A 59,622-nucleotide genomic window follows, 5' to 3' on the forward strand; every position below is an offset into this window, starting at 1 on the left:
TCGTATTTTTAGTAGAGATGGGGTTTTCATGTGTTGGCCAGGATGGTCTTGAACTCCTGACCTCAAGTGATCTGCCCACCTTGCCCTCCCAAATTGCTGGGATTACAGGTGTGAGTCATCGTGCCCGGCCCTAAATTTTTTTTGTAAATCACGTAACACTCTCAACAATCCTCTGTGTTGAGTATTGCCATTATCCCCATTTTAAAGAAGGGGAAACTGAGGCACAAGGAAGTTAAGTACTTTGCCTAAGATGACAGTGCTAGGAAACAGCAGAGCCAGGATGCACACCTGGGCAGGTTGGCCGAGCCCACTCACTCCCCCACTGCACAGCAGCGGCTCAGCTGTGAGGTCATGGGCCTGGGTCCCAGCGCCACAACTCCAGGACAGCTTGTTAATCACTCTGGGTCTCAGTTTACTCATCTATAAACAGGGAGCATTAGTGGCACTTTCCTTTAGGAATGTCCCAAGGATGACGTGCAACGGTGGGGACAGAGCGCTTGGCAGAGACAGCCTTATGTGTGGGAGTCCCTCAGTGCCCATTCCTCGTTCTTGTCCATGTTCTCCCTGTTTGGGGGGACGTTATCAGAATTTCGCCTGGAAATGTGTTTAGGGTTCACCCTTGCAGAACCAGACCCATGGAAATTCTCAGTCTATGAGAGACCCCAACAGCCATTCTGGAGAGTCAGATAAACTCAGGTTGGACAAAAATCCCACGCCAGCTGTAGACCAGCTTTTAGACAGCTCACTTTCCCTGGTGTTTCCTCATCCCTGAGCTGGAGTTAGTTAGATTTGCCATGCAGGGGCTCTGTGAAGGTTACATGGCTGAAACTCAGCCTGTGATTCTCAAACGAAGGTTTCTGGAGTGGCTGATACCTGAGATGAGTGTTGGGGGCTGGGCAGCACCGGCCTTTGTGGCCAGCAACTCTACCTGGGGTGGGTAATTTACAAACACTGTGTCTGGGAATTGCCCTCATTCTCAGAACCCTCCCTGCCCATCTCCAAGGCTCCCCTTTCTTCCACCTTCCCAGCAGGTTTGACTCATGGGAGGCATAACTGGAAACAGGGGGATAGCAGCAGGCAGAAGCGGGGGCACATCTATCCACCTCTGTCTACTTTTTGTTAGGTCTACAAGGCTGCATCTCCTTAGTGGCTGCAGCTCCCAGCAGACAGCCTTGCCGGGTCCCCATCCTCTGCCTGCTGGTGCCAGCTCTGGGCTCTGCCCTCCCTCTGCCCCTCCGCCCGGAGGGCTGGTGTTGAGTTTCTCCTCTTGCATCACACGGTCCTCTACTTGGCTTCTCAGGTGGGTAACTAAGTCTTCTCATTAAATTCCTTTTATTTTATTATGTTGAGTGAAAGATGTCATTCATTATAGAGTACCTACTCTATGGTTGTATTAATGCAAAGTTCAGGAACAGGAAAGCTCATCTATGGTGATAGAGATCAGAACAGTTGTTGCCTTGGGGAGCAGAGAGGTAACTGGGAAGGAGCCAGAGGGAACTCCCTGAGATGATGCAAATGTTTTATACCTTGATTGAGGAGTTGGTTACATGAGCGTGTATGATTATGAAGACTCGTTAAACCATATGCTTAAAACTGTGCATATTTAACTGTGCGTAAATTATACCTTAATAAAATTAGTTCAATAAGAAGAAATCCCTGTTTAAATACCAAGAGTGCTTTCTAATTTCCTGCTTGGATCCTAATGAAAATACAGTTTTACTTTTTAAACAAACACAGGTAGACCATGGAGGAAGATGTAAAATTTATGTATTTGGTGTTGAGTGTTTTTGGGTTTTTTTTGTTGTTGTTTGTTTGTAAACAGTAAAACATGAGACTTCAAATAATTTCACCCTTGGGTTAGTTGATTTCAGGCTATGCTCCCCAGTCCCTGGGAGGCAGCCTTCATTCTCCCTGCTCTTCTCTGGTCGAAAACACTGGGAAGCACTGGTCTGTATAAAGTGCTAGTGCCTAGCACATAGTAGGTGCTCAAGAAATGTTAATTATTGGCTGGGCGCAGTAGCTCACGCCTGTAATTCCAGCACTTTGGGAGGCCAAGGCGGGCGGATCACTTGAGGTCAGGAGTTCGAGACCAGCCTGACCAACATGGCAAAACCCCCTCTCTACTAAAAATACAAAAAAAAGAGGCCGAGCATGGTGGCACGTGCCTGTAATCCCAGCTACTCAGGAGTCTTGAGGCAGGAGAATCGCTTGAACCCGGGAGGCTGCAGTGAGTCAAGATCGTGCTATTGTACTCCAGCTCCAGTCTGGGCAACAAGAGCAAAACTCCGTCTCAAAAAAAAAAAAAGTTAATTATTATTAATACGAATTGGGTTTCATGGATCACTTGAAGGCCTGTCTTCTGGCTTTCTTTAAGACCGTGTGATTTCACCTTGTGAGGTTCACAGAGAACTCCACCCCTGAATTCTGCCCCAGATAATGGGAGGGCTTTCTGAGAAAACACAGGCCTGACACACAAGATCACGCATAGGCTTGTATTCAGGAACGAGTTTACAAAACTCCAGAAAAGGCAGCAGGAGATCCAGAATCTCTGTGTGCCTTCCTTCATCCTACCCCCAGAAAAATGGCCAGTCCAGCCCAGCACCTGCTGAAGCCTCAATATTAAGGGAACGCTTGTCCCATCTCTTGCCCAGGGGAAGTTGGAGAGAAAGCTCGCCTGTGTGCATGTTTGATATAAGCGGTGTGTGTAGGCAGGGAATGGGCTAGAGGACCCTGGACACCTTGGCCAGCCTCCTAGGCAGTGAGTTAGAGGAAAGGGGACTAGGTCTTACACCTCCACTGTACCTCGGGGTCCAGGCAGACCGGGCAGGGTGTTAATATTCATGTCCTGCGTGGTGGACCCAAGCTAAAGTGTTGCCTGCAGCCAAAGGCCTGGGCAGGGGCCATCTTCCATCAGCCCAGGGCCCAGGCACAGGGCCACTTGCTGGGAATGGTGGACACCACGTCCCCATTCCCAGCCCTGCTCTAGAAGGCACTATTCCGTGGACTGCGACCCCTGGAGGGCGGGCAGGGCCTGGACAGGCACAGGCGGCGCTGGGTCTCCAGTCGGCAGAAGCGGTTCTGGTTGGTCACCCGGGTGGCCATACCCAGCCCACAGGTGGTCGAGCAGGGTCCCCAGGCCGTGCTCCATTCTGGGCAGGGGACACCAGGGGGCAGGGAAGAGACAAGGCCAGAAAACTGGGGTCCTAGGGGAGAAAAAACAAGAGTTAGCACTGAGCAGCCAGGGCTCAGCAGCTCAGTCAACCCACCCACCAGCGGCCACAGCAATCTTGGTCAAATGGCTCAGCCTTTCTGCATCTCAGTTTCTTCTTATGTAAATTTCCTAACAGTGGATGGCATCAAATAAAATAATGGCCATGAAGTGCCTAGCACAGCGCCTGGTACTTGTAAGATTTCCATAAATATTAGTTATTTGGCAACCAGAGTTTGCTGGTCACGATGGCCCCTCAGTCAACTACAGCTTTCTCATCTCTTTGGATAAACAGCATTTTACAGGCAGAGGGTGCCCAGCCTGTGTGGAGTAGTGCTTTGACCCGGTGGCAAGGATGCTAAAGATTCCAGGATTCTTGTGCCAGGAACCAGATGGCGGGTTTACCACGGTCTAGCTTTTTCTCTGCTCCAAGTCTCCCTCTGTGAATATTTTGGTGTCCTTCTTTCTAGTCTTACACCAGTAGTCCCCAACTAGGGTAATTTTGCCTCCCAGGAAAGGTTCAGCAATATCTGGAGACAGTTTTGGTCATCACATTTGGGGGGATGCTACTGGTGTCTGGTGAGTAGAAGCCAGGGATGCTGCTAAGCACCCCGCAGTGCACGGGAAAGCCCCCCCAACAAATAATTACTTGCCCTGATTGTCGTTAGTGGTGAGGTTAAGAAACCCTGACTTCTGCCCATATGTGTGGGCTGTGTATGCATGTGTACGTGTAGATATACCTGTATACATGCATAGGGACACACTTAGTTGAGATTAAGTTGGAAATACACCTTCTTATCCTGCTTTTATTCGTAAGGCAAACTCACTCGCATTTTCCTATGTATTTAAATGGATATATCATATTCCATCACAGGGATAATAACGGCTACCTCTGATACAGTACCATGTGCCAGGCACTGCTACAGCTGCTTGACTTGAACAAACTCAAGTAGTTCTCACAACGCTATGAAGTGGATGCTCTTATTGTCCCCATTGGACAGCTGGAGAAACTGAGACACAGAGAAGTTAAGCAACTTTCTCAGAGTCACACAGCAAAAAGGGGGTGGCGGGGCTGGTGCAGACACCGTGTACCTGACCCAAAACACTCGACTACCTCTTATGGGTGGCAGCAGCATTTATGAAACCAATCCTCCTCTTTTCAGTTGCCTTTTTTAAAAAGTCACATTCATGTGATAATAATTTTCAAAAAGCAACACAGCAACAGCAAAAATCTCTAAAATTGAAGATGTATAGTGGGATGGTGGGAGGTAACTGTCTATTCTCCATCTCTAGCCTACCCTCGGCCCACATTCCAGAGCAGCCACCTTGCCTGGTTCAGTTTTGAGTTCCTTTTTTAATAAGCCCAAATAATAATAAATTAGTAATATTTTATTAATATGTATCAATATATTATAAATACAGTAACATTATATATTCTAAGAGCTTAGCTCTATTATATCTCTGAAATGTGAGAATTTGGTTCATGTACCCTAATTATCTTTCCTCTCTCCACTCTGTCACTCAGTGTTTATTTTTAATTGTTTATGGTTTTAAATTACACATCTCAAAGGCGGTGGCTTTTTGTTTATCGGTTTTAAAGTGGGAGGCCTGGTGACCCTCCACTCCTCTTTCTTTTCTTCTTCTTTTTGAGACGGAGTTTCATGCTTGTGGGCCAGGCTGGAGTGCAGTGCCCTGATCTGGGCTCACTGCAACCTCTGCCTCCTGGGTTCAAGCGATTCTCCTGCCTCAGCCTCCCAAGTAGCTGGGATTACAGATACCGGCCACCATGCTCGGCTAATTTTTGAATTTTTAGTAGAGACGGGTTTTCCCCATGTTAGCCAGGCTGGTTTCGAACTCCCTACCTCACGTGATCCTCCCACCTCGGCCTCCCAAGGTGCTGGGATTACAGAGGCGAAACACCGCGCCCGGCCCTCCGCTCCTCTTTCTTATCTCCCTCCTCAGCCTCTGCCCCTCCCAGCTTCTGATGTGTCTCTGGGTCCTGGTACCCAGGAAGCCCCGCCCCACCTCACCCCCCAGGTGGCCCTTGGCGCCCCCAGGCAGTCCTGCCCTTGACCTGGACCAGCGCTGCGCTCACCTTGAGCTGGAAGGGGCTGGGCCCCCAGTCCCCCTCCTTGGCCGCACACCCACTCTGGGCAGCACTTGCCAAGGACCTCGACCCTTCTGGGGTAGGGGCAGTCCCAGCTGGGCAGCCGCACGTCCTCGCTGCACAGCGGCACGCAGGTGAAGCCGCCGTCCTCGCAGCGGCAGCGGATGCTGCAGTGGGGCTGGAAGGTCTCCCCCTCCTGATACAGGCGACCGTTCACCTCACAGCTGCCATCGTCCTCTGCCACTGCGGAGGAGAAACCGCACCCCCATCGGTGACCCGCAAAGCGGCACAGCCCTCTCTGCAGAGCTGCCCAGATCCTGCTGCAGGAGGCAGCAGTCTCACAGTAGCTGAGCCCTGCCCAGGGCTCCAGCCCAGGATATGCACCTCTCCCCAGCCCTCCACCAGCCTGCTGGGGCACCCTGCATCCTGGCACAGGGATTGCAAGAAGACAGGACTGGACTGACCCCCCAGCTCTGCCCTTTCTTAGCTGTGGACCTGGGCCAAGTGATTTCACTTCTTCTTGCCTCAGTGTCCTCATTTGCAAGGTGGGATATAATGGTACTTATTTTCCAGGGTGGTAGAGACTACTCGGAATGACAGGTGTAATGATCGCAACATAAAGGAGATCTTCCATATGTCCTTGCTTATTATCGTCAGTATAGTTACTATATATTAATAACGTTTAAGTATTCTATGCACACTGAGATTTCATGCAACAAAGTCATTGTCCACTTGTGTTGTAGTCATCACTGTCATGTCAGGGCTTAACTTGCCGGCTGTGTGTCTTTGAGTAAGTTACTTAACTTCTCTGAGTGGCCTGAACAACAGCAATGATGAGCTCGGTAACTGTACCTCCAGGTTCCATGGGATGACATGTCCATACCCTCTAGCACACAGTGCTAGGCATGGCCTAAGTGCTCAGGGAACACTCTTTCAATGAAGCCCTCAAGATATGGGCGTTATTGCCGCTTCCTCCACTGGACATGAACTCCTTGAGGGCTGGGGCTGCCAGTGTGCATCTCTGCACCCCTCTGATGGGCTCAGAGCCTAGGTGTAACACACAGCACTGCAGGAAATGCCCCTTGAATGAATAGCTGGCATAAGGCTTGGCACATGAGAGACACTGATAAAATAGCCCTACTCCTTATCATTCCAGAGGTATTTACTGTTTCCCTCCTGTGTGCCAACCACTGTGCTCCTAGACAGAAAGAGGACAGTTCCTGCCTCGAGGGACTTACGAGCTTGGGGAGGGGGGACAGCTGTGAGGGCATCATCTCCAAGACAGAATGAAGTAAGAGCGCGGGAGAGGCATGTGAGCCGCTCAGGAAGTGCAGATGGGGAACAGCGTGTGTGTGAGACCTGGGTGACCACTGAGCTATGTCTGGGGAAAGGACTCATTAGCAAACAGGTTCTCCCAGATCTTCCGAGAAAACCTTCCAGTAGGTCTATACACACACAGGGGTTTCAGAACCACACATGCTCAGGTTCCAACTCTGGCTCCCACTTGTGGGGCCTGGGGCAAGTTATTTTCCCTCTCTCAGCCTTGGTACCCGGCTCACAGGGCTACTGGGGGATTAGATGAGCTAGGGGACTTACAGCATTTTGCCCCAAGCCTGGCACATAGCAGATGCTCAATAAATGGGAGTGGGTTATGCTTCCACATAGCATCTGTTATGTGCCAGGCTTGGGGCAAAATGCTGTAAGTCCCCTGGCTCATCTAATCCTCCAGCAGGAAATACCTCACTGAGAAATAATGCTGGTAGAGGGAACAGCCAGTGCAAAGGCCCTGAGGCAGGAGTGTGCCTGGGGTATTTAAGGAACAGCAAGGGGCCAATGTGACTGCAGCAGACAGCAGGAGGAGTTGAGGTCAGAGAGGAAGCAGGAGCAAGATCCTGTGGGGCCTTGTAGGCCACTGTGGGGACTTTGGCTTTTCCTCTGAGATGGGAAGCCACTAGAAGGCTTGGGGCAGAGGAGGGAGGTGATCTGGCTTATGACTTCCCAGGAGCTCTCTGCTGTGTTGTGAATAGACCAGGGGCAAGGAGAGAAGGAGGGAGATGATTATGGGGCTACTGCAAAATCCAGGCCAATGATGACGGGGCTCAGACAAGGGTGGTAGCCACAGAAGGGACGGGAGTGTCGGATGCTGGAAATACCATGATGAATTTGCTGGTGGATGGTATGTGGGAGGTGAGAAAAGAGAGACGTCTAGGCCGGCTGTGGTGGTTCACGCCTGTAATCCCAGCACTTAGGGAGGTTGAGGCGGGTGAATCACTTGAGGTGGGGAGTTCCAGACCAGCCTGGCCAACATGGCAAAAACCCATCTCTACTAAAAATACAAAAATCAGCTGGGCATGGTGGCAGGAGTCTGTAATCTCAGCTACTTGGGAGGCTGAGGCATGAGAATCGCTTGAACGCAAGAGGTGGGGGTTACAGTGAGCCAAGATCATGCCACTGCACACTGGGTGAAACAGTGAGACTCCATCTCAAAAAGAGAGAGAGAGACATCTAGAATGACTCCAAGGTCTTGAGCCTGAGCCATGAGAAGCATGGAGATGCTTTCAACAGACGGGGGAGACCGATCTGGGGGGCAGGAGATGAGGATCCCGGCATTGGATGTGCTGTTACACGATGGTGAATCTGTAGCGCATCTCGCAGCTCAGAGTTGGCCCTTACAGAAGGGCGTTCAATGAGTGATAGGAGAGGTTTTTGGCAGCGTGTTCCCTGCAAAGCCCCAGACTGAGCCTTTGTGATGTGTTAGCTGGACTCTTTGGGGTTCACCAGTTCCCGGTGAACTTTAAATCAGTTTAAATCATTAAGCACTCATGAGCACCCACCATGCTGACAGACTAAGGTGGGGAGTTGCAGGAAGGACCAGGGACCCAAGTACGCTTTGGCCTGCGGTGTTTGAAGTCTGAATTAAGATGGAATACGAAAAATCCCTTAATACACTTATCGACAATCACAGCCTATGTACTATTCAACAGCTGCGTGTCAGGCAGTTGAGCAATGGAGTTTGTGGAGTCAGCTCCCTGAGTTCAAATCTCAGCTCTGCCAGTTATGAGCTTTGTGACCTTGGGCAAGTTGCCTAGCTTCTCTATACCTCTTTTTTCCATTTATAACAGAAGGGTGGGCCAGGCGCAGTGGCTCACACCTATAATCCCAGCACTTTGGGAGGTCGAGGCGGGCAGATTACCTGAGGTTAGGAGTTTGAAACCAGCCTGACCAACATGGAGAAACCCTGTCTCTACTAAAAATACAAAATTAGCCGGGCTTGGTGGCACATGCCTGTAATCCCAGCTACTAGGGAGGCTGAGGCAGGAGAATCGCTTGAACCTGGGAGGCGGAGGTTGCGGTGAGCGGAGATCTTGCCACAGCACTCCAGCCTGGGCAACAAGAGAGAAACCCCGTCTCAGGAAAAAAAAAAAAGAGAGAGAGAGAGAAGGGTGACATTAGTACCTACCTCGTGTGGTTGTGAGATTAAATGAGTTTATATTTGCGAAACCCTCAGTGTCTTACACATGGTAAGGGCTTGTGCAAGTGTAAAATAAACTCTGTGGGTGCTGTTTACACGTGTCACGGCAAATGTAAATAACAGCTTTGTAAGCAAAGTGGTATTTATCTCAATTGTTCTTCAGATACATTTTCAAAAGCAATCATCCCTCAGTCTGTGTAACAAATCACCCTCCTTATCCTTACAATATTTGTAAATAAAGCATTTCACATGGAGTTATTACTTTTTTTTTTTTTTTTTGAGATAGGGTTTGGTCTGTCGCCCAGGCTCAAGCGAGCCTCTCGCCTCAGCCTCTCAAGTAGCTACAGGCACGTGCCACCACACCTGGCTAATTTTTTTTTTTTTTTTGCAGAGATAGGATCTCAGTATGTTGCCAAGGCTGGCCTAGAACTCCTGGGCTCAAGTGGTCCTCCCACCTCAGTCTCCCAAAGTGATAGGATTATAGGCATGAGCCACTGTGCCTGGCCTGTTGTTTTTTGACAATGCTTTTCCTATAAATAGATTAATTGTCAATAATTCATGAGCTTCTCTCTCTCTCTCTCTCGTTCTTATTTTTATAAAAGTGTGACATGCACATGAATGAAAGAGGTAAATTGTTCCACAAGGCTTATTATTAAAAAAGAGAGAAGAAGAACAATCTCTTGCCTCTTTGCATTTCTCTAAAGTGATGGTTCCCGACTGGAGATTTTGCCCCCTGGGGAAATTTGGCACTGTCTGAAGACAGACTGTCATGACGTGGGGGACGGGGAGTGCTCCTGGTATACAGTGGGTGGAGTTCAGGGATGCTGCTAGAAGTCTTACCATGCACAGGACAGCCCTCCCAAGACAACGAATTCTCTGGCACCAAGTCACTAGAGTCAGCTTGCAAAGCCTGCCCCAAAGCATCAGAGAACACCAAGGCCTAGAAGAGTGGTGAGGAAAGTCACCTGCTCGGGTGACTGGTGAGTACATAGCAAACCCAGGATGCCAGCAGTGCTCCGAGGGCCCCCACTCTGACAGAAGATAGAATGAAATGTTCCTTAGAGCCTGTTGGATCCGGTCCCATGCCGTGTGACATGAAGTATGTCCCTTAATGCTGGTGAACCTCAGTTTCCTCATTCATAAAATGGGTCTGAAAGTACTTCCCATCGTAGGGTTATTGTGAGGATGATGTGACGTGTGTAGTAAGTGCTTAGCACAGTTCTGGACACATATTATGCCTAAATAAGAGGTTGCACTTTTATTTTCCTCAAAGTGTTGTAAGGATCCTGAGAAGGTTATGGTGGCATCCGGTTTGAAGAATCTGGGAGGGCTTCTCAGGGGAGAAGCTGTTTGAACCTGGCTTTGAAAGTTGGCAATGATTTGGACAGGTAGGGATGGGGGAAGGTTACTGGGGTAGTAAGATGATTTAAGCAGGGGCCAAGAAGGGAGAGGAGGGAGTACGGAATGGGCTTTGGGCCACCAAGTTCAGCTGGAATGGGTGGGGTACCTGAAGTGAGCCTCCAAGGAGATAGAGGAGAACTGCACTTTGATTCAGAACACCACAGCCTTGACCTCCCGCTCACACACTCCCCCCCTCAGTCCTGCAAACCTGCTTACAGAGGCACAGGGCCCCCCGGCCACCGGGTCCTGCCCCGGGCTGGCAGACCAGGCCCTGGCTGGCGTCGCAGACGTGGAGTTGGTCGCAGGGCTCCCCCAGCCGCCGTGCACATACCCGGCAGCAGCCACAGCCATCCAGCACCAGGGCTACTCCCAGTGGGCATCGGGGAGGTGGCCAGGGGCAGGTACATGGTGTCGGGCACAGCTGGGTACACACCTGAAGAGACAGAGACTTCACTCAGCCATGGGCTTTCAAGGTGGGCAGTGAGACCCTCACAACCGGCCACCTCTGCCAGGCTGGGCAGTGTGGGGTCCACACCTTAGCCTCAGAGCCATGCAGACCTGGCCTCGAAGGCCAGTAGTCCCACAACATGCCCTAAGAGGCAGTATGGCATGTGGTTACGGGCAAGGACTCTGGGCTAGAGTTCCAGTTCTTTACTTTTTATTTTTATTTTTGGAGTCAAGAGTCTTGCTCTGTCGCCCAGGCTGGAGTGCAGTGGCACAATCCCAGCCTCACTGCAACCTCCATCTCCTGGGTTCAAGCGACTCTTATGCCTCAGCCTCTCAAGTGGCTGGGACTACACGCACCCACCACCACGCCCAGCAATTTTTGTATTTTTAGTAGAGATCTGGTTTCACCATGTTACCCAGGCTAGTCTTGAAATCCTGAGCTCGGGCAATCCACCTGCCTCGGCCTCCCAAAGTGCTGGGATTACAGGCATGAGCCACTGCACCTGGTTAGACTTCCAGTTCTAATTCTGCCCCTTATTAGCTGAGTGACCTTGAGGAAGTTACTTAAGCTCTCTGAGCCTCAGTTTCCTCGAAGTATCTAACTCAGAGGATCACTCTGAGGAGTACGTGAAATGTTGCACAGCAAACCCTCAGCACAGGGCCTGGCATGCAGTAGGCGCTCAGTGCACTTAGCTTTGATGATCATTGTTGTTAATGACGGCAGAGGGCTCAGCCCCTGCCCTCTGGGAGCTTACAGAAAGGCAAAAGCAACAAGCCAAGGATGAAAACGGCAGGGGCTGGTACATTTTCCAGCATATGGCTGCTTATCTTAGGATGAATACATCGAACCGTATCGTGGATGTTTTTGGCCTTTTGATTCATCCAGCAAGCTTCCCAGCTCTGGATGCGCACCACATCAGCCAGGAGACGGGAAAGTACAGACCCCCCACCCACTCTGCGGCTTACGAAATCAGAAGTCCCTGACTCTGGGACCTGGAATCGTTATTTTTAACAAGCTGTCCAGTGGCTTCTGCAGCTCAGCTAGGTTTTCAGCACCTCTGCCCCAGTCTAACCTCCTCCCCCTGCCAGGTACAGATGGGGAAACGGAGCTCCAGAGAGGGACAGGGACTTGCCACAAGTCAGTGTGTTCGATTCAGGGCTGGGAGCGTCCCAGGTCCTGCTTCCCAAGTGAGGACTCAGGGTCACGGGGTGGGGGTAGACTGTGTCCGTAAGCCAGGGACCCACTCCCCAGTGACAGGGTCAGGGTATCAGCCCATGTGACCTGCCTGCCCCTCACCACCCACATCAGAAAAACAACCACAACATACAGCAGGTGCCGTGGGCTCCCTGTCCATCCATTTGAAGGTGGGGACTAAGAAGGAAGCATAATTCAAGATGCTTCCAGTGGCCCAATCTGTGGGGGGCCAAGTTTGAGTCTACTAGGTTCCTTAGGGGATGAGGGTTTTATCTAGAGGAAGGGAGACTTGCAGTTTACACTGATGGGGCTAATGACCTTATATCTCCTGTGCAGCCCCAAAGCAGGCAATGACCCCTTTGCCCTGCCTTACCCCCTGCCCCGCCCAGTGCTCCCCCACCCACAATCCTGCAAACCTGCTTTCAGTTCCTGGCAACTCCCACACTGGCCACTAGGAGCCATTGCAAACTGGCTGACCGGCCTCTGGTGGGGGCCACAAAGTAGGAGGCGATCACAGCCCCCACTAAGACAGCACTGAGTAGCAGATGAACGCATGGAGCTAGGTGTCTGGCTGCCTCATAAGGGAGCGGGTCACATCGATGCAGGCTGTTCAGATTCTAGAGACGATGGCCTGACCTCGCCCCTCAGGGTGTGGTCTGAACCAGCAGCAGCAGCATCACCTGGGAGCTTGTTAGAGAGGCAGCGTCTGGAGCCCCTCTATAAATCCAAAGCCGGATTTTTATATAACAAATCTGAATCTGCATTTTCTTTTTTTTCTTTTCCTTTTTTTTTTTTTTTTTTTTTTTTTGAGATGGAGTCTTGCTTTGTCACCCAGGCTGGAGTGCAGTGGCACGATCTTGGCTCACTGCAACCTTCGCCTCCCAGGTTCAAGCAATTCTTCTGCCTCAGCCTCCGGAGTAGCTGGGATTACAGGCGCCCGCCACCACACTCAGCTAATTTTTTGTATTTTTAGTACAGACGGGGTTTCACCATGCTGGCCAGGCTGGTCTCAAACTCCTGACCTCGTGATCCGCCCACCTTGGCCTCCCAAAGTGCTGGGATTACAGGCATGAGCCACCACGCCCGCCCTGAATCTGCATTTTCATAAATCCACAAGTGATTCACATAGAAACAGTCTGGGCTTTTGGGTTCCCTTCTAAGTCAGAGGTTCAGCTGCCTTGGCTTGTGGGCAATGGAGGGAAGACTGTGAGGAGTGACTCTCAGGTCCCTCCCACCTGAAAACAGGAGTGCCAGGAAATAGACCAGCAACTGTGCACCCAGGCTCCCACTGTGGACCCCTCTACTGGCCATGTTTGTCAGGGGGCAGGACTCTGTAGGCCCCAATACCCAGGAGAGGCTATTAATGACATCAGCTATTCTAGTGTACAATTATCCCACGTGATACCATATGTATGTCATGTGCCAAGTGCCATTGTCTCATTTACCCCTCCAATGTGAGGTGCCATCGTTACGCCCATTTTAAAGATGAGAAAACTGGAGCTCAAAGCGTGTAGTAACACAGCCAGTAAGAGACAGAATCAGGATTGACATCCAAGTTCAGGTTGACATCCAAGGCCCAAACTCAAGTTGTCCCATTGTGCCTCAGTTTCCCCAGGGCCTTGCTGTGATATCTGGGGGTTGGGGAGGGGGCAAGGCTTATGATATCTGGGGCAGGAGCACTGGGCATGGAATTTTTTGGGCAAGAGTTGAGATTCAAGTTCTGCCACTGACTTGCTACGTGACCAAACACGTGGACGAACGGCTTTGGAAGGTGGAGGTGAAGCTCAGTTTTCTCCTCTGTAAAGCGGAGTAGAGAACACCTGTTTCTGAGTGATGGTGGAGATTAAATGAGGTCCTGGACAGTCCTTGATGGATGTGGTTTTGCTTGTGTCCAGGTGTCTGCCTCCTGTCCCGGTCCACAGCCGGGAGCCCCGGAGCCAACGGCCAGCCTGGAGGACTCAGAGTTCTCCCTGTGAGGGTTGCTGTGACTTTCCATGTCGTGGTGACTAAGTCCCTCTGTTTCTGTGCAGTCCCTGCTTCCTAGGACCAGGGAAGAATGGCCCTGTAAGTCTCACCCTAATGGCAAGTCTAGGACAGCTTTACTTTGTTCTGTCATAATCCTGGACCCCTTCTCCCTCCTAGAGCCCCAAGTGCCCTATTCCAACTACCCAAGCCACCCACATTGGCATCATGTCCTACCCATCCCCTTTGGAAGAACAAACAGCAGGGCAGGATGCCAGTGTGGTTCTCAGCCTTCCCGGGCACCAAGACTTGGGGCCTGAGGGAGAGAAGCTCCTGCCCATGCTTCTCAAAGAAGCGTGAAAATACAGTGAGATCGTGGCTTGTCGTGGGGCCGATTCCATGGTTCTGAGAACTCAGCATTTGCCGAGGGGATGACAAGGCTTAGCAGCTGTTGCCTTGGTCCAGTTTGGGCTTGGGGAGGCACAGACTGGAGTGCCTCTCCCCCTACATCTATGTCTGTTCTGGACTCCGCCATGGCCCTTCTCTATTGCTCTGACCTTTTTTTGCTGTGTGACTTTAAGCAAGTTGCTTACCCTTTCTGAGCCTCACTTGACTGAAAACTGGGGTTGCAAGTTGCTTACCCTTTCTGAGCCTCACTTAACTGAAAATTCCTTATGGGGTTGTTGTGCATGTTAGACGAGGTAGATGTCCCATAAGCTCTTTGGTGAATGTCCCATGCAGCATTTGGGGAGAAGGCCATTACTCCACAGAGGTGTCTCCTGTCTCCCTCTAGCTAGGGCAGGCGGGTCACTCACTGCCTAAGAGTCCAACGGCATTGATGCCCTTGCAGAATAAACCTTCCAATCAGCTAGGTATCCATCCAAATTCTGGCTCAGAGTTAGGCCAAGCATGTCATGTCTTGAGTACCCCCATTCATAATGAAGGTACATTAAAGTCCTCTTTAATTTGCCTGGTAAGTTTGATGAATGATCATGAATGGCCTTCACAGAGGCCTCACAAACTGTATACCCTTCACCTGGGAAGATGCTGAGGCCCAGAGAAGGCAAGGCATGTGTCTGAGGTCACAGAGCAGGGCTGGCCGGAGGCAGCTCTGAGTGCCAGGGAGAGAAGCCCTGCTTAGGCATGGTGGCCAGACTGTGCCCAATGTGGGGCCCTGGAGGAATTCTGCCAAGGGGGTCCTTGGCTGTGATTTTTACATCCCCATCCCCTCCACACCCAAGTAATCAGCAGTGCATTCAAGGGCCCGGGCCTCCTTACCTTTGAGAGGAGGCAGAGGAGGGAGAAGGCCAGAAGGTGGGTCTTCAGTGTGCCTCTCATGTCCCCCGCAGAGCCAGCTTTGAGCCTGGGAGGCGGACCTGTGAGTCTTTATGTTCCGGCAGCTGTGAGGTCACTCCCAGGCACACACAGGCGCACACACACACACACACACACACACACACAAGCTTTTTCATTCCTTGCTTCGCTTCCCATCCTCATGGCCCAAAGGATGAGCCCATTTACCTGAAGGTGAAACTGTGAAGGCCACCAAGGGGGTGCCTGTCCGTGTGCGTGTGTGTGTGTGTGTGCGTGTGTGTGTGTGTGTGAAAGCCCGAGCCAGTGCCAGCACCAAGAGCCTGTGACAGCTTGCAGGGGCCTCCCTATCTCCTCCCATCCCAAGAGGGTCCTAGCCCTGCTGTAGTTGTGAAGCCCTATCCCAGACCCCTGTCCGAACCCCAGTGGTGCTGCAGATACCGGAAGCATTCTGTAAACACCCCCTTTGCAGAGCTGACCCAAGGTCTCCTAAGCTCCGTGGCCCTGACTCTGGGTAGCCGCGGCCCAGCCTGCGGTTTCTGGCAGGCAGATTGGCAGCCACCCAGAGGCGGGTGTGACCCAGAGCAAAACTTCCCTGGGCGGCCTGTTTGCTCTTGGCAATAAGGGACCTCCCTTGGCCTGCCTCCCAGCTCTGGAAGGGGGCCCGTGGTGGGCGAGTCCGGGCAGGCTGGACCTACTGTGTGCCGGTGCTTGCTGGGCACTGCTAGATGAGGGGGTCGAGCCAAATCCATTTGGTTTCATTCAGCCACCCCTGAAGTCACCTCTGCAGGAGCTGAAGGCACAACACTGACCTGAGGACTAAGCCCAGAGAGGGAGAAAACAGAGGGAAAGCAGGTGGAAGTTCAGGAATACCAGGCAAGGTCTTTTGCTCAGACCAAGAGTGAGGGACGCTTTCTGATGGAGGTGCCATTTCAGAAAGCCAAGAAAAGAGAGGGTGAGAAAGGGCAGAATGTTCCAGGCCAAGGGAACAGCACGTACCAACGCCTAGATGTCGGACATAGCATGATAGCCTGCTTATTCTGGGAGCCAAAGTGCCTGGTATGAGCAGAGTCTTCTGTGCAATGGGACATGGTGATGTCTGTGAAGGGTGAGACACACAAGTTCACACCACCAAGATTTGGGGACATCAACGATGTCCCAGCCATGAGGGCAGGGGATGAAAAGACATGGGCTTTGTTTGTAGAATTTGGCAAAGATAAAAGAGGTGATGTCAAGGGCTGTCTGGGCCTCCGTTACCTCCACCAGTAGTAGTCCAAACCTCAAAGTGATCTAGCTGGACAGCAGAGGTTCCAGAATGGGTAATCGGTGAGGAAGAAGTGTGACTTGATATAGTGGCAAGACGGGGATTGTGAGCGTGGAGGTGATTCCCCCCATGGCTGCTGTCCTATTAGAAGAGGCAATGGAAACAGAAGTTGAAGATGAAAATGTGGGATTTGATTATTTATGGCAAGAAGAGGTGGCCAGGGTGGAGATGGGGGTCCAGAAACTTGGAGGAAAAGAAACAGAAGAGGTCTTTTTTATTTTGTTTTATTTTGGGATTCTTGTGGAAATGCTGATGTTTTAGTCAGAAGCATGCCTAGAGTACTTTACATACACAGTGGATCATTTTTAACACCCCTCTTCCTTCATACTACAAAATTATTTTCAGTAATAATCATGAAATGAAACAAATATTTTTCATGTATGAATTAAAATTTGTACTTACCAAACAAAATAATTACCATTCACAGTTCACACTGTTTTACTCTTTTAAAAACTGTAATACAAATCAAAACTCCAAGTAGTTTCGTAAAATGACAAAATTGAAATACTCTTATTGTCATCTTTACCATCACTCCGCGCTCATTGTTGATTTCACTCTACTGTTTAAATGCAAAAATACAGCCGGGCCAGTGGCTCATGTCTGTAATTTGGGAGGCCAAAGTGAGAGAATCACCTGAGGTCAGGAGTTCAAGACCAGCCTGGCCAACATGGTGAAACCCATCCCTACTAAAAAAATACAAAAATTAGTCAGACGTGGTGGGTGCACACCTATAGTCCCAGGTACTCGGGAGGCTGAGGCAGGAGAATTGCTTGAACCTGGGAGGTGGAGGTGTCAGTGAACCGACATCTTGCCACTGCACTCCAGCCTGGGCGACAGAGAGAGACTCTGTCACACACACAAAATAATAATAAAAATAAATGCAGAAATATCAATGCTGGACGGTGGAGACAGGAATGCATTCAAAGCAAGCTTGGAAGATTCCAGAGTTGCGAGGAGCTTACTGTCAACTCATGTGTGTTCCTGAGACCACATGCGCTGGGGGCAACTATATTTCTTAAAGTTCTCCAAGTTGACTTCCATGTAGAATATGTTTATTAAAGGATAAGAATGAAAATGTGCTGATTTGAAGCTTACATATGCATTATTAAACTCTAACAGTTACTATACCAATTGTTAGAACTTAGATGAATAAAGGATATTTTCAGGACAAAGTATTTTACCACTGAAATTATTTAGACCTGCCATTGCACAGTGATCATAAAAGCAGACTGACTTCTCATCAGTTTTATATTATCTTTAAATTCTGTAGGCCCCCCACCCCTTATTGCCTGTACCCAGAGAAGGTCACTCCCACCTTCCTGTCCTCCCTAGGCCACTGATATTAATAACAATAAAAGCGATTGTGCGTAGCACCCAGCAAGATCCAGCCCTTGTGCTAAGTACTGTTTATAAAAAGCAACATTTCTAATCCTCACAATCCACATCTCAATGAAAAAAAGTGAGGTTCAGAGAGGTTAAGTAACTTGCCTAAAGCTACACAGCTAGAAAACAGAGCCAGGTTTTCAGTGCAGGTCCACATGACTCCAACGCCTAAGTTTCGGTTTTTGCTGCTGTCGTTTATTTCTGCTACTGCCCATAGAGCTATCTGTGATATGTTTCTAAAGTTGAGGGGTAATGTATATACGGAAAAGTGCTTAAAGTGCACTAATATTAAGTGTAGGACTTGACAACTCTTTCTTTTTTTTTTTTTTTTGAGACAAGGTCTGGCTCTGTCTTCCGGGCTAGAGTGCAATGGCATGAACATAGTGCACTGCAGCCTCAGCCTCCTGGGTTCAAGGGATCCTCCCTCTTCAGCCTTCTGAGTAGCTGGTGGCATGAGGCAGCATGTCTGGCTAATTTTGACTCTTGACATATCTATGTACATGACTATGTATATACCCATGTGATCATCAGGTCAAGCTACACTTCCAGAAGGTTCCTTATGCCCCTTCCAAGACTTTACCCTCTGTTCCCCAGGTACCCACTATTCTGATCTCTGTGACCACAGATTAGTTGTTCCTGAGAGGAACAGTTTTAAGCCACCTCTATCTCTGAGGCAAGAAGGAAGACGGGAGAAATGAGGAGGTGTGAGGAAGAGAGTTGGAGGGAGACACGCTGGTCTGACATGTCCATAGCAGAGGAAGGAGACCCTGATGATGAGGAGGTGAGGCAGGGCATGGGTGTCGCGGATGGTGAAAAAGGCAGGGCTCCACGGGGCAGGGAGGTGGCAAGAACGGGGCAGAATGCTATGCCCACCTAGAGCCCTCTGAATCAGAGCATGGATTTTTCTTGGAATTTTTTCTCTCTGATAACTGAGGATAGGAAAGTGTAGGCAGTAGGGGCCCTGGGCCATGGCCAGATCAGGAAGCAGGCATCATTGTCAAGGGTGTTTGGTGATGAAGTGTGAGGGATGGAGCTTGCACACACAGTTCAGCGTGAGTGGGTGCGGCAGGAGCAGTGGGTGTGGCAGGAGCGGTGGGTGTGGCAGGAGCGGTGGGTGTGGCAGGAGCGGTGGGAGCTACCACTTTGCTGATTGGTTTGCTGCGATTCAGCCCTCCCTCCAAACTGTCCAGCTTTGGCACCAGAGGGATATGGGTGTCCAGGGAACCCAGGAGTCTTTTGGTTGCAGCCACAGTCCCCACACAAGGGCCCAGGGTAAGTGTGGCTGCCCTTTGCTTTCCCAGGAGGAAACACAAGCTCAGAAGTCAACGGGTTCGAGCTTCAAATCCCTTCTCCCTACATCGACTTACAGGGCTGGGACCAGGGTGAGGTGACAGAGGCATGTCAGATGCAACATTTAGGGAGGCTCTCATTCTCAGCAGTTGACCTTGCACTTCCACAACCCCAAGAGTGAGCGCCTCGTTCAGAGTGAGGCACCCAGGTCACACAGCAGTTCGTGGTAGGAACTCCGTCAATGTTGGTTGATGGCTAAATGGTGATTTCGTAGGACTGTGCTGAGATCACAAACTAATGCCCACATCTCAGTGGCTTAACCCAGTGAAGCTTATTTCTTGCTCATGAATAGTCCAAAGTGGGCCAGGCACATCCTGTAGCTCCTCCCTACTCAAGCGTGTGGTCCAAGGACCGATGGCATCAGCATCAGCCAGTTGCATGTTGGAAATGCAGACTCCCAGGCCCCACTATCAGAATCTTCATTTTAATAAGACCCCCAGGTGATTTGCATGCACATTACAGTTTGTGAATCCCTGTTCTAGACCAGTGGCCTCCAAGGTCACCTTGGCAGGGAAAAAGAGGGATAGAGAAGCCACATCATCAGTTCTACTCACATCTCATTAGCCAGAGCTAGCCACATGGCCCCAGCTGCAAGGGAGGTGGGGAAATACCATCATCCTGTGTGTATCTATGAAGGAGAACCAGAGTGAGGGACAGCTAGGTAATATTCTTTGCCGTAGGTACCTTGGCATCTGGGACACACACTTTTGCTTCTCTGGGTCTCAGTTTCTCCATCTGTTAAAAAAAAATAAAAATAAAAGTGGCCTACATGTTCTTCCAGGCCTGAGCCAGAATGAACATTTTTAGCGGCTAAGAAATGCATCTGGCCGGGCATGGTGGCTCACACCTGTCATCCCAGCACTTTGGGAGGCCAGGCAGGTGGATCACTTGAGGTCAGGAGTTCGTGCCAAGCCTGGCCAACATGGCAAAACCCCATCTCTACTAAAAATACAAAAATTAGCTAGGTGTGGTGGCCTGTGTCTGTAATTTCAGCTACTCAGGAGGCTGAGGCAGGAGAATTGCTTGAAACCCGGTGGCGGAGAATACAGTGAACCGAGATCACACCACTGCACTCCAGCCTGGGCCACAGAGCAAGACTCCATCTCAAAAAAATAAGAAAAAATGCACCTGAAAAGTGAAACTTATGAAACATCACCATCAAGGCACAGCATATGGAAGCCACAAGTAAATATCTGCAGTTGAAAGGGTGAAGCCAGTCTCAGCCCTTTGCAGTTTGTCAGCTCCCAAGGTGTGTGCCCGCCTTCCCGCTTACAGCCTCTACCCCATGCCAAGTCCCAAGCTGACGCTGGGGAGGTGGAGCTCACAGGTATGACATTAGGTAGGGGGGACAGAGAAAGCCAAAACAGATCCTGACCCCAGCAGGGCTGGAAGTGAGGAGGGCAGTGCTCCAGTGGCTGGATGTACCAGGGTGTGAGCAGACACCTGTACCATGGCAAGGTCAACAGTCAGGTGAAAACCCCAACTGTGCTGCTAATTTGCTTCATGGCTGTGTGTGAATTCCCTCACTTCTCTGGACCTCAGTGCCTCAGTTTCCTGTTTTGGAGACTGGGATCTGTGGCAGAGCCTGACCAATGCCCATTCCAATATCCTTCTTCCCTCCTCCCTCAGTCACCGAACGCTGATTTTTTGTTTGTGGTGGCAATGCATTCAGCTTTGCAGGAGGCAGGGCCCAAGGATAGGTTCCAGCACTGAGATACAAGCAGAAGTGCTGTGTGCCGATTCTGGAAAGGCTCCTTAAAAGGAAGGGCTTCCCTTTGGTGACTCCAGCACTGCTCATTGCTCCCTCCTGCTTCCAGTCAGTAATAGGGACGTGATGGTGGAGTTCCGCAGCCATCTTTGGACCAGGAGGGTACCCTGAGGATGGACTTCGTGTGCAGAAGAGGGTGAAGGAGAAATAAAGGAACTCAGATCCCTGATAACACCCAGAGCTGCCAAACACACCCTGGACTCTACGTGTAGATTTCATTCATGTGATTAGAAACATAATAATTGTGTGTGAGAGTGTGTGTGTGTGTGTGTGTGTGTGTGTGTGTGTGTGTGTGTGTGGAGAGAGACATTATGTTATATATACACTATTTTTATACTTATGTATATATACCTTTATTTATTTATTTTTTTGAGATAGAATCTCGCTCTGTTGCCTAGGCTCAAGTGCAGTGGCACAATTACAGCTTGCTGCAGCCTCCACCTTCTGGAATCAAGCAATCCTCCCAGCTTAGCCTCCTCAGTAGCTGGGACTACAGGCATGTGCCACCATGCCTGACTAAATGCTTTTAAAACATTTTTTGGCAATTTGTTGCCCAGGCTGGTCTTGAACTCCTGAGCTCAAGCAATCCTCCTGCCTCAGCCTCCCAAAGTGCTGGAATTACAGGTGTGAGCCACCGTGCCCAGCTGTGCTTTTTAAATGTGTGTATGTGTATATATATGTATACATTTTATATATAATGTATATTTATATGTATATATTATATATTTTTAAAACTTTCTATTTAAGCCAAAATTATGTTGTGTTTTTCTGGTTAGTTATTGCTGATGTAAAAGTGTCATTGATTTTTGTTGCTGACTGTGTATCTGGCAACCTTGCTGAACTCTCTTATTTTTTGTAATATTTTGTCAGTTTATTGGGTTAGTTTTTCAAGGTAGATGATCACACCATGTACACACAATGACAATTTTATCTCTTCCCTTCCAATAATTACACCTCTTATTTTCTTTCCTTATAGCTCTAGCCCGGCTCTCCAGCTCTATGTATTAAATAGTAGCAGTAATAACTAGCATTCTTGCCTTGTTCCTCATCTTAAAAGACATGTATTATATAAAAAGTTTTTCCACTAGGAATATTTTCTGTAGGTTTTTGGTATTAAAAATCCCTACTAAATTAAGGAACTTCTCTCATGCTCCTAGTTTGCTAAGAATTTTTAAAAATCATAAATACATAAGCTTTATGTATTTATAAGTAAAAACTTTTTCTTCGTCAGCTGACATCATTGGATTTTTCCTTTTGATTGGATGATGTAGTGAGTTACCCTGGTGGATTTTCAGATGTGGATGCTTTTCTGGGATAAACGCTTCCTGATGGTGATGTAGTATCATTATTTTAACTCTGCTGGACTCAGTCAGGAAAGATTTTGTTTAGTGTTTTTCTATCCATGTTCGTAAGTGAAATGGACCTACACTTTCCTTTTTGGTATTGTCTTATCTGGCTTTCATAATGAAGACAACACTTCTAAAATAAGCTACATTGGTTTCTTTTTTTCTTGTGTTTTCTTTTTAAGCAACTTGCATACGATAGGAATTAATTGTTTCTAGAAAGTTTCTGCAGACCGGGCGCGGTGGCTCACACCTGTAATCCCAGCACTTTGGGAGGCCGAGATGGGTGGATCGTTTGAGTCCAGGTGTTTAAGACCAGCCTGGGCAACATAGCAAAACCCCATCTCTACTAAAAACACAAAAATTCGCTGGGTGTGGTGGTGTATACCTGTAGTTCCAGCTACCTGAGGGGCTGAGGCAGGAGGATACCTGAGCCTTGGGAAGCAGAGGTTGCAGAGAGCCAAGATTGGGCCACTACACCCCAGCCTGGGTGACAGAATGAGACCTTGTCTCAAAAAATAAATAAATAAATAAATAAAATACAGGTTCAGCAGTACTTACCCATGAGAACATCTGGGCTGATTTTTGGGGGAGTGGGAGGGCTTTGACACCATTACAATTTCTGTAATATTGATTGACCTATTGAAATTCTCTACTTCTTCTTGGGCCAATCTTTTGACATGTTATATACCTTTCTAGGAATTTCTTCATTTTCCTAGAATTTTCAAATTTATAAGCATCATAAATACAAAAGGACCTTATCAAAAATTTTTTCCACATCAATTGACATCATAGATTTTCCTTTGGATCTAATGATGTAGTGAATTACACTGGTGGATTTTCTGGAATGTTTTTCCGGGATAAACCCTTCCTGATGGTGATGTGGTATCATTATTTTAACTCTGCTGAATCCAGTCAGCAAATATTTTGTTTAGTGTTTTTCTGTCTAAATATTCATAAGTGAAATGGGCCTATAATTTTCTTTTTTGTGTTGTTCATAACAGCTCTTAAATTACTTCAAATTCCTTGGTCAACGTTGTTCCCCCTTTTTACTCGGCATTTGATTTTACTCCCTTGCCTCATACTTCTTTCATCCTGATCAATGTCATCAGGAGTCTCTACCTCATGTTAATTTCATCCTAGACATGGCTTCTGGTTCTGTTCGTCTTCTGCAGTTTTCCTTTGTTCTCGTATTCATTGATTTGTTCCCAGAAGCTTTTCTGTTAAACGCAGCTGAGCCTTTCTTTGGCTCTTAATGACTCTGAGTAGTTCCATATCTTCAGCGAGGTTACATACTTCATGGAAGCCTCATAGACGGCCCAGCAAATAGCCCTGGCCTGCCTGGGGCCGGGCTTCTGGCCCCAGACATGAGGCTCCATCTCTCCAAAGCTGGCTACCCTACGCTGCCCCTGCCTTGGCCATGGTGGGACGGGCGAAGAGGAAAGTGCTGAGTGCTGCCTGCTCAGCTGGCTTGCAAATGACCAGCCCCCAGGCACCTCCCTATGACCTCCTCTCACCACATATTCCCTGGTTTGGGCAGGAATTCAGAGGTCTGTTCCTGGCCCTGAGCTCCCAGGTGCCATGCAATGGCTCCCCTGGGGCAGCTGTGGGGCTTGAACAGTTTAATGCTTGGCTCCAGTCTGAGCTGGCAAGAATGAGCGTGCAGGGACTAACCCGGTCCTCACTAAGGCTGGGATGGAATGTGCAGCTCACAGCACACGCATGTGACTGCCTCCTCTGCACACGGCAGCACACACCAGTCCCAGCCAGGCTTCCTGACGATGAAGTCGTCCTCATCTGCTGGGAGAGGGTGTTGTCATAGGGGTCATGCCAGGCATGCAGCTAGTGAGACATAGACCAGTCTGCTGGGGAGCTGGAGGTCATATGGAGGATGGAAATAGCTTTTAAATTAACATGAAAGTTTATGTACAGGCCTAGCATGCCCGGGAAAAGGCACTGAGCCTGGCACTTTAGGCTCTAGGTACATACTTGCTATGTATGAACGAATAAATGAATTGAAAGACCCAAGCTCTAATCCCAGCTCTATTGCTGTGCGTCCTTAAGCAAGTTTCTTGGCCTTGCTCGGCCTCAGTTTCATCTGTAAAAATGGTAGAGGAGTGAATTCCATCTTTTTTACACTTTCCTGGCTTTAGGGGTGTATGTTTCTACGCTTGAAAGCATTTATGGGGCGGCAGCTCTGACCTGAAGAGAGGCAGGGAGGGAGGGCCTCAAGATTGCAGAGTCCCTGAATGTCAGAGGCAGGGTGATTCCTATAGGCTCTGGTGTCAAATGAATTACCAGAGTTCAGGAGACCCCACTGAGTTGGAACCAGGTGGTCAGAAGGGAGCAGGCACCAGGGCAGGGGTGGCTTTGTTCTTGACCAAATATCTCTTGGAGAAGGCAGACAACAGGTTAGTTATTCCCTTCCCATCCAAGAGCCCCTTCATCAGTCAGGATATCCAGGCTCCAGGGACTTACCCCTCACTGTCTGAGTCCCTACAGATGCCATTATCTGCCCGATTTATTCATCCACCTGTCCATCAACCCAACTGTCCATCAATCCACCTGTCCATCAACCCACCTATCCATCAATCCATCCATCCATCCATCCATCCATCCATCCATCCATCCATCCATCCATCCATGTTTGTCGGTCTATTTGTACATTCATCTACCATTTGGTCATCCATCCATCCATGTATCTATTCTTCCATCCATCCATCCATCCATCCATCCATCCATCCATCCATCCTTCCATGTTTGTCAGTCCATTTGTCCATTCATCTACCATTTGGTCACTCATTCCATCCATCCATCAATCCATGTATCTATTCTTCCATCCAACCATTCATTCATTCATCCATCCATCCATTTATGCATTCATTCAGCAAACACTGAATGTAATGGGTCATTCCCTACTATTAAGAATAAAAACTGGCCGGGCGCGGTGGCTCAAGCCTGTAATCCCAGCACTTTGGGAGGCCGAGGCGGGTGGATCACGAGGTCAGGAGATCGAGACCATCCTGGCTAACATGGTGAAACCCCGTCTCTATTAAAAATACAAAAAACTAGCCGGGCGTGGTGGCGGGCGCCTGTAGTCCCAGCTACTCGGAGGCTGAGGCGGGAGAATGGCGTGAACCCGGGAGGCGGAGCTTGCAGTGAGCCGAGATCGCGCCACTGCACTCCAGCCTGGGCGACACAGCGAGACTCCGTCTAAAAAAAAAAAAAAAAAAAAAAAAAAAAAGAATAAAAACTAAGGTCTCTGTCCACCATGAGCTCACAGACTAGAGGGCAATATAGAGACAAGCAGAGAGATGATTCCAGCACAGTAGGTGGGGGGTACTAGGTACTGAGGGTGAAGAGATGGAGGACCTAACGCAGCCTGGGAGGTGAAGGGAGGTGGTTTTGAAAAGCTTCCTGGAGGAGGTGACATCTGAGCTGAGTCTTGGAGCATGATTAGGAGTTGTCCAGGTGAAGAGGAAAATAAAACAGAGCAGCAGGAAAGTATGAAGGTCTGGAGGTGGCCTGAGAGCAGGAGCTGTTTGGGGAGCTGCGAGTAGCTGAGCCTGGATGAAACCATGAGAGCCAGTTGGAGGTGGGATGAGATGAAACTGAGAGGCTGTGTGTAGTTGGGGAGGACATTTGCAACTTGAGGTGGGAATGGGGACCGAGGCCTTGGGTACATCCAAGAACTATCTGGAGAGGTAGAAAGGCTCTGGGTCAGGCATGGGAACTCCAGGTTCCTTCCTCCCTTCTACCCCTAAGGGACGTTAGGCAGCTCACCTGGCCTCTCTGGGCCTCAGTTTCCCAGCTGTGACGTGACAGGTTGCCCTTTTAGCCTCTTGGAACTCTTCCAGCTCTGAGTGAGCTCCTGAGTCACATGTGGTCAGCAAAACCAATGCCCACGTGAACATCTGGTCTGGCCTTAGGAGGGAGTTAATTGTTCCCAGTCTCTATGTGTGTTAGGGGGAGGGCATGGGGGGCTTTGGTTAGGGGAACCTTGGTTAGGAGCCACCCCCGAGGGGCTCCCAGTCATGGGATGACAGGATGTGCTGAGAAGGGACTGAGTCACTGGTCAATCATAAGCTTGGGCCCCAGGGTCCCTGGGAGGGGGCAGGGGAGCCCCATTCCCTGCTCATCACAGAGCCTCCTTCTCAAGACGGCTGACCCTTTGTTAGAGCAAACCCCCATGCCACATTCTAATATTTAAAACAGACCCAAGGACAGTGGTTTGGGTTGAAGCAAATGGTGAGAGCCCTCACCCAGAGCAGTCCCCAAGGCCCCACCAAGGAACCCCTCCAAGTCTAGGAGTCCAAACACCCAAATCCCTCAGCAGGAGTGACAGGCCCAGAGTCAGTAGGGACTGACCGGAGCTCAGGCAGCACGTTCATTCGCTGCTCTTCTCTCCTGGGCTCTGACGCTGCCCTTCCCCCTTCCTGGAGGATGGAAGGTAGAGCCAGGCTCCTCCACCATCCCCTGCTCTCCTCAGAGCCTCCCTTCCCTCCAGGAGGTCGTGTGTCCAGTGGCACCTCCTCTCAGCTCAAGTACATGGTGGCTTCTTGGTGGCACCATAGGAAACATAGCTGAACCATGCTCTGCCCTGGGCATGATCCCTGCAGAATTTGTCTCCATCTCTGGGTCTGTGTCTACACCTTTTCAATGCGAAAAGTGAGAGGCTGGGATAACTAGCATGGCGCAGGGCTTAATAGGTGTCATGTGTATAGGCAATCCTCACAGAAACCCCCTAAAGGAGGCATCATTATTATCCTCATTATACCCATGGGGAAACTGAGGCACCAAGAAGTTGAGTGACTTGCCCAAGGTCACATAGCCAGTAGAAAGCAGAGCTGGGATGTGAATCCAGGAGGCTGGCCCTTGAGTCCCTGCTCTCACTCATTGTGCTATATTGCCTCTTAACAGATGACCCCAAAGCACCTGCTAGTTCCTGCTGCCTGGCATTTGGACAGTAAGATAGAGGTGATTCAAGGGAAAGAGGGAGAAGCTCTGGGCATTTACTCACTGTGTGACCTTGGGCCAGACACTTCCTCTCTCTGAGCCTCAGTTTCCAAGCAGGTTTGTTGTGAGAATGCAAGGGCTGGGGCAGTGGCATTCAGGAGATGGTAGCAGTGATCATGGTTAGTATTCCTTCAGTGCCCACCCTTGCCCCACGGCCCCCTGCAGACACTCTCTTTGGGTGGGGAAGAGGTGGCAGCTGCAGTGGAGACCTTCTCTTCCGTCTCTGAGCTACCCGGGTGTGTCCCCAGGAGAAGTTTCCCCTCAGATCCCCAGAAAGGACAAGCAGGGGAAAGTCTAGCCACACCCTGTCTCTCAGGCGAAACCCCTGCTCCATGTTCAGAGCCCAAGATCTGGTCCTCTTAGAGGCCAGTTCACCCTCAGGGACTGGCGTGGGCATATGGGCTGCCCAGGCGGCAGCGAGGGGCATCTAGACCAGCTTCCAGAAGCCCGGGGTTGGGGGCACGTGGGACAGGAAGACCTCAGTGCCCCACCCCACCAGCCCCATCAGCTCCCCTAGCCCCAGAGAAAACACTTCATTACTGGAAGCCCAGCCAGGCAGAGGGGGTGGAAGTGGCCTTGTTGAAGGAAACCGCACAAGGTCAGCCAAACCTCAGCCCCTCTTGGCCAGCAACCCACAGACCAACCACGTGGGGCTGGCTCTCCGGGTGTTTACGGAAACGCTGGCCCTGAGGTCGGCCCAGCTGCTGGGCTGGGATCCCCTGGGACACCCCCAGGCCTCAAAGTGCCAGCTTGGCAGGAGCCTTCAGAGGCTGCAGCTGGGGCCTTGTTTGCCTCCACGGTCCACCTGGGAAGTGGAACACAGAGAAGCCCGGTGAGCAGTGGAGATGGGCCAGGTCTTCAGGCCTCCCTGGACAGCTGCCTGAGCTGGGACCAGGGGCCAGGCCCTTTCCAGACACCCCTGGGAAAGGAACATCATCTCGGGAGAGGGACATAGAAAGTGGACTGTGGAGGCAGATGGCCTGGGTTTGAATTCTGGCTGTGGCCCTCGCAGGCTCTGTAACTCTGAGCAGTTTACTTAGCTTTTCTGTGCCTCAGTTTCCCCATCTGTGAAATGGGAATGGTGATAAGAGTACATACTTCACAGGGGTGTTGACATAATTAAATGATTTTAGTAAGTGATTTAAATAAGTGATCATTGACCAGGCGCAGTGGCTTATGCCTGTAATCCTAGCACTTTGGGAGGCCAAGACGGGCAGACCACTTGAGGTCAGGAGTTCGAGATCAGCCTGGTGAACATGGCGAAACCTCATCTCTTAATACAAAAATTTGCCGGGCATGGTGGTGCATGCCTGTAATCCCAGCTACTTGGAAGGCTGAGGCAGGAGAATCGCTTGAACCCGGGAGGAAGAGGTTGCAGTGAGCCAAGATTGTGCCTTTGTACTCCAGCCCGGGCAAGAGAGCGAGACTCCATCTCAAAATAAATAAATAAACGAACAAACAAAATTTTAAAATAAATGAATAAATAAGTGATCATTTAATAGATGATCTAAGTGATGTGCTTAGAATAGTCCTTGTCACAAACTAAATGCCACCCTTAGTGCCACTGCATTCTGCCTAGAGTGTCCTCCCTCCTCTGAGATCCTCCTGCTCTGCTCAGGTCAGATAAGTGCTCCTCTGAACTCCTGAGTGTTTGTTATGGAAATCTCTTCCACTTAAACGTTTGCTGAGCATTCCAACCGTGAATAATGAGGAACTGAGGTTACAGAGACAAACCCAGTTTAGATCCTGCTCCAGGGAGCTCCAAAGCTAAGGCAAGGATGGGAGGTGAGGCCTGTGCAGTTGGGCAGGGTGACATCCCTAATTATAGTCTCCATGGTAATGAACTGGGGTAACTAATGGGCTGTCCAGTCTTTGTGTTTGTGGGAGCAGGGGCTGCATGGTCCCTCCACTGCTCTGTCCTGGAGACCAGCTCAGAGCCTGGCACCAAGTTGCTAATGACCGCCTGGCACTAGGACTACATGAACACCCGATGCACTTGGAACCCTGGCCAAGCTGCCCACACTGAGCCCGTGGCTTCCTTCACCCTCAGCACCTTAATGGAATAGGGCGTATCATTCTATGCTCAGAGAAGCAAACTGAGGCTCAGAGACGCCAGCCCAATGTCCCACAGCTGGCAGGAGATACAGCTGAGGCTGAACCCACATCTAAGTTCAAAGCCTGCATTTTTAGCTACTCAGCCATATATGATCTTCCTGCAATGTCAATGTAGTATCAGATTACACAGCAAACCTCAGCCTGGGAGTTCGGAGGAGCACCCAGCCTGAACCAAGAGGTTCCAGAGGAGGGGAGGGAGGACTTTCCAGGCAGAGGGATCCACCTGCAGAAAGGTAGGGCTGGGCCCTGCGCTGTTGCCAGAGACCTGTGCGTGGAATAGCAACAACTGTGATGTGCAGGGCTGGGCTGTGTGAATTTGGGGAGCAACGGGTGGTGGGGTTGAGGAACATCTGCAAACAGCCTTGAATGTCGGGACAGGGTTTTAGACTATCCTGTGGGGTAGGAGTCCTCAGAGATTTCCAAGCAGGGCTTGCATGTGGCCAGGATGGAAGATGAATTACAAAGAAAGGAGTAGGAGCCTGGGAGAAAACCTATTAGCCCAAATCCCAAGCCTCAGCATCATTACCATGGAGGAGCTGTCTCCCCTAAATCAAAACTTGCCCGCCTGGAGTTCCGCTTCATTTAAAGCAATGTGTGCATGTATTGGGGGTCCAGAGCCTGGGCACGGAGCAGCCAGGCTTCAAGTCCTTGGAGCCCCAAAATGTGCCTTCCTCCCCACCCCAACCCCAGGGCCTTCAATGCCTTCCTCTGGGGTTAACCCCATTGTGGCCACAGTGGCTGCCAGCAGGGAGGAGACACAGAGCTGGTGGGAACAGGGCTGAGGGGGCACACAGGGCCCTCAGCAGCCAGCCTTACCCCCCAGCTCATCCAGGATTCAGACAAGTCCAAATTCAGATCTTGGATCTGCCATAGGCATGAGCTGCGACCCTGGCCAGGTGCCTTGAGGTCTTGACACCTGAGCTACCACACTAGTCACATAAAGACAATAATAAATGCGAGGGCAGCATGACGACTGTGGAGACTCTGGGCGGCAGGCGTGCAGCGCGGCGCCACCCCTGCTCTGGTACAGTGTGAGCGCTTGATGCTGTTATTACCATAGCCTACAGCAGAAGCCACCGTTATTACCATAGCCTACAGCAGAAGCCACCGTCTGGTCTGGGAAAGACTTGGAAACACCCTGCTGTGGCCTAGAGATGCACAGAGAGCATCTGGTCCCTCTGCCTGCTCTCAGGAGCCCAGGGCCTGACTTAGCTCAGGGAGGCCAGTTTCCCACAGTGAGCACTGAGGCCGCTGCTTGGAGCCATCTGTGTGTACCCTGCAGGGCAGAAGCTGGCAAAGAGTGGAAGAGGCAGTGTTCTGGGTTCCATCTCGTGGGTTTTGGGGATTAAGCCGTCTTGATTCTACCCTCAGTTCCATCCTTTTCTAACAGTGGACAAGTTACTCAATTTTTAAGTGCCTCTATTTGCTCATTTGAAAAATGGGGATAATCATAGTCCCTACCTCATAGGATCATTGTAAAGATTAGATGAGATCCGACATGTAAATGCTTAGCCCAGGGCCTGGCACATGGTGAGCACTTGGTAAATATTAGCAATCACTGTTTCCAGGCCATCCACACAGAGCAGGAGATACGGGACAAGGAAACAGTAAATACTGGGAATTAAATCATGCTACCAGGGAATAAATTATAAAAAGGGCGTAATATATACAAGTGGAGGCCACGGTGAGAGGTCCAAGGCAGGGCCATTGCTGGGAAACAGGCCCAGTCAACCTCAGAAAGGCAATCAATAAAAACAATAGGAACAGGCCAGGTGCAGTGGCTCATGCTTGTAATCCCAGCCCAGCACTTTGGGAGGCCGAGGCGGGTGGATTACTTGAAATCAGGAGTTCTAGACCAGCCTGGCCCACAGGACGAAACCCCATCTCTACTAAAAATACAAAAATTGGCCGGGCGCGGTGGCTCACGCCTGTAATCCCAGCACTTTGGGAGGCCGAGGCGGGCGGATCACAAAGTCAGGAGATGGAGACCATCCTGGCTAACACGTGAAACCCCATCTCTACTAAAAATACAAGAAAATTAGCCGGGTGTGGTGGTGGGCGCCTGTAGTCCCAGCTACTCAGGAGACTGAGGCAGAAGAATGGCGTAAACCCGGGAGGCGGAGCTTGCAGTGAGCCGAGATCGCGCCACTGCACTCCAGTCTGGGCAACAGAGAAAGACTCCGTCTCGAAATAAATAAATAAATAAAATAATACAAAAATTAGCCAGGCATGGTGGCACACACCTGCAATCCAGCTACTCGGGAGGCTGAGGCAGGGGAATCACTTGAACCCGGAAGGCAGAAGTTGCCGTGAGCCAAGATCGTGTACTCCAGCCTAGGCCACAGAGCCAGACTCTGTCTCAAAAAAAAAAAAAAAAAAAAGAACGATAACAGCATTTTCCCCACGAGTGAGCACTAAGGGCATGCTAGGTGCTGTGCTAACATGCTTTGTATAAAATATCTCATTTCCTTCCCATGACAACCCTGGGAGTCAGGGCTGGGACCAGGATGAGGCAGCAAGGTGACCAGGGTGCAAATCTACTGAGGCGCTCACCCTGGGGCCTGCGCAAGTGCAGGGTTGGCGCCTCAGAACAAGCAACTTCTTAAATGTTATGCCTTGAGCACCTGGTTGGCTTCACCCTAGTCCCAACCCTGCTGAGAGGTTGATATAATAATTAGTCCCATTTGATAGATGTGAAAACCAAAGTTTCCCCACATGAGGCGCCTGTCCAATGTCACATAGCTGGGGAGGAAGAGGCAGACCCCAGGATTTTGAAGCCTAGAGTTATTTTTACTCTGAGGAGCTGCCTCCCAGCCTGGGGATGGAAGGTTCCAGTCCACCTCCCAGTGGTCCAATAACTGGAAGAGCTGCCTAGAACCACGCTGCTCTGGTTGGTCTGGGTGGCTGGGAGAGCTGGCCTCCCGGGTGGAGGTCTAGAGATTCCTCTCCACATTCCTGGGGGTTAAATCTGTGGACCCGGGTTCCCAGCATCAGCCACCACGTTCCCCAGAAGGAATCTCTATTCATAACAAACCCTAAAGGTCACTCGTCTGGGAAACAGTGTTCTGTCTCCACTCCAGGGCAGGACAGAAGGCCCCAGGCTTTGTGAGAGCACAGGGTCCCCAGAGGCAGATCACCTGCTTTTGGTCAGCCTGTGAGCCCCTCTTCCTCCTCTGGGTCTTCTCCGTAGATGATACCTAGAGAGGATGAATATGCATCCCAGTTGGAGATGAATGAATATTCCCTGCAGAGAGCAGTCGCGCGCTAAATGAATGGGCTCTGGACTCAGCCTACCTGAGCTCAAATCCCCCTTTCATCACCTCCTATCCATGTTGCCTTGGGGAAGTTACTTTTCCTCCCTGTGCCTTAGTTTCCTCTTCTGTAAAATGGGGGATAATAATAACATCTACTGCACAAGGTTGTCATGAGGATTTAATGCCATCTATTCACTCAACAACTATTTACTGAAGGCCTACCAACGTCCAGGCAGTGAGTAATATGGCAGTGAATACAATAGACGCAACTCCTTACCTTCAATTTTTTAAAAGAAAATATCCTGATGAATATTATTTACTTCCGAAAATGCCAGCACCAAAACACATGGCACAAGTATAGTGAAATGTTAACAGTTGGAAATCTAGATGATGGGTAAGCAGTAAATGGGTCTTCATGATAGGTTTCTGTAGGTTTGAAGTTTTTTATAAATAAAAGGGAAAAGAAAACAGAGGGGGAGAGAGAGAGAGAGGAATATCTGCCATTTTGAAACTTACAATCAAGTGGGGGGAAACAGACAATAAAAACATAAGTATAGCTGGGTGTGGTGGCACGCGCCTGTAGTCCCAGCTATTCGGGAGGCTGAGGCAGGGGAATCGCTTGAACATGGCGGAGGTTGCAGTGAGCTGAGATCGTGCCACTGCACTCCAGGCTGGGCGACAGAGCGAGACTCTGTCTCAAGAAAAAAAAAAAAAAAAAGGAAACCATGTGGTGTGTCAGTTGATGTTAAGAAGAGGAATAGAGAATGGCCAGGGTGGTGAGGAAGTTCCTTTTAAATCAGGCAGTCAGGGAAGGCCTCCCTGGGAAAGCGACATCAGACAGGAGAGCCTAGTTCTCCCAGCTTCCAGGCCTAGGTGCTCCCAGTGTCCATGTACAACCTTCTGCCCAGGGAAAGGGTCGTTGTCAAAGCCCAGGAGCCAAGCCTTTTGAGATTGTGGAATCCTGAATTATGTGCAGCAGATAGTCTGAGTCTGAAATTCAGATGGGCTGGAAATGTATTCTATTTTAAATTCATTCTCATTTCAATGCTCCATTCCATATGTGGGCAGAAAATTTATCTTATTCGATTGGGATTTTTTTTTCCCCAACCCCTTCGCTTTCCCAGCTCCATTCATTTTTCCCCTGATTGTGTCTAGATATGAGGTTGTCTCAGGCCCTCTTTGCCATTTTATCTCTTGAGATCCTCCCTGCTCTCTGCTTCTGAATTCTTCAAAGCTCTCTGGGGCCCACTGACCAACAAAATCCAAAATACGCTCACTCATAGCTTTTTCTCTGACCTCCTTCCCTGCCTTCTTAGATGGGAGGAAAGAGGGAGGTGGGGAGAGGTGTGGGTCAGTCAGTGTAGTGTGGGTTCTGCTACAGTAACAGCAATGCTCACATCCTGCTTCTCAGTGGCTCCTGATGCACATCCCCTGCTGGGCAGCTGTTGCCCTGCTCTGTGTCTCCTTGCTCCTGGATCCCAGCTGATGGAACAACCACCATTTCAACTGTTGCACAGCAGAAGCAAGAGAAATCATCGAGCCACAGACTGGCTCCTAAAGTCTCCCCCAGGAAGTGGCACACTTCGCTTCTGTGCACATTTCATTGGCTTGTTACTTGGCTCTACCTAACTTCAAGCAGAGGAGGGAGTTCAAGTGGAAATCCTACTAGGGGCCTGTGCTGTGGTCTGAATGTGTCCCCCAAAGTTCAAATGTTGAGACCTAATCCCCACAGTGATGGTCTTAAGAGGTGGGGCCTTTGGAAGTTAATTAGGTCAGGAGGGCTCCACCCATGAGCGAGATTAGTGTTCTTGTAAAAGAGGCTTGAGGGAGCCCATCTGTCCCTTCTGCCATGTGAGGACACACAGAAGTCACCATCTATGAGAAACAGGCTCCCACCAGACACTGAATCTTCTGGAGCCTTGATCTTGAATTTCCCAACTTCCAGAACTGTGAGCAATGAATTTCTATTGTTTATAAATTACCCAGTCTAAGGTGTTTTGTTATAGCAGCCTGAACAGACTAAGACACCCTCAAAGGAAAAGAAACAGAGTATTTGTGGACAGTCCCTAAAGACAGTCATAGGAAGTGAGAGCCTCTTTCAGATTCATTAGGTGTTCAAGATGCCCAAGTCCCTTAGGAATGTTCTTTCCTGGGAGGAAGGGGTGTTTTTGAAACCCAGAAATGTATTCTCTGCTTTTACTAAAACATCTGTTTCCTGAGTCAGTAGATGTTCTGCAGTCTAACTGCCTAAATAGGGAACAAAAAATCCAAGGAGAAAACTCATGCAGCCTTAGAGTCCTAGATTTTGAGTATCATGTAATCTTAGACTGGAATCTGAGAAAATGGGATCTGAGAATCTTGCAACCACAGATTTCAAACCTGAAAGGTCTTTGAATCTAATATCACTTTCTATGCAGTAACTGCCTTAACAATTTTTCTTTGCAGGTGGCCACCAGACTTTCTCTGCTTGTCTCCTCCCAGGACCACGGAGTTCACCACATCCCAAGGCAGCCTATTCCATCATGGATGAGCTCAAAGTGTTTGAAAGTTCTGCTTTATCAAGTGAGCCAAACTTCCTCCCTCAGGACCGTCCACTCCAGGGCCCAGTTATTCTACTGGAGGAGCGAGGGTAAAGCCATCACCAGGACAACCCTGACGACAGGCTGGACTGGCAGCCAGCTTTTGGGGATGACTTCAGGGAACCCTGAATAGCCATGGGAGTCAAACGTATTACTCCTCTGATGCCTAAAATTCCACTATAATAGTCTGGTGGGTTTCTGTTAGGGAGGTTTATACATGATGGAAAGAGTAAAGGCTTGGAATCAGCCTAGGTTCAAATCCTGCATCTTGACTTGGCCCGTAGGCAAGTCTCATCACTTCTCTGAGCTTTGGCTTTCTCAGTTGCCCAATAGGAATAACAATAATGGTAGTAATAATACCTCCCATGCCGGATTGCTGGTATGTTCAATGGGATAATATATCTAAACACCTCAGACAATGCCTGGCACATGACAGGTGCTCAATTGGTCTGTATTAAAATCCAGGCTCTGTCTCTTATTATTTGTACGTCCTTGGACTTCATTTCCTTGAACTCTAGACTCCCTATCTCTAAGGTGGGGTTGATATTACTCACATCCCACCAGGTTCTGGTCAGAATTTTTTAAGTGCTTATTTACAGATAATGTGCCCAGTTCTTTATCTGAATTGGACATTTAATCCTTTACTCTGTGGGTAGAACATTTATAATCACCCCAACGTTTTCAATGGGGAAACTAGGGCTCAGTGAGGTTGATTGACTTTGCCCACAGTCACATGGCTGGTGAGGGGGCAGACTCAAGATTTGAGTCCAGGCATTTTGCTCCCATGTATACACTATGTATATAAAGGACCTGGCACAAAGCAGCTGCTCATTTTGTGCTTGAACTGCTGCTCTGTCCCCCACTCCCCCAAAAAAGCACAACATCCAGGGTAGGCCAAAGCTATGTTACTTGGCTCTACCTAACTTCAAGCAGAGGAGGGGTTTCAAGGGAACCAAGCACTTGTAGTGCAAAGTCACCAAGGTTTTGGAGTTATTCGTTGTAGCAGCTGGCATGACTTAACCTTTCCCTCTTAGCTGTTTTCAGCATTTACACCTGAGTGTCAATCAGTTAGGAAGTTTTAGGCTGCAAGTAATAGAATACCCTATTACTCCTGAATTCAACAATAGGTGCCTTCGCAGTCAAGAAATCTGGAGGTTAGGTGGCTCCAGGTTTGATTCATTCAGAGGTTCAATGACATCATCTAGGACCTGCATTTTGGCTTCCGCACCCTCAGTATATTGGCTATAGCCCTCAGGCTTTGCCTGTCATGCTCTCAACATGGCTGCCAAAGTTCCAGACATCATATCCTCATGCAATCACTTAAAGGGAAAGAATAGGGGACCTTCCCCATACCCCTTTTTATATATAATAATTGAGGCCAGCCCTTCTCAAACCACCTGCCCCAGCAGACTTTCTTTATGTTTTATTGGGCAGAACTGGGTCATATTCTTGTGGAAGACTACCAGGGCTCACCAATAGCCATCTTCTTCCTGGGCACACATGTGGGATACATTTCCCAGCCTTCTTTGCAGTTAGATGTGGTTATGTGACTGAGGTCTGGCCAATGGGATGTGAGCAAAAATAACTGTACTGATTTCAAGTCTGGCTTATAAAAATCTCCTACCCACAATCCTTGCTCTTTCTACCATCTGCCTGCTGAACGGAGAGGACTCTGAGAATGAGGAAAGCCACAAAATAGGAAATGTCTTAATCCCTACATGACCTGCAGAAAACAGAGCCCTCCTGTCAAGACTTATTGCAGTTTGATGTGAGAAAGAACCAAGCATTTATGATGCAAAGCCACTGAGGTTTTGGAGTTACTTGTTACAGTAGTCAACATGGTTTAACCTTGCCCATATATACTAGCCAGGGCACCAGAGAGCTTTGAATGGTTTAGCCCCTGAGTATGGGAAATGATTTCTTCCTTGAGTACATTGCCCACTCCCTGTAGAGAAGGACGAAGGCAAGAAGGGGAGGGACGTTGGAGTTTAGGCTTTAGCTAAACCCAAGGCATAGAAGGATAGAGCTTAGGGAGACAGCTGCCTTCCTCACATGCTGGGGCTAAGAGGGGTGCGAGCACGGAGGAGAAGGGCTTCTGTAGATCTCCAAATCTGACCCAGGCCAGCTTCCACCACTCTCTAGCTATGTGACTCTGGGCAAGTGCATGACCCTTTCTGAGCCTCCTTAAACAGTTACATGAGGCAGTCGGACTGGAGGCTCTCACCCTAAGCGCCCATATGATTATGACATTCACTGACTCCTTCCTCACAGCAGCCAGTGGCCAAAGAGAAAGGGTGTGGCTCCCCTAGGGGCTCAGGGTCAGGGTCACTTCTCTGTGTGGAATCTGGGCTCTGCTGCCCAGAACGGCCCTCCTGATGTCTGGAATTCCACCATGAGTGACTCATGCCTTTGGGAAGCCACTGCCCTGACCCCACTGAGTAATAACAATAACAGCCCCTCGTGGCTTTTTCTTTGCTGAGAGTTTCATAGTCCACGGTCTCATCTGGTCCCCAGCACACGGCTGTGAGTAGGCCGTGAAGGTGGAGAGAGTCAGAATCACCATACAGGATGCAGGAAGCAATGTGCCCACAGCTACACAGCAAGTTAGTGGCCAAGCCTAGAGTCCTGCCTGGACTGTGGCTTTTTCCCCAAAAACACTTTGCTTGAAAAGGCTACCTCTGATATTTGTGTGTCCATGTTCACAGCAGATTATTCACAATAGCCAAAAGGTGAAAGCCACTCAAGAGTCCATTGATAGATTAGTGGATAAGCAAAATATAGTGTAGCCACACAATGGAAGATTTTCAGCCTTAAAAAAGGAGGGCAATTCTGATACATGCTACAACAGGGATGAAGCTCGAGGACATTATGCTAAGTGAAATAAATCAGTCACAGAAAGATGAATACTGTGTGATTCCAATTATAGGAGGTATCTGTCAAAAGTAGTCCAATTCGTAGAGACAGAAAGTGGAATTGCCAGGGGCTGGGGAGGGGAAAATGAGAAGTTTGCTTAATGGGTTTAGAATTTCAGTTTTGCAAGATGAAGAGTTCTGTGGAAGGACGGTGATAGAAACACAATAATGTGAATGTACTTAAAGCCATGCATTGTACATTTAAAATTGCTTAGATGGTAAATTTTATATTCCATGTGTTTTGCCAAAATGTAAACCTTTAAAAAAAAAAAAAAAAAAAAAAAAACTCTCCTAAGAGGTAGATGCTAAGTTCTAATATTTTTCAGGACATACAAATTAGTTTATCATGATTTGTATCAGTCAGGATAGGCTAGGTCAGCTGTTGTAACAAACAGCTCCAAATTCTGACTTTAGGTTAGACTGCCCTTAAACTAACTCTGTTCCTCCTGGAACATTCTTCTTTGCCATTCTAAACCTCTCCCGACTCTGCCTGTACCCCAAACCCAGAATAAGGCAATAGAATCAGACATACTCAACCTTGTCTGGCTGTGTGGCTGTGGGCAAACCAGTTAACCTCTCTGGGCCTCAGCTTACTCATCTGAAAAATGGGGACGATAAATAAACCTTGAGAAGAGAATTCAAGGAGTATGGAAACATTTAACTTGGTCTAGGGCATAGTGTCAGGCTGTGGGTATATTTAAACCTCATGTAGAGCTTGGCACCCAGGCGGGAATGGGGTAGGCTTCAGTTTCCTGCCAGTCAGGCCCTCAGCCTGAACAATCTCGAGAACACCTTCTTCCAGCCAGCCTTGCGTCAGGGCTGGGGAATGGGTGGGACAGGAGCCAGAGGCTGCAGAGACAGCCGTCTAGTGCCTGAGATACTTTTCTCCCCAATAATCTGTTTTTAATCTTTCATTATTATATTTTTTTCTGTTTTGAAATCCATCCTGCCAAGCATCAGGCATGCAAGTGTGGTCAGCTCCCAGCCTAGCCTACATCAAAGTCTTTGAGAATTTCTGCTTTGAATCATGGAGTAGGGGACCCTGCCTTATATCATGTGTGTCCAGCCTCCACACCTTTGCGTGTGCTGCCATGCCCCATCCCCTCTGTCTTTCCAGATTCTGTTCACCATCTGTCAAGGCTTGGCCACAGGGCTCTCCCCTGCCAACAGCTCTCTGATCTCTCTTCCCTCCCTTGTTAACACAACCCCTACAGTCTCACCAGATCTGGGGACACGTCTTCATTCTCATTTTCTTTATTTATCACCTTTGAGGGCAGGCACAGCATCATCCACTTTGCCTGATGACTTTCATGAATTGGTCAAGTGTTTTTATCACCACCATACCAATGGCAGGAGAGAGGATGAAGATGTTTACCCCCATTTTACACATGAGAACTTGGAGGTCATGAGACTGCAAGTGGTAGTCACCCAGTTGGGGAATAAGGCCCTCTATCCCGATGCCCTCTCTCTTTCTAATCTACCCTGCTGGGCTAAGCACACAGTAGGTGTGTGCCTAAATGTGCATGAGTAGGGGGCTGGGCAAAGACTGGCGACTGGCAAGCTCTTCCCTGAACTCATTTTCTCTTCTGCCTGGACAAGCAGTGAGTCTACATCTCCAGCCTTCCTTGCGAGGAAAACAAAGTCTTCCAGTGGACTGATTATGAAAGTGGGCCAGATTCTGCACCACTATCTGTTTCCACACCCCTTTGCAATGTGACTTTGCCTTCATTCTCGCCAGTGTGGGTTGGCCTTGGAACTCTCTTTGGTCCATTGAACGTCGTGGAAGTGACCTTGGGCTAGCTCTGAGCCTGAGCCTCAAGAAGAATGCAGTCCTTGCAGTCTCTCTCTCTCTTTCCCACCCTCTGCTCCCCACCTTCCCCCACCCCCTGAACCTGACCCACCGCCTGCCGGCCTCCTCCACCATGAGACAAGCCCAGCACAGCCCACTGGAGAATGGGAGAGCACATGGAGTGGGATCAACTCTTTTTTTTGAAACGAAGTCTCACTCACTTTGTCATCCAGGCTGGAGTACAGTGGGGCAATCTCTGCTCGTTGCAACCTCTGCCTCCTGGGTTCAAGCAATTCTCCTGCCCCAGCCTCCCGAGTAGCTGGGACGACAGGCGCACACCACCATGCCTAGATAATTTTTGTATTTTCAGTAGAGCCAGGTTTTGCCATGTTGGCCAGGCTGGTCTCAAACTCCTGACCTCAAGTGATCCACCTGCCTCGGCCTCCCAAAATGTGCCTGACCCCAATTCTTACAGAAGACAGTTCTACCATCACTTTAAGTCACAAACATGGTCTCAACTCCAATTTAAAATGTCCAGTCAAGCTATTAATCCAAACTGCCAGTTGGATCTGGGTTTAAACCTTCTCCCCTTACCCAGCTCGTGCTGTTCTGGGGAGGCAGTTTGGGGGGCTCCTTCTCTAGACCTCCTCCCCCTACAGGTGGGGGCTGTGGAGATAGTAAGCGGAGGGGAAGGGTCTCACCTGAGCTGCCGCCGTCCTGCTGGCTTCCAGCTGACCGTGTCACAGATGTCCCACAGATGGCCATGGCTGCAGGGCTCCCTCACTCTTGACCCTGTGGGGGATGCACCTCTCCTTCTAGAGGTCCCTTGCAAGTCCTTCCTTGGCCGTCAGGAATCCAACATCCAACTCCAGCTTCTTGCTGCTAAGACTACTCCACCCTCCAGGAGGCCCTAGGGGACAAGACCCAAGCTGACCACTGCAAGCTACCCCCACCCCAGCCCACATCTGATTTCCAAACCCTTCCAGTTCCCCTGCCTGGTATGTGGAGGTGCAGGAGTGGCCCCCTCTGGGTAAGGTCTCATAGCTGGAGCTGCCGCTCCTCCTGCAACAGCTCCTTCCCAAGCCCCAAGCTCTTTATTTTCCCACAGTCAGTGAGGGGTGAAGGCTGGGGAGACAGATCCTCGGCCACCTTCTGTGTAAATCCGTCGGACCTGATGATTCAGTCTAGAATTTTACATCTTTCCTATCCTGGGATCTTCTGTTGAACATTTTGATATATTTCCACAGAAGGAAACAGGCCTTATATACTTGCTCTGGATTTTGTTGTCTTTATATCTTGAATATTTTCTCACCTTTCTTTATAGATACCTCACTTAAAAAAATTTTAATTGCAGCAGAATATACATAACATAAAATTTAGCTAATTAATTGTTTGAAGCGTACAGTTTTGTGGCATTAAATATAGTTACATTGTTGTGCAACCATCACCACCAAACCTCTCCAAAATGTGACCTTGCAAAACTGAAACTCTGCACTCATAAAATACTAATATCCTATTCCCCCTCCTCCCAGCTCCTGGAACTGCCATTCTACTTTCTGTCCCTATGAACTGGGCTATTTTTCTTTCTCTTACTCTGTCGCCCAGGCTGGAGTGCAGTGGCGCAAACTTGGCTCACTGCAACCTCCACCTCCCAGGTTCAAGCGATTCTCCTGCCTCACCCTCCCAAGTAGCTGGGATTATAGGCAAGCACCAGTATGCCTGGCTGACTTTTGTATTTTTAGTTGAGATGGGGTTTCACCATGTTGGCCAGGCTGGTCTGGAACTCCTGACCTCAGGTGGTCTGCCCACCTTGGCCTCTCAAAGTGCTGGGATTACAGGCATGAGCCACCGCACCTGGCCTACTTTAGATAGATATTTCATCTAAGTGGAATAATACAGTATGTGGGCCTTCGCGTCTGGCTCATCTCATTTAGCATAGTGTCCTCAAGGGTCATCCACGCTGTAGCATCTGTCAGAATTTCCTTCCTCCTCAAGGCTGAATAATATTCCATTTACATACAGACCACACTGTGTTCATTCATTTGTCCATTGATGGACACTTGGATTGTTTCCACACTTGACTATTGCGAGTAGTGCTGCTACAATCATAGGTGCACACATATCTGTTCAAGACCCTGCTTTTCAGTTCTTTTGGGCACATACCCACAAGCAGAATGACTGGATCATAAGGTAATTTTATTTTACATTTTTCGAGGAACTGCTATACAGTTTTCTGTAGGTGTTGTACCATTTTACATTCCTACCAACAGAGCACAATGGTTCCAATTTCTTCACATCCTCACCAACACTTATTTTCATTTTTTAAAAATAGTAGCCATCTTAATGGGTGTGAGATGGCACGTTTCCAATTTTTTGCTATGATAAAAACTGCAGTGGATAATCTTATACACACCTCATTTCACACATATGAAAATATATCTGTTGTTTAACTCCCGAGAATGGAATGGCTGGATCAAAGCATCTTTTGGAATTTCTTATGGAAGTCTAACTTATACACAAAACTGCACACAAATCCCAAGTGCTTAGCTTGAGGAATTTTCACAGAGTGGCCACACTCCTGAAGACGGTGTCCAGAATATTGTCAGCCCCAGAGAAGCCCCCAGATGGCCCCCAAAGACCAGCCATCATCCTGACTTCTAACATCATAAGTTAGTTTTGCCTCTTTTGAACTTTTTGTGAGTGGAATCATACAATATGTATTATTTTGTGTGTGGCTTCTTTTGTTCCACATACATGTTTGTGAGTTCTATCCACGCTGCTGCATGTAGTTGTTCATTCATTTTTATTCTCACTGGAGTATTGTATTGTATGAAGATACCACAATTTATCCATTCCGCTGTTGATGAGCATTTGAGTAGTTCCTGGTTTAGGGATATTTCAAATCGTGTGGCTATGGAGATCACTAGCAGAGTCCTGTCCAATAAAATATGACAGACACAGAAGAACTAAAAATATGAGTCAAACAGGTATTTGTACAAAAGTGTTCACAGCAGCACTCTTCGCCATAGCCAAAGGTGGAAACAACCCAAATGCCATCGATGAATGAAGGGATAAACAAAATGTGGTATATCCATGCAATGGAATATTATTCAGTCTTAAAAAAGGAAGGAAGTTCTGACATATGCTACAACATGGATGAACCTTGAAGACACTACACCAAGTGAAATAAGCCAGGCAACCAAGGACAAATTGTGTATGATTTATCTCATATGAGGTAACCTAGAATAGTCCAATTCACAGAGACAGAAAGTAGAATAGTGGTTGCCAGGGGCTGGGAGAAGAGGAGAAAGCGGAGTTGTTGTTTTATAGATGCAGAGTGTCCGTTTGGGAAGAGATGAAAACGCTCTGGGGGTAGACGGTGGTGACAGTTGTGCAACAGTGGGAATGTACTTAACATGGCTGAACTTTGGACCCTTAAAAATGGTCCAAATGGTAAATGTTATGTATATCTTACCACAATAAAAAGGTAAAAATATATAATATGATCCACAATGCAAGTCATGTATATTCCTAGCAGCCACATTCAAAAAAGAACAAGAAATAGGTAAAAATAATTTTAAAAATTACTTAACCCAGGCCAGGTGCAGTGGCTCACACTTGTAATCCTAGCACTTTGGGAGGCCGAGGTGGGCAGATCACTTGAGGTCAGGAATTTGAGACCAGCCTGGCCAACATGGTGAAACCCCATCTCTACTAAACATACAAAAAAAATTAACTAGGCGTGGTAGCAGGCGCCTGTAATCCCAGCTACTCAGGAGGCTGAGGCAAGAGAATCACTTGAATCTGGGAGGCAGAGGTTGCAGTGAGCCAAGATCATGCCACTGCACTCCAGCCTGGGTGACAGAGTGAGACTCTGTCTCAAAAAAATAGAAATAAATAAAATTAAAAATTAATCCAATCTATCCAAAATATTATTGCAACACATCATCAATATTAGCAAGTTATTAAGGAGTTATTTTATTTTTTTTGTTAGTATACAAAATCCCATATATATTTCACGCTTGCAGCACATCTCAATTTGACCAGCCTCTTCTTTCTTTTTTCTGAGACTGTCTTGCTGTGTTGCTCAGGCTGGAGTGCAGTAGCACCATCTCGGCTCACTGCAGCCTCCGTTCCCCAGTTCAAGCAATTGTTGTGCCTCAGCCTCCCTAGTAGCTGGGACTACAGGTACGTGCCACCACGCCTCGCTAATTTTTGTATTTTTAGTAGAGACAGGGTTTTGTCATGTCAGCCAGGCTTGGACCAAACATATTTCAAGGACTCCGCAGCCACATGTGGTGGGTGGCTCCACGTTAGATCATGCAGGTCTAGTTCAAGTCGTTTGATGAATGTATCATGCATAACTGTTAATGCATGTGAATTGTTAATTTTGACAGATATTACCAGATTAGCTTCTATAAGTGTTAAACCAAGTTTTATTTTCCTTTCTTTCTTTCTTTTTTTTTTTTTTTTTCTGTTTGTTTGTTTGGAGATGGAGTCTCACTCTGTCACCCAGGCTGGAATGCAATGGCGTGATCTCACCTTACTGCAACCTCCGCCTCCCAGGTTCAAGTGATTCTCCTGCCTCAGCCTCCCGAGTAGCTGGGACTACTGGCATGTGCCACCACGCCCAACTAATGTTTGTGTTTGTAGTAGAGACAGGGTTTCACCATGTTGGCCAGGCTGGTCTCAAACTCCCCACCTCAGGTGATCTGCCCTCCTCGCCTCCCAAAGTGCTGGGATTACAGGTGTGAGCTATCGCGCCTGGCCAAAACCAAGTTTTAATCCCACCAACAATGTTGAAGGAGTGTGTCTCCATATCCCCACCTGCATAAATTTGCCAATTTGATAGCAAAACAGTGCCTGCTCAGGTGGTGTGGATTTAACACGTTTCTCTTCCTAGGAGTGAAAATGAGGATGTTTTTATATGTTAAAAAGCCACTGCACTTTCCTTTCTGAGAAGCATTGACTCACCAATTTGAGGGCTATTTTATACTTCTCTCACCCCTCTCCCCGTTGTCCAGGCCCCACCAGAGCTGGGACTAAATGAGGGCTCAAAGCCAGATATTTCAGAATCGTGCTGTTGTCATGCAGGGCAAATTCTGTTGGCCTGAGTTTTGGGAAGCAGGGCTTATCTTTGAGGTCACAGCGCCCCCTGCTGGCCAAGATGGGTTTTTCCTCCGCAGCTTGGACCAGGAGAAGAGGTAGGGTGGCTGGGGACTGAGGGGGCGCCTCTGGAGTTTGGGTTTGATCTCACGTCTACCGTTAAGTGCTACGTGACCTCGGGTAAGCAACTTCACCTCTCTGGGCTTTCCACTTCCTCACCTATAAAATCGAAAGAAATAGCCATTCTTCTCAGTCTCTGGGTTGTTGGAGGAATAATCTGCTGATAGGGCCTGAAGGTGCTTCACAGAGTGTGTGGCACAAAACAAGTGCTAAATAAACAGTGGCTGGAATTCTTGACATTCAGAAAGACCCAGGGGGGAGACAGAAAGGATGACGGGAGCTTAGCAAAAGCAGCAGCTGGTGCAGCTGGAATTTCATAGGTTCACTTCTGCCTAGCCAACTTCTAAACCTATTTTCTCTTGGCTCCCTCACTTTCCAGCCAGAGGCTCAGTCATACTGCAATGCTGAGAACTCCTTGCCTAAGCCAGACAGGGCCTTGACCTTTCCCCCACGTTGGGCTGGGTGCACTAGAGTGTTGAGCAAATCCACACCCAGCAACCCCCTCCCCGCCACACACACACACGCGCGCGCGCACACACACACACACACACACACACACACACACACACAAAGCATTTGAGTATCTTCTTCCAGGGAGCTTATAGACACCCCAGCACAGGCCTCCGTGATCACACTGGCTGAGCACCAGCTGTCTGTGTGGTGCTGGATGAGGGGAGTTTTATCTGAGCCACTCTGGCCCCCCCACCGCTGTAGGGCCCTGTCCTCTTATCTGACATTCAACTCTTACCTAATTGACCATTACACTGATATCCTTCTTCTGCTCTGCAGCCTTCCATGGCTCTCCAGTGCCTGCCAGGTAAGCCCAGATTCCTCACCCTGGCATTCAAGGCCACTCATGGCCTTGGATGGTCTGTGTGTGGAGCGGCCCACTAGGCTACATGAGAAACAGTCTCTCAAATCCTGCCCTTCCTTCAAGATGGAACTAAATGCCACTTCCTTCCTTCCTTCGTTTCTCTACCCTTTCACTCAACATGATTTATTAAACACAAAATGTATTTATTAACACATATTTATTACCTACTCTATGAAGACATTATCCTAGGCAGTGGAGAGAGACAGCGGTCTTAGCCAATTGCAACTAAAATGTGTTAGTTTTGCAAATGTTGTGAAACATACGCCCGTGCAAATGTGTTGGAAAGTTCCTCCACGGCCCTGGGAGAGGACATGCAAGAGAGGATCCCTGGTGCGTCACCGGCCTCACAGTAAATTCACTTCTGTGCCCAACTAGGCAGGGCTGTCTCCTGGTCCAGGATCATAGCCTCTTCCTCCTCTGATCTCCAAGGACTTTCACTCTCGGCTCTGCCACCAACCAGCTTTGTGACTTTGGGAAGTCATTTTTCCAAGTCTCAGATTATGTATGTAAAGTGATATATATAGGAAGTGATTCCTACCTTGATAGAGGAATTAAATGTTAATTAAATTGTTTAAAGGGGTTACATTAGATTAGGTGTAAAAACACCGCACGTGGTAAGTGCTCTTTGAGCGGCAGCAGCAGCTGTTATTATTGGTACCATTAGCCGCAGCTGACTTGGGCAACGCAGGCTACCGGCTTCCCGATGGATCCAGAGGTTTGCTTTCTTTGCCCACTGGAGGGCAGCAGAAAGCAGAAACTGGCCTTCCAGAGCTTTGCATTCCTGCTAACACCTAACACCCTCCCAAGCGGCAGGAGGAAGGGTAAGGGGTTTCTGGGCTCAAAAGTGAGGCTGGCCAGTGAAGAGCCTTGTTCAGTTTCTGTGTCTCTAGGACTGGATGCTAGTGGCTGGGGTAGGCTCCCTAAACAGCTGCAATCAATGGAAAGGCAGCCAGGTCATCCCGCCCACAACCCCGGTGTCCATCCCTGGATGCACCCCACAGTCCTGGACAGGGTGGGCAGGAGTTCTGGCCTCTGGAGCTGCTCTTCGCATTTCTGTCTGTGTGACCTTGGGCAAGTGCCTTGACCTCTCTGTGCCTCCATTTCTTTTTCCATAAAATGGAAATATTGCTGTTTCCCCCCAAAAAGGAAAAACTTCCATATATGCAGAGGGATGGCCGTGCTTGTGTTGCTTTGCATCAAGTAAATCTGTTACATTGTAATTAGCTTTTTTCTTCTGATAACAAATGCAATGCATTCATTGGTTTGAATATTTTGAGTGCCCTACAGCAGGCCAACACCTGTATGAGCTGATGAAATTGGCAAAAATGAAGCTAGTCGTTGTGTTGGGGTGGTGGGATTCTGGATGACAGAGTTCCCTACCTCAGCAACCCGCACCCCATTCTCCAAGCTTTCTATAATGTTGTTGCATCACCTTTACAATGGTAGAAAAGGGAGACCAGGAGGAACACTGACTGAACACCTACCATGTGCGAGATGTTTCCATTCATCCTTTCCCTAATTCTGCAGGCTCCACACGGGCAAAGCCATGTCTGTGTGGCTCGCCACTATTTTCCCAGTGCCCAGCACCGTACCTGGCGTGTCGTAGGTCCTGCAAACATACTCGTTTAGCGGTCAAAGAAATGATTTGTGCAAAGTTTACAAATGAGGAAATTGTGATTCAAAGAGGTTGTGTGACTTGCTCAATATCACCTAGCTCGTGGGACGCGGGACCAGGATCATCGGACTTTAGGTTCTGAGGAAGGTCTTTCTACTCGTGCCTGTCCCTCCCGCTCCTCACATTCCCACACCCTCTTTGTAAAGCTGTGTTTTTTTACTGGCATCTGATCAGGCGGCCTGCAGGAAGAGTATGGCCACGCCTCCTCCCTGAGAGGCTGCTGGTGTGCCCCTCGTCTTCTCAACCCTCGGGGGCCCCGGGAGGATCTGGAGCACGCCCTCCAGCTGGCGGGTTTGCCCAGCAGGGGAGGCCCCGTAGTCGCTGTAGCCCATTTGGAAGCTTGGCAGGTAGGTTTCTAGTGCAGGGCCACCTCTGCCCTCTGAGCTCAGAGCCACCTGTTTCTGCCCCACCCCATCCTGCACACACCTGGTGGCAGGTGCAGGGAGGAGGCAAAAGCCAGACTTTGCCCCTCTATCTGCACCCCTTTTCCCACTCTCAGGCAGATGTGTGTCCAAAAGTGACCTGTGCTGTGTGCATATGGGAATATGCACGTGTATACATGTGTGTCCCCATGCACATACTTGTGGACACGGGCAGCCCTATGTGTGAGCACACATGTGTGTCTGAGTGTGGCTTGTGCGATCCTCCATGTGCTCGTGGGTGCAGACGTGAATCTGAGTGTGAACATGAGCTTTTGTATAGCTCTGCGTGTGTGTGCATAATGCCAAAGGATGGACCACCAAGTAGAAGGGCATCTCCTTGCCCTGCCTCAGTTTCCTCATCTGTAAAATGGGGACAACAATGGCACCTAACAGGTGGAACCAGCCAGGCACACAGTAAGTGCCATGATAGTACCCCTTTTTATTAAGCTCCCCGGGAATGTGTGCGGATTCCACAAAATAAGAACACTGAAGGGGACTAGCTCAAGAAATGTTTCTCCCATCATTCTTTCATTCTTAGATCCAGAAGTGTTTCTTCTGTTTTCTTGGTTTTATCACTGCAAAGGTAATATAACAACAGTAGAGGAAGTTTGGGGAAAGGACATGGGGAAGGGGGGATACCTGTCCCCCAGAACCCCACCACTCCCAACACGAGAAGGAATTTCGTTTTTGCTTGTTCTTTTCCTGACTTTGTCCATGAGCCAGCATGGGGCTTGGCACACAGCGCCGGGCTCAAAAAAAATATTTGGATGCTTTAACAAATATGTATTAGCTAAAATGACTACACTGAGTATTTTTCCATCCTGCGTTTGTTCACATATCATGGACATTTTCCATATGATAGCTGGTGTTTATAGTTGTTGTTGTTGTTGTTGTTATTATTATTATTATTTTGAGATGGCTCTGTCGCCCGGCTGGAGTGCAGTGGCTCTATCTCAGCTCACTGCAACCTCCGCCTCCCGGGTTTAAGTCATTTTCCTGCCTCAGCCTTCTAAGTAACTGGGATTACAGGCATGCACCACTAAGACAGGCTAATTTTTGTATTTTTAGTAGAGATGAGGTTTCACCATGTTGGCCAGGTTCATCTCGAACTCCTGACCTCAAGTGATCCACCCACCTTGGCTTCCCAAAGTGCTGAGATTACAGGCATTAGCCACCATGCCCGGCCCAGTCTTTGTAATTATTAAAGATAATAGGCCAGGCGTGGTGGCTCATACCTGTAAGCCCAGCACTTTGGGAGACCGAGGTGGGCAGATCATGAGGTCAGGAGATGGAGGCCATCCTGGCCACATTTCACAATGTGGCCTAGTGTTTCCACATTGTGAAACCCCATCTCTATTAAAAATACAAAAATTAGCCAAGAGTGTTGGTGTGTTCCTGTAGTCCCAGCTACTTGGGAGGCTGAGGGAGGAGAATCACTTGAACCCGGGAGGCGGAGGTTGCAGTGAGCTGAGATCACGCCACTGCACTCCAGCCTGGGGACAAAGTAAGACTCTATCTCAAAAAAAAAAAAAGATAATAAAAGAAAATTAGGAACTATCTAATTCCTCAAAACAGGGAAATAGTTCACTCAGTTATAGAAGAACCACTTGTATTAAAAAATGTTATGTAGCAGTAATGAACATCTTTTTCCATCTAGGATTTTTTTTTTCCTCCTTTGGGACAGGTTAGCGTTTCCACATTGGGAATAGGGTGTCCCAGGATTTATCTGCCCCTTGGTTATGAAGGGGATTCCATTGGAAAAAAAAAAACAGAAACATTAACCTTCAAGGAAATGCAAATCAAAGCCACAATGCGATCCCATTACACACCCCCACGAGGATGGTTACAATAAAAAAAGACAAATAATAACAAGTGTTGGTAAAGAATCAGAGAAATCAGAACTCTCATATATTGCTGACAGGGATGAAAAAAGTGAAAAAAGTCAGTCATAAAAGACCACAGGCCTGGGCGCACTGGCTCATTCCTGTAATCCCAGCACTTTGGGAGGCCAAGGGGGGAGGATCGCTTGAGCCCAGGAGTTCTAGACTAGCCTGGACAACATAGGGAGAACCCGTCTCTACAAATAATTTTTTTAAATTTGCTGGGCATGGTCGTGTGCTGTGGTCCCAGCTACTGGGGAGGCTGAGCAGGGAGGGTCATGTGAGCCCTGGAGTTCGAGCCTGCAGTGAGCTGTGATTGCACTGTTGCACTCCAGCCTGGGCAAGAAAGGGACACCCTGTCTCAAAAGAAAAAAAGAGACCCCAGATTACATGACTTCTTTTATATGAAACATCCAGAATAAGCAAATCCATAGAGACAGAAAGTAATTGGCAGTTGCCTAGGGCCAGAGGGGGATCAGCGGCAGGAATGACTGCTGATAGGAACAGGGTTTTTGTGGGGGATGATGAAAAAGTGCCAAATTGATTGTGATTTATCACATCAATATATGAAAATATAAATATATGAAGTATAAATATGAAATATATGAAAAATATAAATATGAAATATATTAAATATATGAATATAAATATATGAAAAACTATTGAATTGTAGACTTTGTTTTTGTTATTGTTGTTTTTGAGACAGAGTCTTGCTCTGTTGCCTAGGCTGGAGTATAGTGGCATGACCTTGGCTCACTGCAGCCTCCGTCTCCTGGGTTCAAGCAATCCTCCTGCCTCAGCCTCCCGAGTAGCTGGGATTACAGGCGCCCACCACCATGCCCAAGTCATTTGTGTATTTTTTGTAGAGATGGGGTTTCCCCATTTGGCCAGGCTGGTCTCGAACTCCTGACCTCAAGTGATCCGCCCGCATCGGCCTCCCAAAGTGCTAGGATTACAGACATGAGTCACCGCGCCCAGCCTGAATTGTACACTTTAAATGGGTGAATTATATGACATGTGCATTTTATCTCAATAAAGCTGTTATAATAAAGTATTTTTTAAAAAAGAATGGAGACCCAAGAGGACAATAAAAATACACACCATCATTTACTGGGAGCAGGGACTATTGCCAGGACTCATTAATCTCATGTATCTTTCACAATAACCCTATTGGCTTATTTTCCCCATTTTACAGATGAGGACGCTGAGATTCAGAATGACTAAGTAACTGGCCCAACGGCACTTAGTTTTTTAGTGGTAGAGGTGTGATTTGAACCCAAGCTCATGCTCAATTTGAAGTACTTTTGTTGCCTCCTTAGAAGGCACCAGGAGCTAATGCACCAGGCCAACAGGACAGACAGGGCCCAGGATCGGGGCCTCCGCTCTCCCCCGCCATTATCTGGCGTGGACAGCCAGAGCTCACGATCAGGGCTCTCTATCTCTCCCTCAGGCCTTCTCCCTGCATCTCCCTGTGTATGGCCCCTCCAGTAGAAACCCAGTGGAGGGACTGATCTGGCAAACAGATCTGACTCAGGCCTCTCCAAGGCAGCTGTCAATCCTGTCCACCAAGTAGCCTCCGAGACTTCCCAACTTGACTGCACAGAAATAATAATGCATGTGCACAAAGGTGGACAGACAAAGATGTTCAACATAGCATTGTTTCTAAGAGGGAAAAACTAGAAAGAACCTAAATGTCCAACACTGGAGGACTGGTTATTCCACGACGGAATGTGCAGCCCTTGAAAATCCTATAGCAGAAGGATCCTTACTGACGCAGAAAAATGTTCACAATATGTCGAGTGAGAAAAGCAGACCCCTCCTACCTGCTGCCCCCTGCCACCCAGGCCAAGCCCTGCTTGCATCTACAATCCAGCCATATTAACCCTCTTCTGGCCCCCCAGATGCTCCAGGCTTGCTCTTCTCAGGTCTTTGCAGTTGCTGCTTCCTCTGCCTGGAATCCACTTCCCATCCTATCCCTTGTCATTCTCTTTCAAGCTGGCTAACTCTGCTGCAGCCTTCAGGTCTCAGCTGAGCTCTCTTTTCCCCTGGGAAGGACCCTTGGACCCTCAGGATGGGGCAGGGTCCCTCCTCTGTGCTCTCACAGCCCTGTGGGTCACCCATCGTGGCCCCTGTTACCCTCTCTGTGACTGGCCATTTAACTGTCTGCTGCCTGCATTTGACTCCAGAAGACAAGTCCAGACCTGTCTGACTGGCCTGACACTACTTTCTTAGTGTCTTATCTCAGAGAAGGCCTCTCCCAGTGACTTCTGTGGCAACTGGAGCAAAAGCTGGACTCCTCTTCATGTTCTCCAAGGCCTTGTGTGGTCTGACCAGTGCCCATGCCTCAACTCACCTTCTGTTTTTCTCCTTCATTCTGTTCCAGCCACATAGGCCTTCTAGATGGTTCTCCAACATGCCAAATGTGTGCCTGCCTCAGGACCTACGCATTTGCTGTTTCTTCTACCTGGAATAAATGAAAAATAAATAAATACTTTTTTTTTTTTTTGGAGATGGAGGTTGTTGTGCAGGCTGGAGAGTAGTGGCACGATCTTGGCTCACTGCAACCTCTGCCTCCCGGGTTCAAGTGATTCTCCCACCTCAGCCTCCCAACTAGCTGGGACTTCAGGCATGCGCCACCATGCTCAGCTAATATTTTTGTATTTTTGTTAGAGATGGGATTTCGCCATGTTGCCCAGCCTGGTCTCAAACTCCTGGCCTCAAGTGATCCTCCTGCCTCAGTCTCCCAAAGTGCTAAAATTACAGGCATGAGCCACAGTGCCCAGCCATAAATACAATATTTTTTTTAAAGAAAATTTAGTGCTTTGTTGATTTAAATAACATTATCCTTGGTATTTTAGTGAGTAAATACATTAAAGCATGACTTTAACTATCTCAAAATCAGATATTGTTATGTGCTGTCAGGACATCTGGACACCCTGCCATCATAGGAGTTCGCCCTTGCAGGCATTACTAAATCGCTTCCTTCACCCGAAACATCTCATGGCCAGGAGTTGTGACTGCCAAGGACTGTGCTTGCTAGTTTGAAGATGCAGTTGGTTTTATTATTTTATTATTTTATTTTTTGAGACAGAATGTCACACTGTCACCCAAGCTGGAGTGCAGTGACAAAATCTCAGCTCACTGCAAACTCTGCCTCTGGGGCTCAAGTGCTTCTCCTGCCTCAGCCTCCCAAGTAGCTGGGATTACAAGGTGCCCAACATCACGCCCAACTAATTGTTGTATTTTTAATAGAGACAGAGTTTCTCCATGTTGGCCAGGCTGACTTTGAACTCCTGACCTCAGGTGATCTGCCTGCCTTGGCCTCCCAAAGTGCTGGGATTACAGGCGTGAGCCACCACGCACAGCCACAGTTGATTTTAAAATGGCGTCACCCTGACTCTGTTATGCTCCTGTTTCCCTAACAGTGTCACCATGGACCTAGGCTCTTGCCATTTTTGCACTCTGCCAATCTCAGTGTGTTGGCCAAGTGAGTTTAAAATTATGTCATTCATCTAGCCAAAGTGATGATTCAAATATTTCAAAAAGCAAACCTTTACTCTTTCACAGAGAGGAGACTCAATTTTCCAGACAATCAAAATGTCACACGCATCCGTGTGAAGAGACCACCAAACAGGCTTTGTGTGAGCAACAAGGCTGTTTATTTCACCTGGGTGCAGGCAGGCTCTGAGTCCAAAAAGAGAGTCAGCAAAGGGTGATGGGATTATCATGAGTTCTTACAGGTTTTGGGATAGGCGGTGGAGTTAGGAGCAAGTTTTGCGGGCAGGGGGTGGATCTCACAAAGTACATTCTCAAGGGTGGGGAGTATTACAAAGAACCTTCTTAAGGGTGGGGGAGATTACAAAGAATCTTCTTAAGGATAGGGGAGATTACAAAGTACATTGACCAGTTAGGGTGGGTCAGAAACAAATCACAATGGTGGAATGTCATCAGTTAAGGTTATTTCCACTTCTTTTGTGGATCTTCAGTTGTTTCAGGTCATCTGGGTGTATATGTGCAGGTCATAGGGGATATGATGACTTAGCTGGGGCTCAGAGGCCTGACATTCCTGTCTTCTTATATTAATAAGAAAAGCAAAGCCGGGCGCGGTGGCTCAAGCCTGTAATCCTAGCACTTTGGGAGGCTGAGACGGGCGGATCACGAGGTCAGGAGATCCAGACCATCCTGGCTAACACAGTGAAACCCCGTCTCTACTAAAAAATACAAAAAACTAGCCGGGCGAGGTGGTGGGCGCCTGTTGTCCCAGCTACTCGGGAGGCTGAGGCAGGAGAATCACTTGAACCCGGGAGGCGGAGCTTGCAGTGAGCTGAGATCCAGCCATTGCACTCCAGCCTGGGCGACAGAGTGAGACTCCGTCTTAAAAAAATAAATAAATAAATAAATAAAATAAGAAAAGCAAAACAAAATGGTAAAGTTGGAGCAGCAAAAAATATTGGAGGTGCCATGGAGAGATAATGGGTGATGTTTCTCAGGGCTGCTTCAAGTGGGATTGGGGCGGCGTGGGAACCTACAGTGGGAGAGATTCAACTGACGAAAGATTTTTGTGGTGAGGGGTGATATTGTGGGGTTGTTAGAAGGAGCAGTTGTCGTATAGAATTATTGGTCATGGCCTGGATGCGGTTTTGTATGAATTGAGAAACTAAACGAAAGATACAAGGTCCAAATAAAAGAAGGAGAAAAATAGGTATTAAAGGACTAAGAATTGGGAGGACCCAGGACATCCAATTAGAGAGTGCCCAAAGCGGTTCGGCGTAATTACTTGCTTGGTTGGTGAGTTTTTGGGCTGTATCCTTGACAGAGTCCTCCTTTTCAATTTGGAGGCTGAGCTTGGTGAGGTGTGTTTTTAAAAGACCCTTAGTCTGTTCTACCTTTCCTGAAGATTGAGGATGGTAAGGGGTATGAAGGTTCTGCTGAATACCAAGAGCCTGAGAAACTGCTTGGGTGATTTGACTAATAAAGGCTGGTCCGTTATGGGACTGTATAGAGGTGGGAAGGCCAAACTGAGGAATTATGTCTGACAGAAGGGAAGAAATGACCGTAGTGGCCTTCTCAGACCCTGTGGGAAAGGCCTCTACCCATCCAGTGAAAGCATCTACCTAGACCATGAGGTATTTTAGTTTCCAGACTCAGGGCATGTAAGTAAAGTCAATTTGCCAGTCCTGGGCAGGGGCAAATCCCTGAGCTGGATACGTAGGGAAGGGAGGGGGCCTGAACAATCCCTGAGGAGGAGTAGAATAGCAGATGGAACACTGAGAAGTGATTTCCTTGAGGATAGATTTCCATGATGGAAAGGAAATGAGAGGTTCTAAGAGTCAGGCTAGCGGCTTGTAACCTACATGGAAGAGGTTATGAAATGACGACAGAATAGAATGGGCCTGTGAGGCTGGAAAGAGATATTTTCCTTGGTCGAAGAACCATTTGCCTTGTGTGGATAGGTGGAAGTTTCAGTGGAAGAGTAGGTGGGAGTGACCCATGAGGAGGAGAAAAACTGGCCATGAGGGACAGAAGTTGGAATGCTAGCTGCTTCTTTAGCTACCTTACCAGCGTAAGCATTGCCCTGAGAAATGGGATCTGATGCCTTTTGATGGCTCTTGCAGTGTATGATTCCAGCTTCCTTTGGAAGTAAAGCAGCCTTGAGAAGAGTTTTTATTAAAGAGCCAACAATGATGGAGGACCCTTGCATAGTGAGGAAACCTCTTTCATCCCATATAACAGCATGGTGGTGCAGGATATGGAAGGCATATTTAGAGTCAGTATAAATATTGACATGTAGTTCCTCTGCAAGAGTGAGGGCTTGAGTTAAGGCAATGAGTTCGGCTTGCTGAGAGGTAGTGGAAGGGGGCAGAGCAGTAGCCTCAATGATAGATGTGGAAGATACTATAGCATAGCCTGTCTTTGCTGGTGTGTGGTGATTAGGCCTGGTGGAACTGCCATCAATAAACCAGGTGTGATCAGGGTGAGGAATAGGAAAGAAGGAAATATAGGGAAATGGAGTGAATGTCAGATGTATCAGAGAGATACAGTCTTGGGGGTCAGGTATGGTGTCAGGAATAATGTAGGAGACCATACTGAAGTCTGGGCCAGGAAGAATGGTAACTATGGGAGACTCAACAAAGAGTGAGTACAGCTGAAGAGCCACAGAGCAGAAAGTATGTATCAGGTGTGAGGAAGAAAATAGATTTTGGGAGTTATGAGAACTGTAGAGAGTGAGTTGAGCATAGTTTGTGATTTTGAGGGCCTCTAAAGTATTAGGGTGGTGGCGGTCGCCACACAGAGACATGATGGCCAGCCTAAAACAGTAAGGTCAGGTTGTTCGGACAAAAAGGCTGCAGGGTGCAGTCCTGGTCCTTGTGTAAGAATTCCGACTGCACAGTCCTGCACTTTGGCTGTGTGTAATGAAAAGGGTTGGGATGAGTCAGGGAGAGCTAGTGTGGGAGCAGTCTCTTACGCTGTCTTCAAGGAACAGACAGAGGAGTGGGGAAAAGATTTAGGATCTATGGGGTCAGCTAGGTTTCCTTTTGTGAGTTTATATAATGGTTTTGTTAGGATCCAAAACCAGGTATCCAAAGGCAAAAGTATCCAACCATGCCTAGGAAGGAAAGAAGTTGTTGTTTTGTAGAAGGGGTTGGGGTTTGAGAGATCAGTCAGACACAATTGGCAGGGAGAGCACATGAGTTTTTATGAAGAATTATGCCAAGGCAGGTAATGGATGGAGAAGAAATTTGAGCTTTGGAGGGGGACACCCAATATCCCTTGGAGAATAAACGTTGAAGGAGAAGGAGGATGTCTTGTTGAAAAGATTCAAAGGAGGGGCTACAAAGTAGAAGGTCATCAATATATTGAATAAGGTGAGAAGCAGAGGGGTAGAAAGAAAGTAAATCATGAGAAAGAGCTTGGCTGAAGTAATGAGGGCTGTCCCTGAAGCCTTGCGGCAGTACAGGTAAGCTGCTGAGACTGATGGGTGTCAGGGTCAGTCCAGGTAAAAGCAAAGAGAGGCTGGGACAAGGGGTATAGGGGAATAGTGAAACAAAAATCTTTAAAATCAAAAATGGAATAGTGAGTTGTGGAGGAAGGTATTGAGGACAAAAGAGTGTACAGGGTTTGGCACCACAGGGTGGATAGGCAAAACAATTTGATTGATAAGGTGCAGATCCTGAACTAACCTGTAAGACCTGTCCAGTTTTTGAACAGGTAAAACGGGAGAATTGTAAGAAGAGCTTATAGGTTTTAGAAGCCCATGCTGTAGCAGGCGAGTGATAACAGGCTTTAATCCCCTCAAAGCCTGTTGTGGGATGGCATACTGGCATTGAGTGGGGTAAGGGTGATAAGGTTTTAATGGGATAGTAATGGGGTGTGATCGGTTGCCAGGGAGGGAGTGAAGGTGTCCCATACTTGTGGGTTAAGGTGGGGGGATACAAGAGGAAGACGCAAAGGAGGCTTTGGGTTGGGAAGAAGGGTGGCAATGAGATGTGACTGTAGTTCAGGAATAATCAGGAAAGCAGATAATTTGGTTAAAATGTCTCAGCCTAATAAGGGAACTGGGCAGGCGGGGATAACTAAAAAAGAGTGCATAAAAGAATGTTGTCCAAGTAGGCACCAGAGTGGGGGAGTTTTAAGGGGTTTTGAAGCTTGACCATCAATACCCACAACGGTTATGGGGGCAAGGGAAACAGGCCCTTGAAAAGAAGGTAATGTGGAGTGGGTAGCCCCCATATCGATTAAACAGGGGAAGGACTTACCCTCCACTGTAAGAGTTACCCGAAGCTTGGCGTCCGTGGTGGTCCAGGAGGTTTCTGAGGCGATTGGGCTGCATCAGTCTTCAGCTGCTAAGCCAAGGAGATCAGGGAAAGAGTTGGCCAAGGAACATTGGGTTTGGGCTCCAGGGGCTTTAGGAGCAGCGGCGATGTGAGTCGGACAGTCCAACCTCCAGGGGGGGCCAGCACAGAGAGGGAACGGCTTAGGAGGAATGCCCGGCTGCAGGCATTCTGAGGCCTAGTGGCCAGGCTTTTGGCATTTGAAGCAGGGTCCACGAGGATGTTGTGAAGGAGCCCCTGGAAGTCATAGCTTGGATATTCTGAAGTTCTTGCATGCTGGACACATGGTTGTGGGTTGTCTTACAGCAGAGGCAAGTAGCTGTAACTCAGAAATGCGTTGCTGTCTGGCTACCTCCTCTTTATTATTGTACACCTTGAAGGCAGGGTTGATTAATTCCTGTTGTGGGGTTTGAGGGCCAGTTTCCAATTTTTAAAGCTTTTTTCTAATGTCAGGAGCTGACTGGGTGATAAAATGCATATTAAGAATAAGGTGGCCTTCTGGCCCCACTGGGTCTAGAGTAGTAAAGCGTCTAAGGGTTGCTGCTAAGTGGGCCATGAACGGGGCTGGGTTTTCGTCTTTACCTTGGGTAGTTTCTTTAAGTTTATCACAATTAACAGCTTTGTAAGCTGCCTTTTTAAGCCCTGTAACTAGACGGGAAACCATGTAACCTCACCTAGCTATACCTGGGGAATTGGCCTGATAGTTCTATTGGAGATCTCCTCAGGGAACTGCTCTAATGCCTTCCTGGAGGTCTGGCTCATGAAGCCAGCAGTTATCAGCGTGAGATTGGGCTAGAAAAAAAACTCTTTCCCGTTCACCCGGGGAGAGGGTAGAAGTTAGGATGACATTTAAATCACTCCAGGTTAAATTGTAGGACAGAGTTAGATATCGGATTTCCTGTACATATTTAGTGGGGTCTGATGAGAAAGAGCCTAAACGCTGGCTCATTTGGGAAAGGTCTGACACAGAAAAAGGCACATGTACCCTGACTCTGCCTTCAGCTCCAGCCACCTCTCTAAGAGAAAATTGTTGGGCGGGTGGGGGAGAGCTAGTCGCAGAACAAAACTGTAAACCAAACCGGGTGTAGGGAGGGGAGGCAATAGAAGGGTTATAGGGTGGGGGAGCAGAGGCTGAAGAAGAGTTGGAGCCTGATTCAGCCTGGCGGGGAGCGACCTGAGAAGGAGCAGTGTGGGGAGGAGGTGAGAGGTCAGACGGGTCAGTAGAAAAGGAAGATTCACAAGACTCAGCGAAGCTTGGGGTTGGGACTGAAGGGACAGGTGGGAGGGAAAGAAAGAGGATTTGGGACGTATTGCATTGGGAACAGAGACTAGGGAGGGAATGAAGTGTGAAAAATGCCTGGACATAAGGCACCTCAGACCATTTGCCCATTTTTCAACAAAAATTATCTAGGTCTCTTAGGATGGAGAAATCAAAAGTGCCGTTTTCTGGCCATTTAGAACCATTGTCAAGTTTGTATTGGGGCCAAGCGGTGTTGCAGAGAAAAATAAGACACTTAGGTTTTAGGTCAGGTGAGAGTTGAAGAGGTTTTAAGTCCTTGAGAACACAGGCTAAGGGAGAAGAAGAAGGAATGGAGGGTGGAAGGTTGCCCATCATGAAGGAGGCAAGTTTAAAGAGAAGGGTAGAGACACGGAGAAAGGGGTGGGGAGCAGCCCTGGGCTGTAATGTGGGTGAGCAGCCAAAGCAGGTGTCCCTGCAATTGACTTGCCCCCAAAGGAATGTGGGTGAAAGACCAAGGTAGGCGTCCCTGCGGTGATC

At 48.5% G+C, this 59,622-nt stretch overlaps 1 protein-coding gene across 4 annotated transcripts; it reads right to left on the bottom strand.

The window, feature by feature from the left end:
• Positions 1-2,478: 2,478 nt before the first annotated feature.
• On the bottom strand, positions 2,479-15,631 carry CCN5 (cellular communication network factor 5). 4 transcript variants are annotated; one of them, XM_037982742.2, is made up of 5 exons: positions 15,583-15,631; positions 15,071-15,155; positions 10,405-10,621; positions 5,304-5,558; positions 2,479-3,203 (listed from the first exon to the last, which is right to left on the bottom strand). In XM_037982742.2, exons 2-5 carry the CDS (start codon positions 15,128-15,130, stop codon positions 2,983-2,985), a joined length of 753 nt encoding a protein of 250 aa, XP_037838670.1. In that variant the 5' UTR covers positions 15,131-15,155; positions 15,583-15,631; the 3' UTR covers positions 2,479-2,982. The 4 variants fall into 4 exon arrangements, with proteins under 4 accessions (XP_037838670.1, XP_008014606.3, XP_072862460.1 ...); XM_008016415.3 differs by having other exon boundaries at positions 15,314-15,616; XM_073006359.1 differs by lacking the exon at positions 15,583-15,631 and adding an exon at positions 15,545-15,563.
• Positions 15,632-59,622: the final 43,991 nt, after the last annotated feature.

Source organism: Chlorocebus sabaeus, chromosome 2, assembly GCF_047675955.1.
Source record: "Chlorocebus sabaeus isolate Y175 chromosome 2, mChlSab1.0.hap1, whole genome shotgun sequence".
Taxonomy (NCBI): Eukaryota; Metazoa; Chordata; class Mammalia; order Primates; family Cercopithecidae; genus Chlorocebus; species Chlorocebus sabaeus.

What these genes read in the sequence shown, in the direction of transcription:
- CCN5 (XM_037982742.2), bottom strand. Translation starts at nt 15,130, where the DNA reads ATGAGAGGCACACTGAAGACCCACCTTCTGGCCTTCTCCCTCCTCTGC. An exon ending in TCCTCTGCCTCCTCTCAAAG is followed by an intron (nt 10,622 to 15,070) that starts GTAAGGAGGCCC and finishes CTGTCTCTTCAG; the next exon opens with GTGTGTACCCAGCTGTGCCC. An exon ending in CCGGGGGGCCCTGTGCCTCT is followed by an intron (nt 5,559 to 10,404) that starts GTAAGCAGGTTT and finishes TCTCCTCCGCAG; the next exon opens with TGGCAGAGGACGATGGCAGC.